Raw genomic sequence first — 72089 nt, 5'->3', positions numbered from 1 at the left:
AACTTTACCCCACCATTAGTTAGAGAACAGAGGAAAAGAAAGAGGAAGGATTTTAAAGGCAGACAATGACAGAATATTCAGGATAGGTAAGGTTTAAAGGGAGATAAACACAAACTAAGGAGAGATTTGTTGCAGTAAATAGGATGAGGGAAATAGTTTCTGGGATGCAGGCAAAGGAAGCAGAGTGTTTTAGACACTGAGTGGAGCCAGACATATCATGTGGCCTTTTTCCAAGTAAACGGCCACCAAGTAGGAATGGTTGGTGACAAGACAGAAGGCTAAAAAAGGAAGGTAATCTTGTGCTCCTGACAAATAGAAGGAATAAAGGATCAAAATCAAAGGCAACCTATAATAGTATCTATAAATTATTCTTAAAAATCAAAAGTGATTTGGAAGCCCAAAACTTACAGTTAATGCTACCCAATGTGATGATGGACCAAGAACATTGTGGCTTCCTAAGTTAGAAAATGCTGTATATTAAAATTTTAAAAGGAACATATTACTTTTTTCCAATCAATCCCCTTCCACTAGAAAAAACAGAAACTCATTTTTTTCAGGGTGAGGAGGAGCAGAGGCGAACATGGGGCATGGTTGCAAACAGTAGTTATATTAGTAGTATTTTTGCTATGATAAATTTTGTGTTTAAACTTGGTAAAATTTCATTAACTGCCAAGGAAGAATAAGGAATAAATTTCAAAAAATGGACAATTTCCTTTAGAGCAATTTCAGAATCAAAAGACTAATTTACATGAAAAGCTACAGAGAAATAGCTGGAAAGTCTATTCATACAGCGTTTATTCCACTTACATGAACATAATACATGTGTTATTAACAATTATGTTGGATTGTTTATAAAAATTTCATAAGATATTAAACGAAACTATTCATCATGTCAAGTTACTTCTCTGTTAACTACTGTTACAGTGCATGCATGTGAGGCAAGTATCAAAAAAAGCATAAAAGAAAAAACACTTTAAAAATTAAATACAGAGAGGGTGGAGCCAAGATGGCCGAATAGGAACAGCTCCGGTCTCCAGCTCCAAGCCCCAGCGACACAGAAGACGGGTGATTTCTGCATTTCTGCTTGAGGTACTGGTTTCATCTCACTAGGGAGTGCCTAACAGCGGGTGCAGGACAGACGGTGAAGCGCACTGTGCGCGAGCCGAAGCAGGGCGAGGCATTGCCTCACTCGGGAAGCGCAAGGGGTCAGGGAGTTCCCTTTCCTAGTCAAAGAAAGGGGAAACAGACGGCACCTGGAATATCGGGTCAGTCCCATCCTAATACTGCGCTTTTCCAATGGGCCTGGAAAATGGCACACTAGGAGATTGTGTCCCGCACCTGGCTCGGAGGGTCCTCTACCCACGGAGTCTCACTGATTGCTAGCACAGCAGTCTGAAATCAAGCTGCAAGGCGGCAGCGAGGCTGGGGGAGGGGCGCCCGCCATTGCCCAGGCTTGCTTAGGTAAACAAAGCAGCCAGGAAGCTCGAACTGGGTGGAGCCCACCACAGCTCAAGGAGGCCCGCCTGCCTCTGTAGGCTCCACCTCTGGGGGCAGGGCGCAGACAAACAAAAACTCAGCAAGAACCTCCACAGACTTAAATGTCCTTGTCTGACTGACAGCTTTGAAGAAAGTAGTGGTTCTCCCAGCACGCAGCTGGAGATCTGAGAACGGACAGACTGCCTCCTAAAGTGGGTCCCTCACCCCTGAGCAGCCTAACTGGGAGGCACCCCCCCAGTAGGGTCAGACTGACACCTCATTCAACCGGATACTCCTCTGAGACAAAACTTTCAGAGGAACTATCAGACAGCTGCATTTGTGGTCTCACAAAAATCCGCTGTTCTGCAGCCACCGCTGCTGACACCCAGCCAAACAGGGTCTGGAGTGGACCTCTAGTAAACTCCAACAGACCTGCAGCTGAGGGTCCTGTCTGGTAGAAGGAAAACTAATAAACAGAAAGGACATCAACACCAAAAACCTATCTGTACATCACCATCATCAAAGACAAAAAGTAGATAAAACCACAAAGATGGGGAAAAAACAGAGCAGAAAAACTGGAAACTCTAAAAAACAGAGCACCTCTCCTCCTCCAAAGGAACGCAGTTCCTCACCAGCAACGGAACAAAGCTGGATGGAGGATGACTTTGATGAGTTGAGAGAAGAAGGCTTCAGACGATCAAACTACTCTGAGCTACGAGAGGAAATTCAAAACAATAGCAAAGAAGTTAAAAACTTTGAAAAAAAATTAGGACGGATAACTAGAATAACCAATGGAGAGAAGGGCTTAAAGGAGCTGATGGAGCTGAAAGCCAAGTTTCGAGAACTACGCGAAGATTGCAGAAGCCTCAGTAGCAGATGCGATCAACTGGAAGAAAGGGTATCGCTGATGGAAGATGAAATGAATGAAATGAAGAGAGAAGGGAAGTTTAGAGAAAAAAGAATAAAAAGAAATGAACAAAGCCTCCAAGAAATTTGGGACTATGTGAAAAGACCAAACCTACGTCTGATTGGTGTACCTGAAAATGATGGGGAGAATGGAACCAAGTTGGAAAACACTCTGCAAGATATTATCCAGGAGAACTTCCCCAATCTAGCAAGGCAGGCCAGCATTCAGATTCAGGAAATACAGAGAACGCCACAAAGATACTCCTCGAGAAGGGCAACTCCAAGACACATAATTGTCAGATTCACCAAAGTGGAAATGAAGGAAAAAATGTTAAGGGCAGCCAGAGAGAAAGGTCGGGTTACCCACAAAGGGAAGCCCATCAGACTAACAGCTGATCTCTCAGCAGAAACTCTACAAGCCAGAAGAGAGTGGGGGCCGATATTCAACATTCTTAAAGAAAAGAATTTTCAACCTAGAATTTCCTATCCCGCCAAACTAAGCTTCATAAGTGAAGGAGAAATAAAATACTTTACAGACAAGCAAACGCTGAGTGATTTTGTCACCACCAGGCCTGCCCTAAAAGAGCTCCTGAAGGAAGCACTAAACATGGAAAGGAACAACCGGTACCAGCAACTGCAAAAACATGCCAAATTGTAAAGACCATCGAGGCTAGGAAGAAACTATAGCAACTAAAGAGCAAAATAACCAACTAACATCATAATGACAGGATCAGATTCACACATAACAATATTAACATTAAATGTAAATGGGCTAAATGCTCCAATCAAAAGACATAGACTGGCAAACTGGATAAGGAGTCAGGACCCATCAGTGTGCTGTATTCAGGAAACCCATCTCACGTGCAGAGACACACATAGACTCAAAATAAAGGGATGGAGGAAGATCTATCAAGCAACTGGAAAACAAAAAAAGGCAGGGGTTGCAATCCTAGTCTCTGATAAAATAGACTTTAAACCAACAAAGATCAAAAGAGACAAAGAAGGCCATTACATAATGGTAAAGGGATCAATTCAACAAGAAGAGCTAACTATCCTAAATATATATGCACCCAACACAGGAGCACCCAGATTCATAAAGCAAGTCCTCAGTGACCTACAAAGGGACTTAAACTCCCACACAATAATAATGGGAGATTTTAACACCCCACTGTCAACATTAGACAGATCAACGAGACAGAAAGTTAACAAGGATATCCAGGAATTGAACTCAGCTCTACATAAAGTGGACCTAATAGACATCTACAGAACTCTCCACCCCAAGTCAACAGAATATACATTTTTTTCAGCACCACACCACACCTATTCCAAAACTGACCACATAGTTGGAAGTAAAGCTCTCCTCAGCAAATGTAAAAGAACAGAAATTATAACAAACTGTCTCTCAGACCACAGTGCAATCAAACTAGAACTCAGGATTAAGAAACTCACTCAAAACCGCTCAACTACATGGAAACTGAACAACCTGCTCCTGAATGACTATTGGGTACATAATGAAATGAAGGCAGAAATAAAGATGTTCTTTGAAACCAACGAGAACAAAGACACAACATACCAGAATCTCTGGGACACATTCAAAGCAGTGTGTAGAGGGAAATTTATAGCGCTAAATGCCCACAAGAGAAAGCAGGAAAGATCCAAAATTGACACCCTAACATCACAATTAAAAGAACTAGAAAAGCAAGAGCAAACACATTCGAAAGCTAGCAGAAGGCTAGAAATAACTAAAATCAGAGCAGAACTGAAGGAAATAGAGACACAAAAAACCCTTCAAAAAGTTAATGAATCCAGGAGCTGGTTTTTTGAAAAGATCAACCAAATTGATGGACCGCTAGCAAGACTAATAAAGAAGAAAAGAGAGAAGAATCAAATAGATGCAATAAAAAACGAAAAAGGGGATATCACCACCGATCCCACAGAAATACAATCTACCATCAGAGAATACTACAAACACCTCTATGCAAATAAACTAGAAAATCTAGAAGAAATGGATAAATTCCTCGACAAATACACCCTCCCAAGTCTAAACCAGGAAGAAGTTGAATCTCTGAAGAGACCAATAACAGGTTCTGAAATTGTGGCAATAATCAATAGCTTACCAACCAAAAAGAGTCCAGGACCTGATGGATTCACAGCTGAATTCTACCAGAGGTACAAGGAGGAACTGGTACCATTCCTTCTGAAACTATTCCAATCAATAGAAAAAGAGGGAATCCTCCCTAACACATTTTATGAAGCCAGCATCATCCTGATACCAAAACCTGGCAGAGACACAACCAAAAAAGAGAATTTCAGACCAATATCCTTGATGAACATTGATGCAAAAATCCTCAATAAAATACTGGCAAACCGAATCCAGCAGCACATCAAAAAGCTTATCCACCATGATCAAGTGGGCTTCATCCCTGGGATGCAAGGCTGGTTCAACATACGCAAATCAATAAATGTAATCCAGCATATAAACAGAACCAAAGACAAAAACCACATGATTATCTCAATAGATGCAGAAAAGGCCTTTGACAAAATTCAACAACCCTTCATGCTAAAAACTCTCAATAAATTAGGTATTGATGGGACATATCTCAAAATCATAACAGCTACCTATGACAAACCCACAGCCAATATCATACTGAATGGGCAAAAACTGGAAGCATTCCCTCTGAAAACTGGCACAAGACAGGGATGCCCTCTCTCACCACTCCTATTCAACATAGTGCTGGAAGTTCTGGCCAGAGCAATCAGGCAGGAGAAGGAAATAAAGGGTATTCAATTAGGAAAAGAGGAAGTCAAATTGTCCCTGTTTGCAGATGACATGATTGTATATCTAGAAAACCCCACTGTCTCAGCCCAAAATCTCCTTAAGCTGATTAGCAACTTCAGCAAAGTCTCAGGATACAAAATTAATGTACAAAAATCACACGCATTCTTGTACACCAATAACAGACAAACAGAGAGCCAAATCATGAGTGAACTCCCATTCACAATTGCTTCAAAGAGAATAAAATACCTAGGAATCCAACTTACAAGGGATGTGAAGGACCTCTTCAAGGAGAACTACAAACCACTGCTCAATGAAATAAAAGAGGATACAAACAAATGGAAGAACATTCCATGCTCATGGGTTGGAAGAATCAATATCGTGAAAATGGCCATACTGCCCAAGGTAATTTATAGATTCAATGCCATCCCCATCAAGCTACCAATGACTTTCTTCACAGAATTGGAAAAAACTACTTTAAAGTTCATATGGAACCAAAAAAGAGCCCGCATCGCCAAGTCAATCCTAAGCCAAAAGAACAAAGCTGGAGGCATCACGCTACCTGACTTTAAACTATACTACAAGGCTACAGTAACCAAAACAGCATGGTACTGGTACCACAACAGAGACATAGATCAATGGAACAGAACAGAGCCCTCAGAAATGATGCCGCATAGCTACAACTATCTGATCTTTGACAAACCTGACAAAAACAAGAAATGGGGAAAGGATTCCCTATTTAATAAATGGTGCTGGGAAAACTGGCTAGCCATATGTAGAAAGCTGCAACTGGATCCCTTCCTTACACCTTATACAAAAATTAATTCAAGATGGATTAAAGACTTATATGTTAGACCTAAAACCATTAAAATCCTACAAGAAAACCTAGGCAATACCATTCAGGACATAGGCGTGGGCAAGGACTTCATGTCTAAAACACCAAAAGCAATGGCAACAAAAGCCAAAATCGATAAATGGGATCTCATTAAACTAAAGAGCTTCTGCACAGCAAAAGAAACTATCATCAGAGTGAACAGGCAACCTACAGAATGGGAGAAAATTTTTGCAACCTACTCATCTGACAAAGGGCTAATATCCAGAATCTACAATGAACTCAAACAAATTTACAAGAAAAAAACAAACAACCCCATCAAAAAGTGGGCAGAGGACATGAACAGACACTTCTCAAAAGAAGACATTTATGCAGCCAAAAAACACATGAAGAAATGCTCATCATCACTGGCCATCAGAGAAATGCAAATCAAAACCACAGTGAGATACCATCTCACACCAGTTAGAATGGCCGTCATTAAAAAATCAGGAAACAACAGGTGCTGGAGAGGATGTGGAGAAATAGGAACACTTTTACACTGTTGGTGGGACTGTCAACTAGTTCAACCATTGTGGAAGTCAGTGTGGCAATTCCTCAGGGATCTCGAACTAGAAATACCATTTGACCCAGCCATCCCATTACTGGGTATATACCCAAAGGACTATAAATCATGCTGCTATAAAGACACATGCACACGTATGTTTATTGTGGCACTATTCACAATAGCAAAGAGTTGGAACCAACCCAAATGTCCAACAACGATAGACTGGATTAAGAAAATGTGGCACATATACACCATGGAATACTATGCAGCCATAAAAAATGATGAGTTCGTGTCCTTTGTAGGGACATGGATGAAACTGGAAAACATCATTCTCAGTAAACTATCGCAAGGACAAAAAACCAAACACCGCATGTTCTCACTCATAGGTGGGAATTGAACAATGAGAACTCATGGACACAGGAAGGGGAACATCACACTCCGGGGACTGTTGTGGGGTGCAGGGAGGGGGGAGGGACAGCATTAGGAGATACACCTAATGCTAAATGACGAGTTAATGGGTGCAGGAAATCAACATGGCACATGGATACATATGTAACAAACCTGCACATTGTGCACATGTACCCTAAAACCCTAAAGTATAATAAAAAAAAAGAAAAAATAAAATTAAATTAAAAAATAAAAATTAAATACACATGTTTTCTTTTAATTTGACTGATTTGCTTGATGTACATGAAGTAATGACTATCAAGCAATTCACTTTTACTGCATCTTTACTTTTACATTTGTTCTTAGGTTGCCTAAAACATTTAAATACAAAGATAATGAGCGTAGCAAAAATAATGAAAGCAAACAGCAGTGAACTTTACAAATACGGAATATAAACCACTTCTGCCCATATCCAGAGTAAATTGGTCTCAGCTTTGTCTAAAGGAACACCTCTGCAGCTGTAGTCAAAGGTGTGCACGTTGAAGTTGAGTATTCTGCAGATATACGTGGTTTAACATGTGGTATCCATAGCATATCTGTTTCTACCACAGCCTTGTAAGTGCTCCAAACCTTAAAGTACCCACAGTTACTATATCTGTGACTGGAACAAATTATCCCTTTTATTCCCCATGAGGACAAATCAATATGTAGGCAGTTTTCTTCACTCAGACATGGAAGCAGTTTTAACTCTGGCCATTGTGAAGTCACAATGTACCAAAAGTCCTATGCCAAACATTTATAACTTGTATAAAAATTCCACATCCCCATATTTGCCATCTCAAGATGAAAACAGATAACTCCCTAAATGTTGACTGGCTCTAATCTTCTAATATTAAACATAAAAACCACATGGGAAATATCAAAATTTAAATAGAAATTCCATATCTTGGCCATTCTGAATATTGCTGCAATAAACATAAACCTGTCATAAAGCTAAACAGAAAACTATTTGTGAGACAGCATGGATGACAAACGGTCTACTGTGTAAATTTTAGAATGAGGCAGACAAAAGTTGGAGGGCTGGTTAATTTTTTTCCTCCTCTTGCTTCAGTTTCATCTCCTTGAGTATCCAATGTCCACAATGTCAAGTTGTCTCTCAGTAACTGCATTAGCAAGCAGTCTTTGTATGACTCTTCACTTAATGTATCAAGTTCAGCAAGGGCTTCATCAAAAGCTGCCTTTACAAGTGAATGGGATTTCTCTGGGGAGTTCAGAAGCTCATAATAGAAGACAGAGAAGTTAAGGGCCAGACCCAATCTGATAGGATCTGTTGGTTGCATTTCCTTTTTGGCGATTTCACAAGCTTCTTGGTATGCTTGTGGTGACTGATCTAGGATCCCTTTCATGTCATCACCAGCAGCAGCCTCAGGCCAAGTAAAAATAGTTGTCTCCTTTTTGTTGTTGTTGTTGAAATGGAGCATTGCTCCGTCCCCCAGGCTAGAGTGCGATGGCACAGCCTCAGCTCACTGCAACCTCCAGCTCCCGGGTTCAAACGATTCTGCTGCCATTGAGGCAGCTACTCCTGAGTAGCTCGGACTACAGGCGCGTGCCACCACGCCCGGCTAATTTTTGTATTTTTAGTAGAGACAGGGCTTCACCATATTGGCCAGGCTGGTCTCGAACTCCTGATCTCGTGATCCACCCGTCTCGGCCTCCCAGACGGCTGGGATTACAGGCGTGAGCCACCGCACCCGGCCCTCCTTCATTTTTAAATAGAAGATTTTGCTCTCTGCTTCTGAGGCATTGGAGATCAAGAACTTTTCCAAAAGACATAGTACATAGTACATCATTGTAGATATCTCTTAGCTCCTTCTCAATTTTCTCTCTGTATTCTCAAGCCATCTGCTGTTTTTTCTCAGCACCTTCTGTCTTTTGCTCAATACTTGAGATGACCCTGCAAGATGACCTACAGACTCCTACAACATTTTTATAAGGAACTGAAAGACGATTCCTCTCCTCACCGGACAATTCGCCTCCTTTCTCAGTTACGGACTTCATGCAGACTGCAGTATCATCATATTGCTCAGCCTGCTCGCCGGTTTGTCCTTCTGAACCAGTTCATTTTTATCTATGACTGGATGCTCTGTGTCCGGAGTAGGTGGAAGTAGATGGACAGGGGTTCAGCAGTCTCTAGGCAGCAGCAGCGGCGGCAGGAAGCTGAGACTCTGTCCCTGGATCTCGCTGCTCAAAAGCTCCTGTTCATCTTGTAACTGAAGTTTTGTGCCCTTTAGCCAAAATTCCCTCCCGTCCCCTGCTCCCCAGTCTCTGGTAATCATCGTTCTACTCTCTGCTTTTATTAGTTCAATTCTTTTGGGTTTCACAAATAAGTGAGCTCATACAGTATTTGTTTTTCTGTGCCTAGCTTATTTCACTTAGAATAATGACTTCCAGTTCCATTCATGTTATCACAAATGGAAGGATTTCCTTCCTTTTTATCACTAAAAAATATATTCCATTATATATGTATTCCACATTTTCTTTATCCATTTATCTGTTCATGGATAGTTAGGATGTTTCCATATCTTGGCCATTGTAAATATTGCTGCAATGAAAATGGGAGTACAGATATCTCTTCAGCACACTGATTTCAATTCCTTTGGGTATATACCAGAAGTGGAATTGCTGGACCTATTTTTAACTTTTTGAGAAATCCCCGTACAGTTTTCCCTATGGCTGTACCAATTTATATTCCTACCAACAGTGTACAAGTGTTCACTTTTCTCTATACCCTGGCCAACACTTGCTATCTTTGGTCTTTTTAATAATAGCTGTTCTAACAGCTGTGAGGTGACAGCTCATTATGGTTTTGATTTGTATTTCTCTAGTAATTTGTAATGTTGAGCATGTTTTATATAGCTGTTGGCCACGTGTATGTCTTCTTTAGAAAAATGTCTATTCAGGTAATTTGCCCATTTTTTAAAATAAGTTTATGTGGGGTTTTTTTCCGGATTGTAGGAGTTCCTTACATATTTTGCATATTTACCTCTTATCAGATAAATGGCTTGCAAATGTTTTCTCCCATTCTATATATTGACTTTTCATTTTGTTAGTTTCCTTTGCTATGCAGAAACTTTTTAGTTTGATGTGACTCCACTTATTTATTTTTGCTTTTGTCGCCTGTGCTTTTGGTGTCTTATCAAAAAAAGTATTGCCAAGACCAATGTCAAGGAGATTTCCCTATGTTTTCTTTTAGAATTTTCATCATCTCAGATCTTACATTTAAGTCTCTAATTCATTCTGAGTTAATTTGTGTATATGGTATAAGGGTGCAATATCACTTTTTTGCATGTGAATGTCTAGCTTTCCTAACACCATCATTTTTGTGTCAAATTTTCCCAATTCTAAAACTATCTTGATTTTGCATACTTGTTTGATTCTCACTGGCACAGCAGTTATCCAAGCTCATATTATTGTCCAACTTTACACTGTTAATACCATTCTTACTGGGTTTCTTTTTTACATATTACATATTCACTTATGTACCACCCCTCTCAAAGCTGTTATTCATAATGCAGCCATAGTGACCTTTCAAATTGGCATTGTTAGTAGTATCACCATCCTCTGAAATCCATTCCATAACACCCGTTGCTTTATGACTGGATCTCTGCCTTCACTCCTTCTCACCCTACTGCCTCCATAAGAATAGATATATAGATAAAGTATTTTCCAGAATATCATATGAAAAGACTATATCTATATATCAATTAATATGGAAAATAGTTTGGTTGTTACCAGAGTTTGGGGTGGGGAGAGAAGTTGATTTTCAAGAGATTACAGAAGGGAACTCTTAGGATGATGAAACTGCTTTGTATGGTACTGTGGATACATAACTCTATGTTTTGTTAAAACTGATAGAATGATGTTTTGCAAATAATGAACTTTACTGTATGCTACTTTAAAATAAAAATTAACCAAGATAACTATGGAACGCAGGATGAAATTTAAACTGTGAAAAATAAGTTAAACAACATTAGAAATGCATGCCAACCTCACTGAAAGAGGTAGAGGTTAAAAGGAGCTGGCCTAAGTATCTATAAAAAACAACTACTTTGACTGCATACCTTAAAGCTAAGGATAAAAAGAACTGTACACAAACAGTGTACTGTAGGTGGTAAATTTATTTCTCACAAAAATACTGGTTAGCAATTCTGAAATGAATTTACATGTATACTAATGTCAAACAGGTAAGGAAATAAATTGTGGAAATTGTTGCCAGATTTATTATATTCAGAAAACAGGTTATAAATAAGCAAGGATGAGAGGTTGCTAGAATGGACCCTGTGTGGCCATATTTGAGTGGAATTTATCAGTAGGAATTCATGATGGAGAGAGAGAGATGGATAGATACATACATACATACATATGATAATAAATATAGTCATGTGTGTGCATGGGTCAGTGTACATGCATATACTTCTTAGCTTTGTCCCCTGAGAGGGCCTAAAAGCAGTGACATACAGTAGCAATGAGCATATCTTGCCTCCAGGTCAGGTTTTTTAAACATAGTTCTCTAAATAAAGAAACCAGAGCTCCCTGAAGAAATGAAAATTCTAGGTCTGTAGCAGGTGAAATAACATGAAGAATCTTGTAGTTCCAGAAAATATGAAAGTGCTAAAAAGGGGAGGGTGGGGTGGAGCATGTCAAAACTACACAGGAGCCAACTCAGCTCCCAATGGCCAAAGCTGGAAAACTTTGAGAAACAAAATAAATATTGCTTATAACCAAAATAATAATATAAATATTCATTTGTACATAACAATATAAATACTTAAACAAATGAGAGAAGAGACAAATCTTCCTTACTGAAACATTTAAATGATAAATAAAGGAGAAATGAGGGAAACAAAATCACCTTTTGAACAACACAATAGTATTTGCTGCAGGCAAAATCTACACATGAATGCTAAAACCTGTGGTTTTTCCCCATCTCTGTGGTGTAAATCCTCCCATCAGAGCTAACTTCAAGCTACCCAAACTATGTTGACCCGTGCTCCCTGAAAATTTAAAATTGACTTCCACAAACCAATATAAGCAGTCTCAGGACATTCCTGTGTAAATTTTTTTTTTTTTTTTAGATGGAGTCTCACTCTGTCGCCCAGGCTGGAGTGCAGTGGCGCAATCTCAGTTCGCTGCAACCTCTGCCTCCCAGGTTCAAGCGATTCTCCTGCCTCAGCCTCCTGAGTAGCTGGGATTACAGGCACGTGCCACCACACATGACCAATTTGTGTATTTTTAGTAGAGACAAGATTTCACCATGTTGGCCAAGCTGGTCTCAAACTCCCGACCTCAAGTGATCCACCCATCTCAGCCTCCCAAAGTGCTGGGATCACAGGTGTGAGCCACCGTGCCTGGAACCTGCATACATTTTCAATTGCTTCTTAAAACTAACAGAGTTGTCATTTTATAATGTCTTGTGACGTACACCTCTCTCCAAACTTTTATTTTTCCATCTGCCCATTATACACTGAAGTTAAACCCACTAAAGTCTCTAGTTTATTCTTTGAATATTCAAAATTGTTTCTAACTTAAAGGCTTTGGATGTATCCTTTTTACTTCCATTTGCCTTCCATCATGTTAACGCTCAGTTATCTTTAAGAACTCAGTTGAGAAGAAAAGTGTTCTTAAAAATTATCACTGACATGTCTTCTAATCTGGGTTAGAGCTTGTCCTACATGCTTCTCAAGATTCCTAGACTCTTCCTTTCAGAGCCCTTGTGTGTTTCTAGGGGTCTATATCTCCCACTACAAGCAACTTAAGAGCAGAGATTATGCATCATTCTCTATTATATGCCAAGCTCTTAGCACAATACATGACACAGAGTAGGCACTCCCTAAATAACTGTTGAATTAGAACAGGAATTAAAAGAAATTAAAGAATGCGTAAGCAAAGGCTCAGTTGTATGTAAGAAAACCCAATTCCCCCTGAAGAAGAGAAAGAGCTGGTGTCCTTTAAAATTAACTGCCTGTTTTTCTGTGGCTAGTGAGCCTTATCTCTCCCTTTCCCAGGCATTGTGAAGACCCTGTTTCTCTAGCTGTGCAGCTGCAAGGTCACTAGGCAGATAAACTCAGGTCGTAAAACATGTTTTTCCTTGAAAAATAAGAAATAATGTAATACATGTCTTAACTGAATAACTGTCTTTGTTTCTCACTTCTGTAATATGCTTCCCCCTGCACAGATCCTCCCCCACCCCGCAAAATGCTTAAAAGGTAACCGGACTCTTTGCTCAGGGCTCAGTCCTTTGGACGTTAATCTGACTGGGTCAGTGCACCTAAATAATTAAATAATTCCTCCTCAACCCCTCGGTTTCTCTGATTCCTTAATTATCCCGCTGCAGAATGGATTAAAAATAAAGAAATAATTATTATATAAGTAGGCAACAAGTGGTAGAAAAGAACCTTTGCACATACAATATACAAGTAGCTAAGAGTAAATTATGGGTATAAATTTATGGACACAATAAGTGCTTATATTTCTTATTCATAAATTTTATTTATCTTGAATATTTGTGAATAAGAAATATAAGTGCTTTAGCAGATTTATAAACGAGGAACTGAGGGAAGTTTTCACACCACATTGCCACCTTGAAAAGATGGCTATTGGAGTTGTTGGAAATTATACGAGGAGCCACAATGGAAGTATAAGTAGGGTTTCCACTGTATCTGTCCAGCACATCTGACCACAATCCCACCTTGGCTTTCACCAGCAACAGCAAGACCAGCAACAACAGCAACATCATTAGCAAGTACCTGTGGTGCTGTTTCACATTTTTTTTTTATTTTCATTTAACCCTCAGAGCAACTGACAAAGTAGTTGTTATTATTACACCTATTTTACAGATGAGGAAAAATAGGTCAGAGAGATTAGATAACTTGCCCATGTTCATACAGGTAATAAGTGACAGTTTCAGAATTTGAACCCAGATGTGTCAGATTCTAAAGGCCTTATTCTTTACTTCTCTACTTTACAGTTTCCCATTGTCCTTTGAAGAACACATTTGGGCTTGCTCTCAGACTCACCAACATAAATTATCATTTACATATCAGGGCATGTGTGAGTTCTAGCAGTTCACTGAAATAAAATTCCTGAGCCTTAACCCTCCTATCTCAAATATAGTGAAAATGTATTTTAATGACAATGATGGTAATTTTTTATTTGACACTTTTTATAATGCTGATGTTAGTTAAAGTGAAGAAGCATTTCTCTGTAATGGAAAAAATGTCTCATTTTTCTTCCTACTGGGTGGTCAGAAGTTGGATTTTAGAAAAAATATATTGAATAGGGATTATACTGCCTTCCTTCCTTAAACCTCATAAAGCAATGGAGTAGGTGGGTAAGAAGAAATAGAACCAATTTCTGGAAACAACTTTGGAGTAATGATCATAGAAGTTACAAATATCCAAGAATGCCTAAAGAAATATATCTGTCCTTCCATACCCACAACACACAAATAGGATTTATAGTTAGGAGAGAAAGGATAGAGTCAGTCAAATGTCCAAGGTTCTTGTGATTGGTGCCATGGTAGAAGGATTGAGCTTTACAAACAGGCTCATGTTCTCCTGAGTTTGTGGGTGAAGCTCTGAGTCACTGGAGATTTAAGGTCAAATATTCATGCTCTCAGAATTAGTTTCATAAGGAAGTATTCTTGATTCCACAGAATTGGGAGGTGAGGAAATTTCCTAGAAAATAAAACAACATTAATGTCCACGAACAGGATCATTATCTCCTCCTCCTCCCATCCCTTCCTGTTATCATCATAATCATCAACAATAAAATCCATTCATTGATGTTTACTGTGCCAAATGCTGTAAAGATTATATAGACAGTACTCACAACAAACATTAGAAGAGAATGAAAATATTATTTTCATTTTACAGTTAATATATCTAAAATTTAGAAAGAATTATTAATTTTTCCTAGGTCATACAAGTAGAAAGTTACAAGTTATAAGAAAATAATAAAACTTAATTCCAGCTGTATAAGAAAGTATGCTCTTATATATCAAGTACAGTATTTCCTCTTGCATTTTCACGTCCAAATTCTTTTCTACCCTTCATTCCATCTCTAACATTCATACAATCTCTAATTCCAGGAACTCCACAAATCATTACCACATAAAAGTTTATTTCTAAGCATCAGAAACAACTTCAAACCTGACAGGGAGGCTTTGAGACCATGTGAATGATTAATCATTTGAAAAATCTCACCTCTCTTGAATTACAGCAGTTTGTTTTGCACCACATGGCTACGGTAGAGATGGTTATGCATAATTCCAGCGAGGTGAGAATCAGCAGTAGAGACACCATGCCCTAGGGGATATGATGCCTTATATCAAACCCAGTGGCAACATCCAGAGGTAAAAAAAAAAAAAATGTCAGCAGGAAACCAGACTACAACATCTCCCCGCCATAAAGTGGAACAAAGCGAACCATAAATTAAAGACACAGACACATATAATACTGTAGAAGAGATAGTATCTCAATCTAAAAGCATGAAAACATTTTCTCTGAAGAGAAAGATGTGTCGCATTTCTGTGTCAATGCATGTGAAGTAGCTACAGGGGGAAGAAGCTGTAGAAACAAAATTCTGACATTATCACTAACATCTTCCAATCTGAATAGTGGTAAACTAAGGAGAGGAGTAGGCAGTTTAGGAAAATGAACAAAAATGGCCCTTCCACAATTTCATTAATAGCACTTTATAGGGGTTTAGGCATTTACATTATCCCTAGAAAGTAAAACACTAAGCTGATATAAACACAAAATAAAATGGTTGGGCTGATGATTCTACTGTTGTTACTGAGGCACCTAGAAGCAACCAATACAATATAACCCTGGAGGAAAAATACCTCCAAATTCACGGAAAAATCAGGCTCCAACAAATATAAATTTAGATCATTAAAAATATAATAAAGAAAATGAGAACACAAACTTCCACAAGTAGTGTCTCACCCATAGGTGGGAATTGAACAATGAGAACACTTGGACTCAAGGCAGGGAACGTCACACACCAGGGCCTGTCGTGGGGTGGGGCGATGGGGGAGGGATAGCATTAAGAGAAATACCTAATGTAAATGACATGTTAATGGGTGCAGCAAACAAACACGGCACATGTATACATATGTAACAAACCTGCACATTGTGCACATGTACCCTAGAACTTAGCGTATAATAATAATAAAAACAAGAAAACAGGAAGCTTAGGAGTGAGTCTGTAATTAACAGTTCATAGATCATTGGGATGAAATGGATAATTCCAAAGGAAAATATTAATTTCTAAGTAGACCTCACAAGAGGTAGAATACCTAAATACAAATTTTAAAAAAATTGGTAAGGTTGGCCAGGCGTGGTGGCTCACGCCTGTAATCCCAGCACTTTGGGAGGCCGAGGCGGGCAGATCACGAGGTCAGGAGATTGAGACCATCCTGGCTAACACAGTGAAACCCCATCTCTACTAAAAATACAAAAAATTAGCCGGGCATGGTGGTCGGCGCCTGTAGTCCCAGCCACTCGGGAGGCTGAGGCAGGAGAATGGCGTGAACCCGGGAGGCGGAGCTTGCAGTGAGCCGAGACTGTGCCACTGCACTCCAGCCTGGGCGACAGAGCGAGACTCCGTCTCAAAAAATAAAAAATAAAATTGGTAAGGTTATTAAAGAGCTTTCCTTTGAAAACACCATGCTCATTTCATTCTAAAGCGCAGTCCTTCAAAACTTCAAGTCATTATTTGAATATTCCAGATTGCAGAGAAAGTTGTAAATCTCTCGTTTGTTTTATTAGGCAAGGAGATATGAAATGAAACTTTAAAAAAAATCTCTCTGGGGAGTGTAATAGTAGTAGTTGTAGTAATAATTGTGTATCATGATATGCTAAGCCTTGTTTTAATTGCTTATCATATGTTAACTTATTAAATATTAACATCAATCCTATGAGATGGGTACTATTGTTATCCTCATTTCAAAAATGAGAAAACTCAAGGGATTATCTAATTTGCCCTTCATTATAAAGCAAATAGGTGGCAGACCCAAGATTCAAATTATGGGCCGGGTGTGGTGGCTCACGCCCGTAATCCCAGCACTTTGGGAGGCTGAGGTGCGTGGGTCATGAAGTCAGGAGATCAAGACCATCCTGGCTAACACGGTGAAACCCCGTCTCTACTAAAAAAATACAAAAAATTAGCTGGGCATGGTGGTGGGTGCCTGTAGTCCCAGCTACTCAGGAGGCTGAGGCAGGAGAATGGTGTGAACCCAGGAGGCGGAGCTTGCAGTGAGCGGAGATCACGCCACTGCACTCCAGCCTGGGCGACAGAGCAAGACTCTGTCTCAAAAAAAAAAGAGGTTCAAATTATGGCACATTGGTACCTGATATATTATTTTTCTGTACATCCTGGATTGTTTGAAATATTTTATACATATTTTTCAGAAACATACATTTGATATGGAGCCCATGTAATTGCATAGGTCCGGTGACTTTGAAGACTGACAACTCTTTAATGACAGGATATTAACTGCTAAATTTACTGAGAGAAAAGCAATCCCCACTAGTGCAATTGTAGCACTGGCAATGTTCATTCCAAAACTGTTCTGTATCTAAAAAAGAATAAGAATTTTCAATTAATATATGCAGAACATACTTCATTCCTTTGGCAACAATTCATTGACACAAACATCGATTGAATATTGTTAACACACCCACTGATATCCTAGATGCGAGACAAACATCAATGACCAAAGAAAGATTTCTGTCCCCCACCCTCCATGGAGCTTATATTCTAGCAATAAAAACAAAGAAAAAAGTAAACATACTATAGGTAAATTACAGAATATTTTTGAAAGTGATGAAGTACTAAGGGCTAACAGAATGGGATAAGGAGAATCTGGGAATCCAAAAAGAGGAGTAGGGGTTCATGATATTGAATAGAAATGACACTGGGGAGAGGCATGAAAGAGCTGTGGCTGCCAGCCAGGAGGATATCTGGGGAATATCCTTGCAGTTAGGGAAACACTCAAAGTCCTGAGGCCAGAATCTTTGAAGAAGCAAAGGGGCCAAGGGCATTGGAGGCATGTAGGCAATACTAGGAAATGAAGAAGAAGGAAAGTTAACAGAGAGCCAAATCATGTAGGGCTCTGCAGATCATGAAAAGGAACTTGTTTCTAACTCTAAGAAAAATACAAAGCCAATGAAAGATTTGGAAGAAATACACGATATATTTGGCTTTATGGTTTCGAGGGATCACTGTTTCTAGCAAGGCAAAGAGAAGTTCAACAATAAAAGCTAGAAGCCCGATTAGGAGAGACAAGGTGGATTGGATGAAATGTCATCAATAGAAAGATAAGAAAAGGTCAAAATTGGATGTAATAATAGCTTGAAAGTAGAGCCAACATTATTTGCTGATAAAGAGGATTCAGGATTGTGAAAGAAAGAAGACTCTGGGTTATTCTGTGTTTGGTCTGGGAATCTAGAAGGATGACATTCCCCTCAGCTGACATGAGGAGAAGGTTTGAGGAAGAAGACTGGGAGTTGGGCTTTGGATCTTTACATGCCAGTCTGATGATCAGGAGAGACACCTGGGCTGGAAATACTTATTTCAGGGTTGTGGGCATATAGATATTATTTGAAGTCATAAGAATGTGTGAGATCACAGAAGAAGTACGTATAGATTGAGAAGAGCAGGTGGCAAAGAATTCAGCTCTGGGGCACCAGAACATTAAAAGGTCAGAGACAAGGACAGGAACCAGGAAAGGAGACTGAGATGGAGAAACCAAAAGATGGGAGGAAAACCAGCCAAGCAATGTATGCTGGAAGCCAAGTGAGGAAATTCCTGGAAGGAAGAGTGGGAGACTAACTATGCTAAATGCTGCTCATGGGTTAAGTTAGATGAGGATCAAGAGTCGACCATTGTTTTAGCAGGGTGGAAGTTTTCAGTGATCTTAAAGACAGCAGTTACAGAAAGATAGTAGGGAATAAAATAAAGTCTTATTGAAGTGGGCTTAATTCAAACCAGTATATGGAAATTAGAGAAAGAACATGATGATTCCTTTGAAGGAGTTTAGCTACAGAAGGAAATACAAATTGTGCCTGTCCCTAGCAGGGAGAAATAATGTCAAGGTTTTCTTTTTTTGTTTTGTTTTTAAGTTTAGAACAGTAACTGGATGTTTACATGCTGATTAGAGATGGGGCAAGGTAACTCATGCCTGTAACCCCAGCCTTTTGGGAGGCTGAGGCAGGAGGACTGCTTGAGCCCGAGATTTTGAGACCAGCCTGGGCAACATGGCAAGATCCTGTCTCTACCAAAAAAAAAAACAAAAAGACAAATATTAGCCAGGCATGGTGGCACACACCTGTAGTCCCAGCTATGTGAGAGGCTGAGGTGGGAGGATGGCATGAGCCCCACAAGGTGGAGGCTGTAGTGAGCTGTGACCACACCACTGCACTTCCACCTGGGTGACAGAGTGAGACTCAAAAAATATATATATAGTAGAGAGACACAAATTAAAGTGATGCACTTGTGTGGGGAAGAAAAGAATGGAATCTTATACTCAAGTAGGGAGATCAGCTTTAAAGAAAATCACAAAGTTTTCCTATGGTAAGAGGCTAGAAGAAAAAATACATTGGTACAGATCTAGTCCATTAAGTAGTGGAGGTCTGAAAATTCTCTCCTAATGGCTTCAGTTTTCTCAGAAGAGACAGAAAAATCATCAGCAGAGAGTAAGGAGGAGAGAAGTGGGATTGGTGTTTGAGGATACAATAAAATGGTAAAATAGCTATCCATGGAGGAGGGAAAGTGAATGAATGGACTAGGAAAGTGGAGTATCAGTGGCTACATGACTCACTAAGAACACATCATAGAGACTTAGCAGTTGTTTAGAATAGAAGTTTGGACTTTCAGTTGTCAAACTAGTTAGTGGTGGGAGTTCTTACTTCCAAATAATTAGAATTGGTCAAACTTGACAACACATAAAAATCAAGAAGACTTTTTCTAAGCTTCAAGTTCACCAATATTAACAGCAAGCATCCCAGGAATGCATCCTCGCAATGTATGTGATCTTCTGCTGACCTACCATCTGAATACGTTAAGAAAACTAATTTTTTGTGCATTAAATGATATTCAATGCCTCAGTTGTATTCATGGACACTTACTATCCTACTGTTTATGAATAATATATTTCTACTCCTCTGATCATAGAAAAAGAGGAAGTGCTACTTACCCATGTTCTCGTGGGTTTTCTCCCTGCTACAACAGACAAGGTTCCTGAACTACAGAACTGTTTGAAAATAGGAAGTAAAACAGATAAAGGAATGTTAAGTCTCAACCATTTTCTTCTTGGTCCTCCCTCAATTAGCAGATATCCAGCAATAGTCACACAAACCTCCTTTTTAAATTCACATCCTAGGACACAGAATTGTACTTGATGCTGCTCACTTTATTTATTTATTTATTTATTTATTTATTTATTTATTTATTTATTTTGTCTTTCCATGCAATTAATTTTATTCATTTTGTTTTTTTAAATTTTTTTTTATTTCCATACGTTATTGGGGAACAGGTGGTGTTTGGTTACATGGATAAGTTCTTTAGTGGTAATTTGTGAGATTTTGGTGCACCCATCACCCAAACAGTATACACTGCACACAATTTGTAGCCTTTTATCCCTCACCTCCTTCCCACCTTTCCCCCTGAGTCCCCAAAGTCCATTGTGTCATTCTTATGCCTTTGCATCCTCATAGCTTAGCCCCCACTTATAAGTGAGAACATATGATGTTTGATTTTCCACTCCTGAATTACTTCACTTAGGATAATGGCTTATGCAAGGATTTCATGACAAAGAAGCCAAAAACAAATGCAATAAAATCAAAGATAAATAGCTGGGACCTAATTAAACTAAAGAGCTTTTGCATGGCAAAAGGAACAGTCAGCAGAGTAAACAGACAACCCACAGAGTGGGAGAAAATCTTCACAATCTATACATCTAACAAAGGACTAATATCCAGAATCTGCAATGAACTCAAACAAATCAACAAGAAATAAACAAACAATTCCATCAAAAAATGGCTAAGGACATGAATAGACAATTCTCAAAAGAAGATATACAAATGGCCAACAAACATATCATTCACTTTTTAAAAATGAACCATCAGGGAAGTAATAATCAAGTAATCAAAGCTGAATGAATACGTTTTAAAATCACCCCTATTTTTTCTGATTGCATGTTGACCCAAATAGTGGAAATAATTCTTCTGATTTTCAGACAGTAATCAGCAGACAAATTTCTTAACTCTCAAGCCAGGACTCTCTGCTGTACCACAAGGCAATTCATCAATATCCATTTTTCATTCAATTTTTCAAGTATCTATAAATGTAACACATAGATATAAGATAATTTTTAGGACTTCATTTGTACTTGGCAAATGTGGTTTCTCTTAATCAGAAAGAGATTTTTGGCCTGGCATCAGGGCTCACGCGTGGCAATTCCAGCATTTTGGGAGGCCAAGCTGGGAGGACCACTTGTGGTCAGGAGTTTGAGACCGTCCTGGAAAACATGGTGAAACTCTGTCTCTACTAAAAATACAAAAACAAAAATTAGCTGGGCATGGTGGTGCATGCCTGTAATCCCAGCCACTCAGGAGACTGAGGCAAGAGAATCACTTGAGCTGGGGAGGCAGAGGTTTCAGTGGGCAGAGATCATGCCACTGCACTCCAGCCTGGATGACAGACCGAGACCTTGTCTCAAAAAATAAATTAAGTAATTAATTAATTAATTAAAAAAGAAAGAGTTTATTGTCTCTAATTGTTTATATCAAGAATTGTGAATCAAAACCACAGCATGCAACCTTCCAATAACCCACAAACAATACCTTTGTCATCAAACACATCTCCAGCAGTGGTATCTAAGAAATAACATACAGCCAGGGGAGTATGAATACTCACAAATATAGCACCCCAAATCGGGTAGCCTGTGTAGAAGGTGAAGAAAAAGAAGTGCCTTTCGAGGTGGAACAGGTATTGCAAGGAACCCAGAAAGACACCCAAAGCCAGAATCATTGCTGCATTCAGGATCTGAATGGCCTGAAAGAAGAAAGGGGAAAAAGGCATAACAGTCATATACTAAAGTGGACACTGAAAACAGGCCATTTTAATTTTCCTCAGAAAGGAGATGTCGGTGCTTGAAATGGTTACAGTGTCAAGCCTAAATTAACAGAACAAGAGCTTATCTGAAAGAGATTTTGTTCCACACTATCCGCACCAATTCCAGCGGCAGCCTTTCATCTTCACCTCTCTCCCACATTTCTGTTCCTTCTCACGAACTCCTCTCAGAAAGTGGCAGGAGAGAAAAGGAGACATGATTGGTAAGGTAGATGGAGTCAAAGTCTCTTCCCAGCATGCTTTTGGGTCACAATATGATGAAGGCAGACAGAGGATAAGCCATATCCTACTCAGCCTTTCTCTCAACCCAATGTTTAAATTTAAAATATAGAATATAAACTTCATAGAGCTCAGCCTCCTGAAATGGCTGGTCAAAAGGCACAAAACAAAAAATGAAGGGTCTTGGAATCTGTTCTCCAAGGTTTGATGTTTTCTACCATGAGAAAATGCCTCTGCATTTCTGCTCCCCAGATCTATAAGAAGTCCCTGTCTTTTCTCCAATTCATCATTAAGTCAGTGATAAATAACTCAGAATTTCCTCCTTCTCAGCATAAGCAAGTTTTTCTACATGACACAGTTGGCTCTTGAACAACATCGGGGTTTGGAATGCCCACCCCTTCACGGTGGAAAATCCACATATAATTTGTGACTTCCCCAAAACTGAACTACTAATAGCCTACTGTTGACCAGAAGCCTTACTATTAACATAAAGAGTCGATTATCACATATTTTGTATGTGATATATTATATACAATAAGCTAGAGAAACTAAAAATGTTATTAAGGAAATCATAAGAAAGAGAAAATGTATTTACTATTCATTAAGTGGAAGTAGATTATCATAAAGGTCTTCATCCTCATCCTCTTCACATTGAATAGACTGAGGAAGAAGATGGAGAGCAGGGGTTGTTCTTGCTGTCTCGGGATGGCAAACAGGGGTGGAAGAAATCCACATGTAAGGGAATCCTCACAGTTCGAACACACATTGTTCACAGGTCAACTGTATTTATTTTCTTCCCTCTTAAATCAGTGTTTAAACTAAGGCTGACTTACCCCAAGAACTTGTAATTTTCCATTCTGATAATCTTGTGATCCATCAATGGGCTGATAGACAGAATTATTCAGCTCGTCTGGTCCCGCCTCACTGCCTGGGGTACCATGGGCAGAGGCTGACCCCAGCTCTGCATTATCAACTTCGTGGGAGGCCATTTGGGGTTGTTTATGGCTGTGATAGAAAAGAAATCCAAAGCCTTCATGCTTTCCCTTTTTCCACTAGCTACTAAAATTTTGAGTGTTACAGAAGGGTTCGATTCTGTCCATACATTACAATGACTCTCCACAAATGGGACACCAGGGCAGAGTAACAACAGAGTTTGTACAATATTCAATTCTGTCTTGCCTTGGAGTAGTAGACATCATCAGGTCATTGTAGTAGGCCTTGGTACTTCACTTAACTTTGGAATGGTGAAGAACAATTTCTTTCTCATTTTGCATGCACTGATATATAGTCCCTGCCTTTCTTCATATCAGTCGAGGGCAACCAGACATATGGTTTCTCTGAGCAGTGGTCTCTTTATAAGAATAATGGCTTTAGTCACATTCCAGTAATAATAGTAGGTGCCATTTATTTAATACTTATTACTATATGCCAGGCACTGTCTGGATGCTGTGAATGTATTAATATATTTAATTCTGTTATAATATTATTATTATTCCCATTTCACAGATGAAAAAAATTGAGGTATAGAGAGACTGAGAAACTTACCCAAACTCGCATAGCTTATAAATCATTTCAGATTCTACTAAAAACATTCTAGTCCAAGGTCCAATATTTTTCAAACCACCACATTATACAGCACTATATAGAAGATGTCTTTCTGAGTATCAACATAACATGGTAGAGTTTAAGCACTTTGGAAGATCCAAATTCAAATCCAGATTTCATCATTTACTAGTTGCATGACCTTGTAGTGGGAACCTCAGTTTTCAGAGTTTAAGCACTATGGAAGATCCAAATTCAAATCCAGATTTCATCACTTACTAGTTGCATGACCTTGTAGTGGGAACCTCAGTTTTCTGTAAAAATGGGAATAATTTTAATTTTATATTAACATTGTGAGAGTTGACTTTGATAATGTACGGAATTCTTAACCTGTGAACAGATGGTATCAGCTTTTAACTTATACTCTGCCTTCTGACAAAAATGACTTCAAGTTTATATATATATAAGGGTCGCAAAACAACGACCTCAATCATTACAGCTAAAAAATATGTATCACTAAAGTACACACAGAATGCTTCCATTGGACTTCTGAATGTTGGGCAATATAACTTCCTAATTCATAGTACCCTCCAACACAAAATAGTTGTAAAATGCTTATATGCTTTTTTAACTGATGAGGGAGATGGCATGAGATGAATCATAAACACACGAAATGATGCTGTATTCTGCCATAACTATTGATTGGGTTAAGAATAAGATCTTAATATAAATCATTCTACCACAAAGACACATTCACGTGAATGTTCGTTGCAGCACTATTCACAATAGCAAAGACATAGAATCAACCTAAATGTCCATCAGTTGTAGACTGAATGAAGAAAATGTGGTACATACACGCATGGAATACTATGCAGCCAAAAAAAGGAATGAGATCATGTCTTTTGCAGGAACATGGATGAAGCTAGATGCCATTATCCTTAGAAAGCTAATACAGGAACAGAAAACCAAATACCACATATTCTCACTTATAAGTGGGAGCTAAATGATAAGAACAAACGGACATATAGAGGGGAACAACACACACTGGAGATTATCAGAGAGAGGAGGGAGGAGATCGGGAAAAATAACTATTGGGTACTAGGCTTAGTACCTGGGTGACAAGCTGCACAACACACCCCTGTGGCACGAATTTACCTATAGAACGAACCTGTACATGTACCCGTCAATCTAAAATAAAAGCTTTTTATTGAAAAAGAAAGTAAAGAATAGTATCTTAATTTCTACTCCTTCTTATAAATTATATACTAGATCCATTTTTCTAATGATTTTTTTGTCAAGCTAAATACATGCCACTTTCAGGATGTTTACCTTTCTGATACTCTATTCTGGGGGCATGTATGACCCTCATTTAAGTGTGGTGACAAATTTACTAAGCATTGACTTAAAGTGAGAGTCAAGCCATGTTGTATTATTACACTGGGAATTGCTATAAAAGTTCATAAAAGTTCTCTACCAATACTGATAAAACATTTATTAGAAATGTCATAAAATTTTCCTACCAATACTCTTCATCAAAGTTTCCTACCAATATTGATTTTCGTGCCAAGATTAAATTACATTCTCTATGTATTTAAATATGGATAAATGTGAAATGACAAGGAACTCTTAACCTCCCATGTTCAGCACTGCACAGAACCCAAGAGCCAGGGAAGATCAATAAAGCTTAAAGCAAACTCTATGTGAATGATTTCCTAACGTAATTATCTGCAAGAAGTATAAATAAGAATAGCCAAAAAGCTAAGACTTCAAATTTATCCACTGGGAAATTTGTATGTATTTTGGATTAAATATCTAATGAACTAAGATGCATGCAATATGGAGAATGTCGCTGCTTTATGACCAGATAATTTCTTGCCTGTGTCTCCCACCTCACCCCTCACCCCTCCCTATCTCAAAACTCCATCCAGCCTTGTTTTATTGATTTGTCTTCCTTCAGAAGTTCCAAGCCCTCAACTGTCTTTAATCCTCTGTGCTATCCCCCTATTCCTGAAGACAAGTCCCCCCAAGCCTCACCTGGATAATTTCTGCTCTCCTTCCATACTGTTTTGTTTTGTTTTGTTTTGTTTTGTTTTGTTTTGTTTTGTTTTGTTTTTGAGATGGAGCCTTGCTCTGTCTCCCAGGCTGGAGTGCAGCGGCCTGATCTCGGCTCACTGCAACCTCCACCTCCTGGGTTCAAGCTATTATCCTGCCTCAGCCTCCCAAGTAGCTGGGATTACAGGCGTGCACCACCACACTCAGCTAATTTTTGTACTTTTAGTAGAGATGGGGTTTTACCATGTTGGCCAGGCTGGTCTCGATCTCTTGACCTAGGTGATCCACCCACATCGGCCTCCCAAAGTGCTGGGATTACAGGCATGAGTCAACGCGCCCGGCCCTTCCAGACTGATTTTCAGCCCACATGTCATACTTCTAGGACGTTGTTTTTAGTCCTGGCCAACTCTGGAAGAAGCGTGCACCCCTTTTGGTTGCTCTCAAAATTTCGTCAACTTTCCTTCTCATACCACTTAATCAGCCTGAGCTTTAATTGCCTGGATACTTGTCTGTTACCTCGTTGTCTACTCATCACTGCAACTCCAGTGCCTAGCTCAGAATCATCAGATGGCAAGCACTCAGTTAACACGTATGTTCAATCAGTAACCAGACTTTTGGTCCAGCCCAAGGTAGCCATCCTGATAAATGATAATGGAAAATACCTCTGCAAGCGCTGGAGCCTCTCATCCCAAGAAACCCCAAGAGCATTTCTGAAGGGAGCAAATATCTAACCATATTATTTAACTTGATTTGTTTCAAATAATCAAAATAATCAGGGAGAATTTTCAGCCTCCAGGTGAAACAAACTATATTTTCTAAAATTCGGTTAAATCAGTTATTTATTTGTTAAAAAAATCAGAGAAATGGTCCGGGTGCAGTGGCTCGCGCCTGTAATCCCAGCACTTTTGGGAGGCCGAGGCAGGAGGATCACGAGGTCAGGAGATTGAGATCATCCTGGCTAACACAGTGAAACCCTGTTTCTACTGAAAACGCAAAAAATTAGCTTGTTGTGATGGCATGCGCCTGTAATCCCAGCTACTCAGGAGGCTGAGGCAGGAGAATTGTTTGAACCCATGAGGCGGAGGTTGCAGTGAGCCAAGATCGTGCCATTGCACTCCAGCCCGGGTGACAGAGCGAGACTCTGTCTCACACACACACACACACACACACAAAATCAGAGAAATGTAGATTTTCTAGGAAACTGCCAGTTAAGTTCACCTCTCCAGCTCTTAGTATGTGGCAGGCATTTGTTCTAAGGGCTTTACTCATGTTTACTAATTTAGTTCTCACAACCTCAGATAAATGGGTACTACTGTTATGATCCTTTCCATCTAACAGACGAAGAAGCTGAGGAACAAAGAAGTTCAGTAGCTTTCCCAAGCCCACGCAGCCAGCAATTTCAGAAGCTAAAAATCAGAACCTGGTAATCCATCTCAAGTTATCATTACACTCCACTGTCCCCTGAGCTATGCTAAAATGCACTTTGCAGACCCCATACTTCAGGCGTATCGAGACCACCCCTCATTATCAGAGCTGGCAGACAAACTCAGGTGCAGCCAGTGGGATTTAATGTACCTAAGAGGTGTGTGTGCATGTGTGTTTGTATCCATACCCACATTTTCCCAAAGAAATTGCTGTATTATTATGTCTAACACTTTCTATGATGGCTCCAAAGGAATCATCACATCCTAAAGAGAAGCCATGCTCACAGTTAAATGTTCCAAACCTCTACATAGCAACCAAACAGAGACCTTTGCAGACATCCCCAGTAGTCCACCGGGAGGCATTTTAACAAAAGATATGAAAGAAAGGGGAATGTCTATGGAGAGAGAATCTATACCTTGGAGGATTCAGGCTTTGGCAGACGGCTTTCCTCCCAAGTCCACCTTGTCGCAAGTAGGAGACACTCACAAAAGATCACTACAGCATCTTTTCCCGATAACGGAAGCCTCCACAGACTTAACGTTATCTTTACCTTATGCAACACTTTAGAGGACTCAGGGAAAATGTTTTGCGGGCTGACTGCCCAGTGTGCTAATCACATCTGCATTTGGGGCCTCGCTGATCCATTGTGTTTCCCCAGGGCTTAGTGATGATTAGGAAACTGGTGTGAGGGATAACTGTCTTCTGGCTTTCAGATGTTGCTTAACACATTGTTGGAACAGGAAATACAAGCAACAAATATGGGTAGACAAGTGGGAAGAGGTTGTGGGATGGAGGTAGAACAGAGTTAGTTGCATAGCCAGAAGAGACAGTCACACTGTAAGAGAAGCATCTGGAGGAGGGAGGTGGTCACTCAGGCACTTATTTTACATGATGTGCCAGCAACAGTGCTATGTACCTTATATGCGTGATGACATTCAATTCTCACATGCTTAGAGAGGTTAATTACTTTGCCCAATATCACAGATATAATAATAATGCAAATTATTGTTTAAATGTATTAAATGATTACTACGTACAGGTCATTGTTCTAAATGCTTTATATATGTTAATTCATTTCATCCTCACAATAACCCAGGACCCAGGTACTACTATTAACCCAATGTTATGGTAGAGAAAACTATGGTATAGAAATGTTACCCAGCTTTCCTAAAATTTAACTGGAAAAGCCCTGTGCAAAATCTCTGTTTTGTACAATGGTGAAGCCCAAAGTGTGCCTGTTATCCTAATATGATTGTTAAAACCCCTCCTTTCACTTTCTTTTTTGTTGTTTTGTTTTTTAGGCTTTTTGTATTTGTTTGTTTGTTTTGTTTGTTTGTTGAGATGGCGTCTCGCTCTGTCATCCAGGCTGGAGTGCAATGGTGCAATCTTGGCTTACTGCAACCTCCACCTCCCGGGTTCAAGCAATTCTCCTGTTCCAGCCTTCTGAATAGCTGCAAATACAGGCATGCGCCACCACGCCCAGCTAATTTTTGTATTTTCAGTAGAGCCAGGGTTTCACCATATTGGTCATGCTGGTCTCGAACTCCTGACCTCAGGTGATTCACCTGCTTCAGCCTCCCAAAGTGCTGGGATTACAGGCATGAGCCATCACGCCCGGCCTCCTTTCGGTACTAAGAACTGTTTAAATAATTAAATACAATATGGCTGTTAAAAAATAGAGATAACCTTCTGTATGCTTGATAGGGAAAGATCTCTAGGATATGTAAGTGAAAAAAGCGAAGTGCAAAAGATTGTTTTAGTATGCTACCTTTTGTATAAAAGGCAAAATAAAGAATCTATATTGACAAAAAAAAAGTGGCCAAATTATATGCTTATCCTAAATAAATGTCCTAAAATAGGTGATAGAAAGATCCGAGCCAAGTGACAGGGAGTAAGGAAGTAGGTAACGTGAAGATGCAAACCACAATCTTTATGAAGGTCACAGGGCCAGGCCTGAGAGAAAGAATGGGGGCACAGACCCTGATCCATGCCCCAGGGGAGTCTGTGAGAAGAGAAGAATGTTCACAGCAAGGAAAGCGAGGTCCTAGTCCTACAAACAGGAGCGTAAGTGGGGACGTGATCACAGGAAAGAGAAAGAGGGCCAGTTACCAAGACCAAAGCATAGTGTGTGGGGCAGAGATTGTGAATATCAAATGAGCAGGGGCCCAGCTGCCAGAAAATTTCTGCACAGGTGCTTCTGCTAAGAGAGCTAGCACCTGAGCCCTAGGGCAGCGGCTCTCCAGGGTCTACATTTAGGAGTGAAGGAAGGGACTGATGAAAGAGAAGACAGAGACAGAAGTCAGAAGGAAATAGCCAAAAGGAAGGTGGTAAAGATAAGATCCTTCCCTCCCCGTTTTAGCCAGAACCATTGAAAATGGAATACTGGAGAAGAGATGACAAGAAAATGCCTTCAGCGAAGAAGAGAAAGAAATCTGAAGAAGTGAAAGGAAAAAGAGTGGATGCTTTCAACATGCTCATTTTGAATTTGGGGCTGTAAAAAAAAGCCATGAAAGGAAGTTACTTAAACTCTAAGGCTTCAGTTCTCCCATTTGTAAATTGAAGATCATAGTGCCCACTTTGGGGTATAAAGTGTAAATGACAGAATGCATGTAAAGTCTTAATAACTAAGATCTTCACATGAGTTCAAAGTAAATAATAAAAGTGATTGGGGTCTTTCTTCAATTCCATAGAGAATGATTGTGAGAAACTGCTTTCAAAGGAAGATTCACAAATAAAAATTTAATATACTTACCATGTACAACATGATGTTTTGACACATGTGTGCATTGTGAAGTCACTACCACAAAGCAGATAATTAATCTACCCATCAGATCACATAATCATCTTTTTTTTTTTTTTTTTTGGTGGTGGTGGTGAGAACATTTAAGATCTCCTTAACAAACTTCAAGTACACAATACAGTATTGTTAACTTCAGTTATCACGCTGTACATTAGATCTGCAGACCATTCATGCTGTACATGAGATCTGCAGAACGTATTTATCTGACTGTACCACATTAAAGCTGAGGGGGGAAGCAGTAAAATAAATACATAAAGATTATTTTTATTTTTTATTTTATTTATTTATTTGAGACAGAGTCTCACTCTGTCACCAGGCTGGAGTGCAGTGGCGCGATCTCAGCTCACTGCAACCTCCGCCTCCGAGTTCAAGCAATTCTCCTGCCTCAGACTCCCGAGTAGCTGGGACTACAGGCGCACACCACAACGCCCAGCTAATTTTTGTATTTTCAGTAGAGACAGGGTTTCACCATGTTGGGCAGGATGGTCTCGATCTCTTGACCTCGTGATCTGCCCGCCTCGGCCTCCCAAAGTGCTGGGATTACAGGCGTGAGCCGCCACGCCTGGCCCCCTATTTTTTCCATTTGTTGTAGGTACCTAGTGTATGTACTTATGAGGTACATGATATGTTTTGATACAGGCATGAAATGCACAATAATCACATCATGAAGAATGGGGTATCCATCCCCTTAAGCACTTACCCATTGCATTGCAAACAATCCAATCACACTCTTTATTTTAAAAATGTACAGTTATTATTGACTACAGTCACCCTGTTGTGCTATCAAATAGTGGGTCTTATTCATTCTTTCTATTTTTTTGTACCCATTAACCATCCCCACCTCCCTTCCCAGGCCCCCACTACCCTTCCCAGCCTCTGGTAACCATCCTTCTACTTTGTCTTCATGAGTTCAATTGTTTTGATTTTTAGGTCCCACAAGTGAGAATATGTGATGTTTGTTTTTCTGTGCCTGGCTTATTGCACTTGACATAATGATCTCCAGTTCCATTCATGTTGTTGCAAACAACATGATCGTATTCTTTTTTATGGCTGATAAAGATAAATAAATTAAAGATTTTTAAAAACAAATTAAAAAGGGAAAAATAGAAGATTCATAGACCTTTCTTCCACTTGCATGCAATATCTCCTAACGGCAGGGAGAAATGATAAAGGACAGACTGACTAGCTTTCAGTGCTGAAATACCTTAAAGAATAATCAGGTTCAAAACTCAAGTTGCAAATTTCCAAAAGGAAAAGGAAATCTTCAAGTGAATTCACCTATAGTCTAGCTATTCCTTTACAAGTGCCCCATTTGACTAAAAAGCAATCTATTTCTCAAGACTTGCTGGTCTTATCTACTTACTAAATATTATTGCTTGCACTGTCTGTTTTACCCCCACACACACACTCATGCCCATGCGTGTACATATTAAAATCACACTGTTCATGAAGCAGTACCTTTATATATCTTAACACATGTATAAGCTCTTAAAACAGTTAACCACGTAAGGTTTTTGACTTTGGGGTGCATTAAATGTGTTTAATTCATAAATTTACCAGTTTATAAAGTTGCAAAAGTCACAAGTTGAAATCATGTTGAAATGGCATTAGTTACTATAATTGTAAGATGAATAAAAGATTAAGACGGACAAGGAATGTTGTTCCAAGAGGTCTTGAAATAATGAGCCATCAAATAAAATAAAACCAACAATCAGAAACTACCTTTGATTCATCCTTGTTTTGACCTCATGCTGTGTTTTCAAATAAACGAGGAAAATGGACTAGAAATCCAATCTCAGCATTTGAATGAAGGCATTGTTTTTTTTTTAGAGTTCCTAAGAAAACTGGAAGAATTTATCATGTCATTTATTGGTAAACATGGAAATAGCCTAGATAGAAAATGCTAATACAACAGTTCTACTTTCAACTACCTAGTGGAATCTTCTGGAAAGTTTATAAGACATTAAATCAGGATATTTGTGATGAACCCAACATGAACATGAACTTCTTTTTTTTTTTTTTTGAGACAGAGTCTTGCTCTGTTGCCCAGGCTGGAGTGCCATGGCACAATCTCAGCTCACTGCAGCCTCTGCCTCCCGGGTTCAGGCGATTCTTGTGCCTCAGCCTCCTGAGTAGCTGGGATTGCAGGGGCACACCACCATGCCCAGCTAATTTTTGTATTTTTTTTAGTAGAGACAGGGTTTTGACATGTTGACCAGGCTGGTCTTGAACTTCTGGCCTCAAGTGATCCACCCGCCTCAGCCTCCCAAGGTGCTAGGATTACAGGCATGAACCACTGCACCCAACACAGACATTTTTTAAAGGTCTCAAGGTAACACCAGTGTGAAGCCAGATTGTAGAACTACTGGGTATGTCTAAAAGACCTTTATAATGAGATAGTTGGAAATGAGATAGGAAAGAACAAATGCATTTCTCTAAGAAAGGTCACCTCTTCTACTGGGGTGGCCTATATACTTTATTTTAGGGTGTAAAATTGTATCTTAGTTTGGAGTTAAACAGATTTCATTACTGACAGCCATTTTAATGGGATTTCATCCTGATAAGTACATTTTCTATAGTGCAAGATGGGCTTCACTTGAAATATTACAGCTCTTTAATATTCTTTTGCCTTGATTTGCATTCTCCTCACCAAAGGTAACCATTGAGTTCTACATGCACACATTCTTAAGATACCTAAATGCCATTGTATTATATATATCATGGTCCTCTTTTTCACTGAGCTTTGTTAGTAATACCCAATGTTTGTTTGTTTGTTTGATATGAAGTCTTACTCTGTCACCCAGGCTGAAATGCAGTGGCATGATCTAGGCTCACTGCAACCTCTGCCTCCCAGGTTCAAGTGATTCTCCTGCCTCAGCTTCCCAAATACTTGGGATTACAGGCACGCATTACCACACCCCACTAATTTTTGTATTTTTAGTAGAGACTGGTTTCACCATATTGGCCAGGCTGGTCTCAAACTCCTGACCTCAAATGATCCACCCACCTCGGCCCCCCAGAGTGCTGGGATTACAGGCCTGAGCCACTGTGAGTGTGCAGTCTGCTGTATCCAAATACTGCACTGACATCCACTATGTTTTACCTAACCACCACCCATAAATGAACACACAGGGATTATAGCTTGGTATCAGGAACCTTCTCATACCCATGTTCCTTAATTCTGTATGAGGATTTCTTTGCAATGTATAATAAAAATCCTAATTGCTGGGCCATAGGATGTGCACATAATTAACTTGACCAAGGACTGCCAGGTAGTAAACTCTAGAATGTCTGCACCTCTATGTGCACACATACAGTGCATGTGGCATTCAATATTCCCACTTACTGCCACCCATGGCACTATTCAACTCCATTTCTTACCAGCCTAAAAGTATTTCTGGGTAAATTTAGCTAAGCTGTAACTACATTCACTAGAACTATCTTTCCTGAACAGCCTTTGTGTTGGTCATATAAGAAATTTGTGTGGGATTTGGGAGGTAGAAAGTAAGACAGCAGCCATGGTGCACCAAAATGGATTTGGGGCGCAAGTTACACACTCTGTCTCTGGTCCTCTGGCTCACCTCCCTAGCACCGGACTATAGCTGGGCCTATAATTTCTCCTGCTCTCACCAAATCTCCTTTAGCGTCTCTGAGTATTGCACCAAGTGCTTGCACAACTCCATGGTAATGGATGCCAGGTCATCCTTGTGGTTAAGGTTGGAGATGAGAGGAAGATGTGGTTCCAATGTGTTCTTTTGCTTCCATGCTTCAAGGTCGCTTAATTACTGTACAAAACACATAACATAAAATGTACCATCTTAACCATTTTTTCAAGTCCAGCTTGTTTTCCAGGCTGCCAGCCCTGCTGACCTACAAGCAACATCAGGCTCACCATCAGATGCAAAAGTAACAGCCTTCCCAGTTCTCAAAATTAATTACGATAAATCCCTTATCAGTATCACTTAATCTGGTTCTGCTTACCTGATTGAACCCTAACTGCTACAAGGTATAAGTATTATATCGTGACTCTTTTCTGGTTTTCGTTTCTCTATTAGCTTTTTGGACTTGTTTTCCTGTGAGTCATCAGTAGATTTATTTGATTAGAACAGTATAACATCCATTTCACTGAAACCAGCTTTCAATTTTAAAATGCCTTTTCAACCTTCTCTGAAGAACAGTAGATGCTAAGGAATTCTAGGGTTTTCACAGAATATAGAATCCCCTGCCCTCAGGATTACTCCTTAATTTTAGGGATGACTTTAAAATATCGTTAATTTTACTTCCATTCCATTCAACCTTTTAAATATATAGTTTCACATATTAAAGATTATATAACCTTTTGAAATTCTGACTATTTTGGAAGCGTCAGAGGAATACAGGATCTTTATCAAAATAATCCATCTCTTTTTTATGATGTGAGGCTTTTGCTAGCCCTACATCTTGCTAAATTTATATCCAGACTAGAAATAAAAATTGATGTGTTTGTGTATCCTAATTAGTCCCGAATATTGATTGAAGATGAATCTGCAGACGTAGTAGGGGAGAGGAAGCCCTGAAGTCACTCACTTGTGGGTCCCACGTAGACCCGGAGTCACTTCTTGTGCTTTCCTCCCGGGTAAGAAGTCCACGTCTGGCCGGGCGCGGTGGCTCACGCTTGTAATCCCAGCACTTTGGAAGGCCGAGGCGGGCGGATCACGAGGTCAGGAGATCGAGACCACGGTGAAACCCTGTCTCTACTAAAAAATACAAAAAAATTAGCCGGGCGTGGTGGCGGGCGCCTGTAGTCCCAGTTACTCGGAGAGGCTGAGGCAGGAGATTGGCGTGAACCCGGGAGACGGAGCTTGCAGTGAGCCGAGATTGCGCCACTGCACTCCAGCCTGGGGGACAGAGCGAGACTCCATCTCAAAAAAAAAAAAGAAGTCCACGTCTAAGACCCAGGTGCTTTTCTAGAGAGAAGCCCACATGGCTGTCATACCTTCCTGCATTTGTGTCCCCACTGTCCGTGAAGACAGATCTCATTCCCAGTGGGCCTAGGTCTGTGCAGAGACTCATACTGACTTAGCTTTTTGCAGCATACCTTCCTTCCTTTGCCTTTGTTCCTGGAATGAAGACTCTAACTCCATCGCGTCACTAAAACATGATTCTAAAGAAAGAATTTCTACTCTAACCTGTCACCTTCTCCACTTCTGAAGAAAAACAGGGATATATTTTCAAGAAAAAATAAATCAGCATTTAAATATATGAAATAACACTAACTCTTTGATGATTTTTAATTATACCAAGTCTAGCTTTACCTTCTGCAAAACTGAAAACAAAGCATCTGTTGTTTGTGTGAAATATATTGGGTTTTATAAGTATTCTCGATGAATCATCCCTGCATAACTTACATGTAATGAAAGAGAATGAACATATACACATAGAAAGTCTCACCAGGCTACCAGCCATGAAGTCACAAACAGAATACTTAACAATAGAGACACTGGTAATTTTATCATTTACATCTTTGATTTCTAATAAGGACCAGTAGTCATGTAAGCAACACCTCAACCAAAACGACAATAGTTTTGAGACTCTGAAATCTTTGCATGTGATAAATAAACATTTGGTTTTTTTAAGACACTGATATTTGAGGTCATGTTATTGTAGCAGAACCTAATCAGTACTGCCTGATGCAGGTAAAGAAACAAATTTATACTGCTTTATACAACTGGCAGTTTGAGACCTGAAATAATTTGAAATCTGAATTAAGTCACTCCTAGGTTTCAGTTGTTCCAATAACGGTCATTGCCTAAACTACTATTCAAGAACCGTGTGGTGATTATAACACCCCCAAATAACTTTAAAAAAAAACACACACACACACACACACACACAAGTTTTTGTGGGCAAATGGAGGATGGGTCAGAGATGGGAAAACAAAGGACTTGCTCAAATATTTAAATTAATTATAGAAATAGAGATGATTCAAATGTTTACCTATTTTTATACATTAGAATGAAAGAGTAAATACCATTTAGTAGAATTCAGTCAAGAAAAATAGATCCTACAATCCTATTGCACCTCTTGCTTTCATTTTCTCAAATGCCAGTCAAGGTGGTCCTTGACTAATTATCCAGTTAATTATTACTTTGACAGTTCAGACTTATCATGGGAAAAATGTCCTATCCTCAATCTTTCCAATTTTAGTAAATATTATTACTGTCCACACAATTGCCTAGACCAGACATCTGGTTGTCAGGCTCCATTTTCACTAATTTCTTACCTCACTTTAAATCCATTTGGAAATATTTTACAAAATACATAGAAAATGAGCCCACATATTTTTCCGTCTTCACTGCCACAAACTCAGGCCATAACAACATCATCATTTGCCTTAATTTTTATAAAACTCTTACATGCACTCCTGGCTACTGCTCTCATCCATTGTTCACAGGGTAATAAGAGTGATTTTATAGTATAAATCAGATCCTGTCACTCCTCTGCTTACAGTGCCTGCAATGGCTTCTTATCTCACCAAGATAACTGTATGTTGCTGCTGGTAGCCTGATGTGTTCCCCATTATGTTTTTATGGGCATGGACATTCTGTTTCTTCTTTTGAGAAATGATTGAATAAATTCACTGAAGATAATATGTAAAATCCAATATAATTCTCATGAGCAGTAGGTATTTTCTTTTCAGTTTTTGTGGAGGCAAAGCTTGACTTTGTATAATTAAAAGCTACCAAAGAGTTAGGAGTAATGTATATGTTTAACTTGAATTATTTTTGTCTTAACTCTATAATATTCCCTGCTTCACTTAGAAGGAAAAGAGAGAAGCTAAATTGAGCTTTGACTCAACCACATAAAATAAGCACTTTCAAATGTTTTAAACTAATATATACAGATATAATAGAAATAACGGAATCCATCACAATTACAGAAGGTAGAAGAATTTGTGAAATGAAGAAAGGAACTATATTTATTCTGGCTTTTTTTTTTTTTTTTTTGAGATGGAGTTTCGCTTGTCACCCAGACTGGAGTGCAATGGCGGGACCTTGTCTCACTATAACCTCCGCCTCCTGGATTTAAGCGATTCTCCTGCCTTTGCCTCCCAATTAGTGGGATTACAGGTGCCCACCACCATGCCCAGATAATTTTTTGTATTTTTAGTAGAGTCGGGGTTTCACCATGTTAGCCAGACGGTCTTAAACTCCTGACCTCAGGGTGATCCACACGCCTAGGCTTCCCAAATTGCTGGGATTACAGGCATGAGCCACCACACCCGGCCTGGCTTCATTCTTAAATGTTTATGTGAATTTAAGACAAATTACTTCCTCTTCCTGAGCCTAACTGGCATCACCTACAAAATGAAATGGCAGGATTTTATCCTTTTTAAGGGCTAAATAGTATTCCTTCTGTGTGTACACCACATTTTCTTTGTTGCTGGATGCGTGGGTTGACTCCATATCTTGGCCATTGCAAACAGTGCTGCAGTGGACATGGGAGAACAGATATCTCTTTGACATACTGATTTCATTTCCTTTAGATATATACCCAGTAATGGGATTGCTGGAGCATATGGTAGTTCTATTTTTAATTTTTTGAGGAATCTCCATAAAGTTTTCCATAGCGGTTGTACTAACTTACATTCCCACCAGCAGTATGTAAGGATTCCTTCTTTTCTACATCTTTGCCAACACTTATCTTTTGATTTTTTTATAGTAGCTATCTGACTAGAGTGAAGTACCACATGATCTCACTCATATGTGGAATAAGTAGAATAGTGGTTACCAGAAGATGACGAGGGGTGGGAAGGGGAGGGGAGGAAGAGGGATGCTGAGGGGTTGGTCAACAAAGCTAGAGTTAGGAGGAATAAGTTCTGGTGTTTTATTGCATAGTAGGATGATGAAAGTTAAGAATAATGTATTACATATTTCAAAATGGCTAGAAGAGAGGTTTTTGAATGTTCTCATTAAAAGAAATAATGTTTAAGGTGACAGATATGCTAAGTACTCATTACGTGATTTGTATATGTATTGAAACATCACTGATACTATTATGTGTAAATCATAATTTTTTAAAAAAAGGAAAAAATGAAGAGGTTTTAGAGCCACCCTTCTAAAATCCAGCCACATCACTCTTTATCTTGTACATATGCACTATCTCACACTCAATAATTTACTTTGTTTTCAGCAACCATTCACCTGCCCAATATTCTCTCAAATCAGTTTATATAAAATAATGTTACTTCTATATTCAAGAGAAACACTATTGCTCAACTTTAAGTTTTATTGAGAGTTGTGTAATTGCTTGAATAGCAATTGTTTTCTAGAGAACTAAAGTTCAGCAACTTAAGATGATTCCAAGCAGTAGAGTATAGTGGCTAATGTACAAAGAGAGAGTATAGAGACAGATCTAAAGGCAGATTGCCCGATTTTAAAACTTGAACCAACACCAACAAGTTGTGTGACTCAGGCAAATGATTTAACCTCTGTTTGTTTGCTTATCTGTAAAATTGGGATAATCGTGATATATTTCACTCTTTAAGAAGATTAAATAATTTATCACAATGTACTTGTACCATATTCTGACCCTTAGGAAGTCCCATAGAAGTATTACCTCTTAGCTGCATATTAACTGGTAAAGACAGATGTTCACTATGACAGGGTCAAATTCTTTATTTGACAAGTAAACAGGTATAGACGGCATTTAATTGAACATGGAATAGTATCACTTTCATTAAAAATAATAATAAACAGTATCTTGGCAAAATTTGCTTCCAGGAGCATGTAGCATCAAAACATACATTCAATAAGCTATTGAATAGCCAATAGCACAGTTCAATTCTCACCCTTGATATAAGAAATCTATCAAATCAGAAGTATTTTTTGATATATTACATATTTAGACTCCATGTTTAAAGAAAGGAAGATAGTATAAAGTAGGTGGTAATAAATAATCATTTAATGAATGCTCTTAGGTGGCAGGATAACTCTTTTAACTCTTTGCTTAACCAACTCAACCATTCAATTATTTTGAGTGTGGAAGAACCATTCAGAGGAACAAGGGAAACCTAACATCAAATTTCAGTTAAGGTAGTGGTTACTTGAGCTCTAGAAAATAAATTGAATTTAATTCTGGAATAATCTAAATAGGTTGTCACATGGCATTATTGTTAGGATTCAACTTTACTGATTAATAGGAAAGTCTACATGAATTAAAGTATCTGCACATAAAAGGATTTTGCCTTTCATGAGAGTTAATATGTTAAATTTTACACTATGCTCAAAGTTTTGCCTCTTGCACATTTATATGTCTCGCTCTATTCTTTATTCTTCCTGAAAAATATTAGAACATATTTATTGGAGGTTCTTATCAATTAGATCAAGTCATTGTCTTTGAAGACATATTTCTGAATCTTCTACACAGAACAGAAAAAACTTAAATATATAATATGAATTACCAAATAGTTAATGTTAAATTAATAAGCCACACCCCTACTGAATACAAATATTTAGAAATACACATTCACTAATCAACTAATCAGGACCTTTACTGAAGTGGGGTTTTTAGAAACCAGAGACTTAAGGAGAGATATACACCAACTATGCTTTCGCTATGAAAAAACAAAACTGTTTTCCTGCAAAATACCTAATACCAGCTTCAAGTTTCCATTTCTCCTTTAGCTCAGAGCAAGTTTGACTAGAAGATAATAATCCTAACTCTTCTGCTGTTGTCTGAAAGTCAGCAATAAAAGGACTAGGATCCAATTTTATTTCATTCTCAGTAGAAACTGGTGTAAGCCACACTGATTTCCTAAAGAAAAGGGAAACAGAAAGCAGATTGTGTTGGCACACTTGGGATCAAGTCAGTTTTACCACTGTTTAATATCATGATCATTTTCAGAATAGTCATTCAGGAGTATGGCATAGAGCCAGCATACTACGCCTTCTAGAGCCTCGTGAACTCTTGGTACAAGATTTGAGCAGATAGACTTACAAAAGAACTAATTCCAGATAGTCTCCCCATGATTTCTGCATCAAACACTGAGTAGAAAGATGAATGGTCTTAGATAATTTGTGATGCTTGCATTAGAAGAGTACCAATGTACCCAGCAAAACAGACTCAGCCAAATGAATCCTAAGAACAGTAAGAAAAAGCCACCAAAAGCTTAATCTGGCCCACTGTGTTGGTGGCAAAGTTCTATATGTCAATGTGAATAAGTGAATATGAGAGAGAGAGACTACAACATTAACATTTATGCACCCAAAACCTAAACAGACAACTTTGTTGGCCAAGTCTTCATTTTTTTTTTTAAGGAAAGTAGGCTTCAAGCAACATAGTAGTTACTATCAAAATAGGAATATCTATTTATCATGATTACTCTGGCAGCCTACGGAAAGGCAGTAGTTCTGGGGCATTAGATCAGAACTCTGTGTTGCTCCAAGCTTTGGGTAGTTCATAGAATTGAAAACATATGTATGTGTGTGAAAGATAGACAGAGACAAAGAGATGGAGATGGAGACAGACAGGGAGAGAGAGAGAGAGAGAGACAGAGAGAGATAGACAGAGAGACCGAGAGGCAGAGCGAGAGACAGAGAGACAAACCAGAGAGACAGAGAGACAGGCCAGAGAGACAGGGACAGACCAGAGTGACAGAGACAGAGAAAGACAGAGAGACAGAGAGACAGACAGACAGACAGAGACAGAGACAGAGGCAAAGGCAGAGCAAGAGACAGGGAGACAGACCAGAGAGACAGAGAGACAGGCCAGAGAGACAGGGACAGACCAGAAAGACAGGGACAGACAAGGACAGAGGCAGAGAGAGAGACAGAGAATCAAGGGGTGGTTTCTATTTAGAGTTCAGCTACTTTCCTGAATATCACTAAACCTCTCAGCCTTTATGAAAATAAGTTAAAGGGAAGAGTAAAAGTATTAACAATGTGAATGGACTTAGTGCCACTGAATTGTACACTTAAAATGGTATCTTAGATTATGTACAATTTACCAAAATTAAAAAAAAATTCTGCCTCTCCCTGAAGAAAAGTACTACAATCACATTAAAAGACATTGCTCATTGGCTGAGCTCTAAATTCTTATTTTGATGTCAACTATTTTCACATATTAAGCAAGGATAAAAATTTTCCTGTGGTTTTGAGATAGTTTCCAAGATTCATCACTCAGATTTGTAAAACTTAACATAAATATTTCAATGGCATGGCAAAAAAAAAAAGTATATCAGAATACCTTTCCACTTAGTCTCAAAGTTCACACAAGTCTCTTGGGATTCAATATCTCAGTTCCACAAAATTGCAAGCAAAGTACATTTAATAATTAGGCTGATAAGCCCTCCCTTCATGTATTCTCCATGAGTTAGTATTAAATGAAGGATTGATTTTCTTATGTTTTTAGCCACTTACTCTTACAAGATGAAATTGAGCAATAAAATGTATCAGAAAAAATATTATAAAGACAAAACATAGAAAGATAATATCAGTGCTTAATTCTATCACTTACTAAAGGTGACTGAGTATTTAATGACTCTGCTTTGTAGCTGAGTTATTATAATATAACGTAGTTACACTAGATTGTCTGTTAGGACCATTATAAATCTGTACGTTTTTATTCTAAAATAAACATTACATTTAAAATTTTAAAACATTTTAAAATATTCATTAAAACATTTGTGTAAATACTAATTTGGGGTTTGTTTACAATTATACTTATGGGTGAATCACGTTATATTCTCTAAAATCTATGCTTCCGCAGAAGCTTCTCATAAGCAAAGGTAAAGCTAAAACATTCCAAAGGAATCAGATCTGCTGGACTTACCTAGAGGCGGAACACTCCAAATGGATTTCCTCAGGGTCATGATCTATATTCCTTGGGGTAAAGTACAGCTCAGTTTGAAAAAGGAGAGTTTCCTCAGAAACTACCTAGGAGAGCACAAAGTTTCAGTAGAAGACATTTGGAGTAACAGAGGATGAATACACACACCTGAATAGGATGTAAAAAACATTCATGATCTCAAAAATGGCTACTGTCATTCTTAAATATAAATAAAGATATGACAAGTCACTGGGACAGAAGAGGAGTGTTATCCCTAAGAGTGAATTTAAAATGCCTGGGGGCAAAACAATCTTAATTCATTGCAGTAAATTTAAGCTGCCACTTACAGCCATCTTTATGATTCATTAATGAAAAGGTTTCCAACAGTTCTTTTGAGAAAGGTGATTTGTAAGGCAAATAACACAGTGGTTTAAAGCACAAGCTTTGGAGAGTATTCATCCTGGTTTGGCATCTAAACTACCACCAACAAGCAGTGCATCCCTAGAAAAATTGGTAAGGCACCTTCTGAAGCTCCAAGTTCCTAATTTCTAAAATAAAATACTTTATTCAAAAATGAGTGTTATTATCATTGGTCACTGGCCCAAAATATTTGTGTAATGTGAGTATAAATTGTTTAAATTTGGGAATCTATGAGAAGATAATATCCCAGGATAACAATGCAATTTAGGATTTGTGCCTAGCTGAATAACAAACAAGAGATTTCATTTCAATGTAAATCCACTATATATTGACACGAATCCTCATGGAACATGGATAGATTTCAAATGACCTAACATTGAACATGATAGAGCTTCCCAAGATTGGTGACCTTCCACATTAGAAGAATTAAATAAAATTTAAAGCAGTCTGCTAATATTTAGTAAAATATAATAGTAGCCTAAAGGCAACTTAGAATCAGTTCCCTAGCCAATTTATAAATCTGTGATCTAAGGTCCTGTGCACACAGAATGACCCAATATTCAGTGAGAAATAATGATAAATTCCGTTGTCCTCTGCCCATAAATTACTACAACAACAAGCAAAGATTATTTTTTAAAAGACAATTTTAATACTAGGCATAAAAGTCTGACAAAACATTTAGTATTTTTTACAGACAATCACTGTTCTCACCCTTGTCCTGATGCCACAATCATGAACAAGATATATAAACTCATATACATATGTATGTATCCAATTTGCAGGGCAGCCCATTCCCAGATGTAATTCATCCGCAAATATATACAGATTTCTGCTTTCTGCAAGTGGGATAACTGAGACCATCAACCAGTCCAGAGAGCAATTTATTTTCACTGTGGAAAGAACCATATGAAAAGCATCAGAAGTGTGTCTAAAGAAAGTGTTCAAAGAATAGTCAACTCTGCCCTTTGTGATAAATAAAAGGCATTTATTTCTCTGGCAAGGGTAACCATGGCTTAAAGGTTTTCTTATAAACATTATTAAAATTATTTTCCAAAATATCTAACTAATCATGCCCCCAAGTAACTAGATTTCAGTAATTTCATGGGGGAGGTGGGAGGATCAACATGCAAGAATAAGAAAAACCATAACTGGGCCGGGCACAGTGGCTCACACCTGTAATCCCAGCACTTTGGGAGGTCGAGGGGGGCGGATCACGAGGTCAGGAGATTGAGACCATCCTGGCTAACACGGTGAAACCTCATCTCTACTAAAAATACAAAAAATTAGCTGGGCGTGGTGGCGGGCGCCTGTAGTCCCAGCTACTCGGGAGGCTGAGGCAGGAGAACAGCGTGAACCCGGGAGGCGGGGCTTGCAGCGAGCCGAGATCGCACCACTGCACGCCAGCCTGGGTGACAGAGCAAGACTCCAAAAAAGAGAAAAAAAAAGAAAAAGTAAAACCATAACTGTATAGCCCCTTATTTTTTCCTAAATATTTCATGGAGGGTGATATATTTAGGACAAAACATAAGGGGCAGAAGTGAATTGCAAAATATTAGAATAAAAGTGATATCATCCCAGTATACTTTTTGGAAAGAGAAAGAGGAGAAAGGGTGGTTCTAGAACAGTAGAATCCTTGTCTAGAGCAGCCAGAACCAGAAACAATCTCAGCCATAAAAGGAAAAAGAGAGAGAAAGCCCTTTATCTAGGATGTTAGCTCCATGCAAGTTTTGTTGTAAAACTCATCTTTAGCCTCTATATTTAAATAGTAAGTCAATAATAATCATTATTTGCAATAGATTCATTTGGAGGGACTGAGTCTTTTCAGCATTAAAAAGTACATATTTAAATTATTAATGAGCAAGTGGCCACAGAGGACTCCACCACCATTGGAGCTTGGAAGTCCCGCCTTTAGAGAGAAATCATCATCAAGGTAAGACAATGCGCATTTCAGAAAAGGAGTAGAGGAGGCAAATGTCCTACATTAGTGATCATAATCTTTAAATCACATCTCTATGTGTTTGAAATACTGTTCTCACATCACCTAGGAAAGATGATCAGGAAGGTCCTTCCAAAAGGAAAATAAATACCAGCAGCTAAGATTAAAGATGGATGAAAAGGATAAGTGGACATGGACACACAGAAAGCCCATACTTATGATTTCACTGTATTTTTTTCACACTAACATTAGAAAGTCGAGTTTTTGTTTTTTTGGTTTTTTTTTTTTTGAGACGGAGTCTCACTCTGTCGCCCAAGATGGAGTGCAGTGGCGCTATCTCCGCTCACTGCAAGGTCCGCCTCCCAGGTTCATGCCATTCTCCTGCCTCAGCCTCCCGAGTAGCTGGGACTACAGGCTACAGGCACCCGCCACCATGCCCGGCTGACCTCCTGATCCGCCCACCTTGGGCTCCCAGAGTGCTGGGATTACAGGCGTGAGCCACCGCGCCCAGCATGTTTGTTTTTGAGACGGAGTTTTGCTTTTTTTTTTGAGACAGAGTCTCGCTCTGTCACCCAGGCTGGAGTGGAGTGGTGTGATCTTAGCTCACTGCAAGCTCCGCCTCCCGGGTTCAAGTGATTCTCCTGCCTGAGCCTCCCGTGTAGCTGGGATTACAGGCGCCCACCACTACACCAGGCTACTTTTTGTATTTTTAATAGGGACGAGGTTTCACCATGTTGGCCAAGCTGATCTCGAACTTCTCCTGACCTCTGGTAATCCACCCGTCTTGGCTTCCCAGTGTGCTGGGATTACAGGTGTCAGCCACCGTGCCCGGCCAGAAACTCGAGTTTTAGTTTGACATTCTATCAAATAGCTGAGAAAAGCCTGAGAAACACACATAGATACTTTCACTGCAGCAGAATCTTCCTTTGCTCAGGCTTCCTGAAAGACAGTTAGGGCCTAAACACCCTACCCACCCTAGATAGCCAGAATTCAGGGTCACTCTTTCTCTCCATGTGCTGTTCATTTCAATAATAAACTGTTACGTGGTGAGCTGCACTGATCTAGGCATTCTTAAAATTCATCTTAGGTAAAATGGAAAAATATCAGGAGCTATGTGTGGTCTTTGCTTCCAAAGGTATTACAGGCCAAATGGGTAAGAAATTGACATAACAGTTTCAAAGAAAAATCCCATTTCAAATTAAAAGGTCTACAAAAAGAAACCATAAAGAACATAAAAAGTAATATTGAAATGCTACTTTACAGAAGATTACATTTAGTCAGGCCTTGGAGCTGGCAAGAATTTGAATTCCAGGCAAAACAGAAAAGATACATTGGAATCAACTTGTAGACAGCAACGCGCTGACTTCACTTTCTCCTATTAACTTTGCAGAACCGTTGATGAGTTTAACATGAGTGAAGTTCAGAGCAGTCTTTTTAAGGGAACAAAACAGCAATAACATCAGCATCAAGCAAAAATATGAGTCTGGAAGCAAGAAGATCAGCTAAGATGCAACTGAATATCTTACAATATGATACAATCAAGCACCAGTAATTGGCAGTGGTTTTGAAAAGTTAGACTGAAAGAGAGCCAGGGACTATTCCTGAAGAACCTCTGCAAATGGGTCTCAAGATAGAGAGAAGACCAAAACAGAGAGAGAGAGAGAAATAAAAGCCTGAGAACTGGGACATTTAGGCAGAGCGAGAAAATGTATCCTCCGTATATTGACACAAGTCTACTTGGCCTGAAAGCGCTTCTTCTTCTAGCCAATTATAATAAGATCAGATTTCTTCAGAGAGTAAAACACCTGCATGGAAAGCGATCATTCTGATTAACTCCTTCAAGGAAGCATTCTCTAAAACTTGTTATTTACCATGGAGGTTCTCAGCACCAGTCCAAATCAAGACAGCGAGGAGCATCAAGACTTCTAGAGCCATGGAGACCTTCATCTGGTCAGACCTCCAGCACAGGACTACTCAGGAAACAAGGAGTGGCGACTGGTTTAAGTGATTTTTATATGGCATCCCATGCTCAGCTGCGCTCGTTTTCCTCCTTATTTGGGTAGTTCACAGGATGCACTTATCACAGTGTCAACTACCTAAAGGCTGAGACTCTCTTGATTATCCAAATACTGAAGCTCAAAGAGACATATCAAGAAAAAAGTGTTATTTGATAACAGTCTGTACAAGGCCTGTAACAAACATCAGGAGGATGGCACGGCACACAATGCTTCCAGTAAATACTAAATTACAAGAAACTATTCTTACTAGCTAACGTTCAGGTGTTGTAAGTTTCCATCTAATAAGAGAACAGCCTAGATCTTTCATACTTGAAATCAAAAGACTATTATTTCTTCATTTCTATGGGTTTGGCTGGAAGAAGCAAAGCAGAAATGATAAAGTGACTTGACCAGGAACATAAATCTCTAGGAGGGGACAGGCACCCAAAGGAAAGCCAAGTCTATTGGTATTAGGAAAGTTGACAAATCTATCTCTGTTGATTCTTTCTGAATTAAGGTGTTGGTAACTTTAGTCATTTCAAACCTGAGACGAGAATATTTTATATGTATATATATATATACACATAACCTTATATGTATAATAACTTTATATGTATAATTCATTTCAATACTCAAGTAAAATAAAAGTTCCAGCCAAAGATTTTTATTGTTTTTTTTTCAAATGTTAGTCATGGCCTGAATGTGACTGCGTGGTTTTAAGGGTAATTGAAAATCAAAGGCTAACAGTAAATAAAATTCAAAGAGGCTGAATTAAATGCCTATGATTGTTTTTAGTCATATCTGAATTATATTTTCAATGTTACAATCTGCTGTCAAATTACTACATGCACAGAGTTTCCCTATGCGTTTAAGAAGGACTTCTATTTCTGACATTACATTCTCTTGTGGACAGTGAGATCCCCAATGCTGTGACCTACACAGTGCTCTGCATCAGAAAAGCCTGGAGAATCCAGTCGCCAACCACCAATGGGGAAAGAATATTAGAGAAAGAGAAGGGTAAGTCTACATATTATTTTTTCATCTTTCATTTTTTTAAACATTTTTCTGATGTTATGAACATTTTCAGGATCTAAAATTTATTAACTTCATATGCAGCTTTTAAATCTTGCCTATGTAAACATCTAATATTGTTCCAAAAGGAATCATTGGCCAGTTTCTTGTATTTAAGTTTGAGAAAGTTAGTTAAACAAGCTAAGGCTCCTGTTCATACTCTGTAAAAAGGAGATATATTCTCTTTAAACTTATTGTGAATAAGACATAGCAAATGTAAACAGTCTTGCTCAAGTTAATAGTGTACAAAAAATATCTAATATATGACTATTTCCTGTATCTTGAAGCACAGTTAGTAACAGGATTTTATGCAGTGTTTCAAGGATTACTCAAAGCCACAGAATGAACAAAGTTCATTTTCCAAAAATTCCAATTTTAATACAGAATTTTACTGTGAAAGAGTAATGGAATTTAAATATAACTTTAATGTAAAATAGATGGAGATAAAGCAGAGATAAAACAAATATTTTAAAACAATTTATAACTTAGGAAATGTGGCAACTATAGTACAAAAAAACTTTATTTTTCCTGGACCTTTTGAGAGTAGGTTGCTGGTAAGTTGTTCCCTTGACTCTAAATATTTTGAAGTATATATCCAACAAATAAGGACATTCTTCTATGGTGGTTCTCAATAATTGGACCTTAGATGATGGAGGGGTCCATGGGATCAAATCTATCTTCACAATAACAATAACACATTTTCTTTTTCACAATGTCGACATTTGCACAGGTGTGCAAAAACAGTGGTGGGAAACGCTGCTGCCTCTTGAGCACCAATCAAGTTAGTGGCATAAGAATGTGTTAGTTTGTTAGTCATCATTGTATTCTTCACCCCCATACACTCACAGTAAAGGGAAAAAGCCAGTTTCACTTAAGTCTTGAAGCAGTAAAAAGTATCTGTTTTATTACATGCCAACCCTTGAATGCATGCCTTTTTACTATTCAGAGTGATAAAATAGAAAGTATGCATAATACACTTCTGCTGCGTATCGAAGTATGAAGAGTGTCTCAAGGAAAATCCGTGCAGTTATTGGAGCTGTGAGCTGAACTAGCCACTTGTTACATAGAACACCATCTTTACTTAAAGAATGACTACCAGACAAACAATGATTATTTGCCCGTGGGTATTTGACATTTTTTGAAATTGAATGATGTAAGCTTGTCACTTCAAAGAAAACAACTAACAACAATTAAACCCAGGGATAAAATTCAAGCTTAAAGGAAAAATTAGAATTTTGAAAAACTTGTATTCTCTACTATGAGCTTGGAAGCTCAGTGGTGATTTCTTAACCATGATTTCTTGTATTGAATAATAAAATGTCATCATTTAAAACATCTGCATAACTCTGAACTAAAATTTTCCAAATTATCTGCACATGATGTTACAGAAACATTCATGGGCAAAGTACAAGAGGGACCAGTGGATTTTAATGGGAATAAGTATGAAGAGTTTATTGATACATTTTCAGATCCCATTTCGCAACAAACCTCGAAGATACTGCCCCTTGGCAAGTTTTGCTGCAGTATCAAAAAAAAAAAAAAAATAGCCACAATTATCTGAAAAGACTTTTAAGATACTCTTCTTTTTTCCAACCACATATCTGTGTGAGGCAGGGTTTTCTTTATGTACATTAACCAAAGTGACATATTACAAAGACCGAATGCAGAAGCAGATATGATAATCCAATTGTCTTCTAGTTAGCCAGGCAAGAGACTTGCAAAAATGCGAATATAAAATGATGTCACTCCTTTTTTGGAAGACAGTAAGTTTTCACTAAATGTTCACTATTTTATGTTAACACCTGTTGGGTTTATTAGTTATTTTAATTATTTAATAAATATTTTTAACTAAGTTTTAATTTCTCATGTGGTAATGTGGATGGATAAAGGCCATATAAATAAAAGCTGTTTGTAATTCAATATTTTAACAGTCTAAAGGAGTCCTGACATCAAAAATTCTGAGCAGCATGTATACCCAAAAGAAAGGAAATCAGTATATTGAAGAGAGATATCTACACTCCTATGTTTGTTGCAGAACTGTTAACAACAGCTAAGATTTGAGAACAACCTAAGTGTCTATCAACAGATGAATGGATAAAGAAAATGTGGTACATATAAACTATGAAGTGTGATTCAGCCACAAAAAGTATGAGATCCTGTCTTTTGCAACAACGGGGATGGAGCTGGAGGCCATTATGCTAAATGAAATAAGCCAGGCATAGACAGACAAACATCACATGGTCTCACTTATTTGTGGGATCTAAAAATCAAAACAATTGAACTCATGGACATAGAGAGTAGAAGGATGGTTACCAGAGGCTGGGAAAAGTAGTACAGAGGAGATGGGGATGGTTAACGGGTACAAAAAAAATAGAATAAGACTATTTGATAGCATAACAGGGTGACTACAGTCAGTAATAACTTAATTGTACATTTTAAAATAATGAAGAGTGTAGTCAGATTCTTCATAATGCAAAGGATACATGCTTGAGGAGATGGATATCCCATTCTCCATGGTGCGACTATTGTGCATTGCATGCCTGTATCAAAATATCTCAGGGACCCCATAAATATATACACCTACTATATACCTGCAAAAATTAAAAAAAATTTGAAGTCTAAGCAGTCAGCATTATTGCATTGTGGCTGCAAAGTTGTTTAGCGGCTACAGAGTTACAGTTTTACAAGATGAAGAGTTCTGTTCACAATGTACAGATGAAGAGTTCTGTTACATGACAATGTAAATGTACTAAACACTACTGAATTGTACACTTAAAATGGTTTAGATGGTAAATTTTATGTTATATAGCTCTTATTAAAAATAAAATTAAAACTATTACATTACATGTCTAAATGTGAAAGGCAAGACTATAATTTTTTAAGAGAAATACGTAGGACAGAATATCTTTGTGACATTCTGATAGGGAAGGCTAAAGGTGGAGGTTTGGAGTGGGAAAGGAATATAGGAGCATCCATGTTATACATACTTTGGTTAAACAGTGTTTTGAACAGTCACGTGAATATGTTGTGGAAGGAAATGAATAACTGAGTCTACATTTCAGGGGTGAAGTCCAGGATAGAGATGTAACTTGAAGCCATCAGCATAGAGATGTTAATTAAAACAATGAGATTGAATAAACTCTCCAAGGGAGTGAATATGTAGAGATGGGGTGAGCAGTTCAATGTCCAATCCCTAGGAACCCCAATAAGCTAGAAAAGAAGAGAAATAGCAGCCACAGAGGATCTACTAAAGACAAACAGTGATCACTGAGAAAGGATGCTATTGCAGAAGCAAGATTTTTTAAAAATTTGGCCAGAAGAATTAATATATCAATAATATACACAGAGATACATCATACTGAGAATAATTATTTCTATTAAAACTAATCACAAAACAAGGCCTCTAACTTTGCTATTGCAGAAAAAAAAACTTATTGCACTCCAACAAGATTCAAAAAGTTTATATATTTGAAATAGTTACTTTTTGTTTGAGACAGGATCTCACTCTGTCACTCAGGCTGGAGTGCAGTGGCACGATCACGGCTCACTGCAGTCTCGACCTCCCGGGCTCAGATGATCCTCCTACCTCAGCCTCCTGAGTAGCTGGGACTGCAGGCACCCACCACCATGTCTGGCTAATTTTTGTAGAGACGAGGTTTTGCCATGTTGCCCAGGCTGGTCTCAAACCCCTGGGCTCAAGCAATCCACCTGCCTTGGCCTCCCAAAGTGTTAGGATTACAGGTGTGAGCCACTGTGCCTGGCCTGAAATAGTTAATATCAATATTAGTTTCAGCTGATATAATCAACTTATTTTAAAAAAAGAGAATCAACTAAGAAATTATTAAACTGATTAAAAATTCAACAAGCATGATGGATATTACTACTCAAAAAAAAACCTTAAAGCAGTCAAATGTGCTAATTTGGATTCATTGATCCAATTCAAAAAAAACAACAATAAAAGAATCCCATTAGTAATTGTTCCTGAGCTTGCATGAAACCTTGTAGAGGGCCTCATATTGGCAGTTCGTTGGCCTCATTCATTGTGTTCTACAATTTTTAGGGATACCTGATCACTAAGTTGTAAAGATAACAGTCTGTGTGCTTTGTTTCAATATATTGGTTGCACTGTTTGTGTAAGATTTGGGGCAACTCAAACTATACCACCGCTGTGACCTTATCCCAATGTAAAACAACCTTTCTATAATACACATGCAGAATAAAGCAAGTGCATAAGGAAATTTTAAAGTTGTTATACACACTTTGTCCAAAGTATTATTGGCAGAGACCACATGTGTAATTATTTGTGTTACCCAAAGCATATCTTAGCATAATGAACTCATATGTAGAAATAATTGATTAGCTTTATCAAAATTAAACAATAAATATTACAGCAGTTTTCTCTGTAGCTATCTAGGTTACACTATATATGCTAGAAGCAAAGGAATGGGAAGGCTGCATTACTTAAATTCCTTTGTTAGGATTATTCGGGTGCCAGCAGTTGTAGAGGCCATCTCTGATCATACCCATCTGACATCTACCTGTGCCCCCCACTTTGTCCCATTCTCTGACCGGGGCACCCATGGAACTGACTTTCAGTTTGCCTTTATTCTACATTTTGTCACAACTACTAAGGAGGACAAAACCTGCTAACTCCCCTAACCGCATTAAGTTTGAGTCCAGCCTTTTCTGGAGTGATTAGCAAAAATCCCGTCTGAATACTGATGAAGAACGCAAGATAGAAAGAAAACCAGAAAAACTGCTAAACTTAAAATATGCTAAATTTTTAAGCCTGTACAAACATTAAGTGTTGACTCCGAAAGAAATCTTTCCCATCTAAGTAACACCACAAATCACCCACTTATAACCCCCAATCACAGGAGACATGCTTGATTCCAGCGTGTTTCTCACACTCTATGTCCAAACCATTTGTATGTTTTAATATCCTGCAAAATATATCCTCTGTTGTACCGCTTCTCTGGACCCTTGGCTCTAACCTTTCAAGTCAAAAACAATTTTCACCAACTTTCTGGTCAGCCTGTTGCTACGTCTCCAGGAAATTAATAAGATTCTTTAACCCGGAGACACCGTTTCTTCAATTTCACAGCTGCACAAATCCTTGTCAAAAATAAGACAGATTGGGCCCGGCGCGGTGGCTCAAGCCTGTAATCCCAGCACTTTGGGAGGCCGAGGCGGGCGGATCACGAGGTCAGGAGATCGAGACCATCCTGGCTAACACGGTGAAACCCCGTCTCTACTAAAAATACAAAAAAATTAGCCGGGCGTGTTGGCGGGCGCCTGTAGTCCCAGCTACTCAGGAGGCTGAGGCAGGAGAATGGCGTGAATCCGGGAGGCAGAGCTTGCAGTGAGCCGAGATTGCGCCACTGCACTCCAGCCTGGGGGACAGAGCAAGACTCCGTCTCAAAAAAAAAAAAAAAAGACAGATTGTTATCTATCTTATCTCCCTCTGATACGCTGTATATTCCTGAAATCATTATTATTGGAATTAGTGAATACCTACATTAAAAGTTAATTTTAAAAACTTAAGATTTTTCAAAGTATCAGACATTAAATGTCAAAAATTAAGGTCTAAAACCAAAAGCATCTGGATCAAAACCTCATTCTGACATGTAGAGATTTTGGTCAATTGAATTCAACATTGAGACTTTTTAGGTTGAGTTAATGAGTACTTGTCTCATTACTGTAGTGATTGTTAAATAAATGCATGTATCCTATTGCAATGAGGGCAACAGATGGCTATTTTTAACTTTTAGGTTCAGGGGTACATGTGCAGGTTTGTTATATAGGTAAACTGCATGTCACGGGGCTTGGTGTACAGATTAGTCACCCGGGTAATAAGCATAGTAACTGATGGGTAGTGTTCTATCCTCTCCCTCCTCCTACCCTCCATCCCTCACGTAGGCCCTGGTGTCTGTTGTTCCCTTATATGTGTCCACGTGTACTCGAGGTCTGGCTCCTACTTATAGGTGAGAATATGTGGTATTAGGTTTTCTGTTCCTGCATTATTTCACATACGATTATGGCCTCCAGCTCCATCCATGTTGTTGCAAAGGACATGTCTCATTCCTTTTTATGGCTGTATAGAATTCCATGGTGTACATGCACCATATTATCTGTACCCAGTCTACCATTGATGGGCATTTAGATTGATTCCATGGCTTTGCTATTGTGAATAGTGCTGGGACAAACATGTGTCTTTATGGTAGAATGATTTACATTCCTTTGGATATATAACCAATAATGGGATTTCTGGGTCGAATGACAGCTCTAAGTTCTTGGAGGAATTGTCACCCTGCTTTCCACAATGCTGAGCTAATTTACATTGCCACCAGCAGTATGTAATTGTTCCCTTTTCTCTGCAACCTGGCAAGCATCTGTAATTTTTTAACTTTTTAATAGGAGCCCAAAAATATCTTTTAATTGGGATTTATATTTCCAGGAGTAGTCAAAAATCTACTAGGGTTTTATCAAAATGAAAAATTAGGCCAAGTGGCCTGACATGGTGGCTCACCCCTCTAATCCCAGTACTTTGGGAGGCCGAGGTGGATCACCTGAGGTGAGGAGTTCAAGACCAGCCTGGCCAACATGGTGAAATCCCATCTCTACAACATACAAAAATTAGCCAGGCATCATGGGTGCCTGTAATCCCAGCTACTCAGGAGGCTGAGGTGGGAGAATCATTTGAACCTGGGAGGCAGAGGTTGCAGTGAGCCAAGATCATGCCCATTGAATCCCAGCCTGGGTGACAGAGCGAGACTCCATCTCAAAAATCAAATAAAAAAGAAAGGTCAGGCCAAGTCATGTTGCATCTTTAATTTTACTCAAGGTGGAAAGAAATAAAAATAGTAAAAGAATCACATATATTCAGATGACAAAATTTTACTGTCATTTTCCTTTCAAAAACAAAAGTATTCAGTCCCTTCAACCAATCCCAGCTCTTCTCCAGCTTCAGCTGTCATGGGAAGGATTGAAGGTCAGGAAATTGACATAGTTAGGTACCTGTTAGTCAACCAAGTCCAGCAGCTCAGCTAAGTTATTTAGCAGTTCTAGATGACTCAAATTTAGATGTCTTTGTATTCTCTTGGCACAAAAATCCCCATTTCTAGAGGGGAAAGAGAGGTACTTTCAGATTTAGCAAAAATAAATTGTGTCTAAAGAGGTGGAGAGAGACCTTTTTCACATTTTCTTGTGTCCATGAGTTTTTCTCCCTCTCAGGAGCAAGAAATCTAGCCATTAGAATGTTCTGCCCCAACTACCAGTTTTCCCTATGGAAGAAGACTGAACTTGCTTTGAGTAAAGATCATTTGTGTGCATGCATCTCTGCTCATGTATGTGGCACTTCCTGGTTCAGGCTCCCTGAAATGAGTTTGGCACCTGTACTCTTGTACAGTATACTCAAAGGCACAAGACTTCACTTCCAGAGATATACTAAGCAATTTAAATTAAGAATTAGATGTCTTTCCACCTGGGATCCAAGCTGTGATCAGCATGATCTGAGTTTTGAGCACTTTTGTGTTGGGATAAGCAGCTATTGTGGAGCCTGCCATCCCTCTAAGGGATTCTCACTGGGCCTGGGACACTGTGCTATATGGAAGCTGGGAGCCAAGTTGTCACTTGGTTCCAGGTTCTTTATTAGAAGAAGTTATTTCCCTATTCTGGGTACACAAGGCACATTCCCCGTATTGCTTAAGGTGTGGGTGTCATATGGCACTTGGCTGGTATCAGTATAGGTATACCTACCCCCTGTGGTAAGGTAACAGGGTCTTTGCCTACAGCTCCAGAGGGGTACATGCATCCCCCACTTTGCATTGGCTATCAGGAGGGACCTACATGGGAGACTAGTACTCACAACAAATGCTGATTTTGCTTCATCTTTTCTCCTTGCTGCACCTTTCCTTCTTTCCCGACACACACAAAAAGACGCTGGTTCCAACCAGTGGTTGACACTATTATCTTTGCCACCCTCCATGCAATGGGAATTCTTATTTGGGATTCATAGCTGGATCTCCCTACTCGACATTTTGCCAATCAATTTAGGAGCCTCAAAAGGAAGAGCAAGTCATCTTGTTCACTAAGAAAATCTCCACCAAAGCACTAATGGTGGGAAGGGTGGTGTGATGGTGTAGTTGTGGCCCTATATGGTTACAACACTTTCAGAATTAGGCCAAAAAGCAATTGGAATCTTATTTTTTTCTAGATTCTTGCTTTATCGAGGTAATAGGAAAGAAATGCACAATGTCAAAATAAGTTTACAATGTTTCCTCATGAGACATTGCCAGGAAACAGAAAAGGAAAAAGCAGTATAGAAAGCCACAGATGAAGGACTGATAGGAAAATTCTCCTTTTGAGTGCATTATAAAAGAGGGAGACTTAAATATATTTCACTGAGACATAGTTACTAAGCATAATGGGTAAAACTAAAGTGAGCAACTAAATCATAAAAATGCTGAATGTTAATTCAGAAAAGTACACACTGGGTATGGGCAAGCTTTATTATGTATGAACTTGATTTCAGAGTTAGAATGGCAATTTCACTTCAAATTAACTCATTAAAAAGTATATCTATACCATGATATTTACGTTATTCAAAACTCCAAAATGTAGTGAAACTGGTAACAGATGTTGCTACTCGTCTTTGTACAGACACATCAACAGTATTGATGAAACTTGTTTTCAGACAAGATGTATCACTTGTTCCCTTGCTTTAGGGAGGAGAGGGTGTTATAACACAGGCATTATTGATACAGTGACTTCTTGGACAGTTGCTCCTGTAGGATAGGGGGGAAAAGCAGTTAAGAGCTGCTTAAATATAACCTTACCTAAAAAGAAAACATGTTCAGAGAACTCATGGGTGCTCAATTAGAAGTAATGTGGAAAAAAAAAATCACATTTCTACCCTAAAATGTAATCTATGGAATTAACCAGCTATATCAAATATAACCATTAGATATTATGCTATTAGAAGTGATTAGCATCTGTGTGTTGGCTAGATCACTGCCTTTCTGAGACTATCAAGTAATTACATCATACATTTCAACTTTGATTTTAAGTGGTTTTCGGATCTCTAGAACAAAGCTTATTTCTTTATGAAATGTCAACTTCAAGGCTATTGTCAGTATGCACAAGTTTTCTGGCACCCTTTTAAAATAAGCTCAGTGGAAAAATCCTGATTAAAAAGAGTGTTTTCTACAGGTATTAATCTTAGGAAAAGTGCTAATTAGATGTAGTGACTTCCTCTGAATTTAAGCCTAGTTTACCTATCTGCCTACTTATTTGATACACATATATGTATATAGACATGTTTTTCTGCAAATATTAGTATGAAATTAGAGATCTGGTATGGGCCTTCTATGACAATTTCATTTTGTCACAGGCTGTATTGAAAATGAACAGTTTAGTACCTGAGAGAATAGGTAAGGAAACTGACCAGTATGGAACCTATTCATGTTTATGTGCAACAAGAAAATTATAACTGTATCCAAGTACAGACTATGGTACCTAATTCTACAGGGTTCATATTAAAACCAGAGCAATTTCAGCATGCAGCATTCAAATAGGAATTTACATTATTGCCTTCCTTGAAGTTATATTTAACAAATTGTGGTTAACTATAAAATAAACAACCTTAATATTCTCACCTTATTAACACTATTAAAATTAGGTGTCCATGTTTTACTTTGTGTGGGAGCTGGTGACTCTTGTCCTTTTGTTTTTTGAGGGATTTCTTTCAAGGTGTTGGCATCAAACCCACTCATTCCAAAATGCATCACAGATGGGAATTTAAGCCTAAATGCAGAGCAAACAAAAGAAAAGCATGGGATTAATAGCTGTACAGATTTTTTGTGGGAAAAATATGTATTAGATAGGTTTGTTATAAGTGATAACCCAAAATAACTGACTTGTGGAGGAAAGGCAAAGTAGCTCAGTAAATCTAAATAAAGAGTTTGTAACAGAATCTTGAATAGGATGGTACTTATTGATCCAGAATTGATCCTTGACTTGACTTTGAGGCTCCGGGGTCAATAAAAGTTTTGAAAAGCAAAATGATTGTTAGATGTGACAAACATTCTATCTATGCTGAATGGGCTATGACTCAACCAAGCCAGGCCACGCACACATCCCAAGATTAGAAATTGAAAACAGAGACCCATAGGTATGCAAAAAGATTCTACCACCAAAATCTTAGGCAGGAAATAGAAACATAGTCCCCGCCTTCCAAGGTTAAAAAGGAGTTAGATTTCACCACCTTTAACTACCATCTCAACCCTTCCCCATCCTATCTTGGGAGTTGCGGTGTTTATTCCCACTGCTGGTCTTTCCTTCCCTGCATGTAAGGAAAAGTAATGTGGTTTGCTCATCTCCCAAAGCCAGCATGTAGGCAGTTCCAGGAGCGTGATTCAGATTCAGAGTGCGTGTGTAAAGGGAGGCTAAAATCTCATTCAAATTTTCTATATCTCTTGTTGAATTTAGAAGGGCTAATATGTCCTGGCCTATTTGATCTGGGAGAAAAATGGACTGCAAATAGATAAGGCATAATAGCCTTTACTTCTATAATCTGCTATTGAAACCATTTTTTTTAGAGCTTAGTGGATGCCTATATAGATGGCAATATAGTTCAATCCCATCTGCTAAGATTCCCCTTAAGACGCCCAGCACCAAGTGAGAAATCCAAGGATCAAATCTGATGTTCGTGATAGACTTATTCAAAAAGTCATTAAGTGAGGAAGACCAGCATTTGGACCCACCACGGAGAAAGCATCTATGCTCCGTGTTGGCCAAAAGACCCCTACAACCATTTCAGCAAAGAGATATTTTCTCTTTTCATGTCTTAATGCCATTACCCTATCCCAGCAAACACAGGAAAAGTAGGGGAAGAGAATAGATTTTAAAACCACAAAAAGATCACATTTAAGAATCTATTCCAAAACTCAAACCCCAGCATAGCTGGAACTGGAAAGAAGGGAAGGAAGAAAACTAAGTTAAGTATGAAAATCTAGTATTAAGTCATATTCCACTAGGCTTCACAAGTCTAATAGCCAGAAAATGACCTTCAAGATGCTGTCAAGCATTGAGGAAAAATTTACATTGCATAAAAGCAGTGATTACACGCCAGGTGCAGTGGCTCATTCCTGTAATCCCAGCACTTTGGGAGGCCAAGGCAGGTGGATCACCTGAGGTCAGGCGTTCGAGACGAGCCTGGCCAACATGGTGAAACTTCATCTCTACTAAAAATATAAAAATTAGTCTGGCATGGTGGGGCACACCTGTCATCCCAGCTACTCTGGAGGCTGAGGCAGGAGAATCGCTTGAACCCGGGAATAGGAGGTTGCAGTGAGCTGAGATCGCACCACTGCACTCCAGCCTGGGCAACAGAGTGAGACTCCATCTCAAAAAAACAAACAGTGACTACAAAATTACTCTCTGTAAGTTTAGACTATCTAATAATTAAAAGGTGAATATGACAATATCAACTGCAAAAAGGCAGCTAGATCTCAGGAATCAGAAGTAGGAATTTAAATGACATGTAAATTGTCACCACATTTACATGCTCATTGCCTTGACTCCATTACCATAAGTACCACTTCTTTCCATGATCCAAAAGGAGGAGACTAATGGCATTTTTTTTTTTTTTTTTTTTTAAAGACAATCTCACTCTGTCACCCAGGCTGGAGTGCAGTGGCGCTATCTCAGCTCACTGCAAACTCCACCTCCCAGGTTCAAGTGATTCTCCCGCCTCAGCCTCCCAAGTAACTCGGATTATGGGCATGTGCCACCATGCCTGGCTAATTTTTGTATTTTTAGTAGAGAAAGAGTTTCACCACATTGGTTAGGCTGGTTTTGAACTCCCAGCCTCAAGTGATCTGCCTGCCTTGGCCTCCTAAAGTGCTGGGATCATCTTTTTTTTTTTTTTTTTAAATATCATACCCTTTACCTGCTTAGAGGCTGACAAGTTTACAAAGGCTGTTTGAAAAACTAATTGGCATTGTCCAAGTCAGGTGCTAACCCCTGGGTCAATTAAGTGGAAGAGGATAGGAGGTGACTGTTACAATATAGCAGCTAATACTATAGACAGAGAGGTTGAGAAGACATTGGGGGCTGGAAGAACAAACATACTTTCTCAGATTAAAAGAGGGTACAACAGAGGTACATTTTCTACCCCGTTCCAGGAAGTATGGGAGACTCATACCAATTTGTAAAAATTCCTCATGGTCAGGGAAGCATGTTATTTAAAAAGCCAAAGACTACCACCAAAATCTTAGCCAGGCAAGAAAGGGAGACACCCATTCCAAGGCTAAAAAGCAGTTAGATTCCACCACCTTTAGCTATCATCTCTACCCTTCACCATCCTACTTTAGGAGCTGTAGTGTTCATTCCCACTGTTAAATCCTTCCTTCCCTGACAGGCCCAGTACCTGGATAGCAGGGTCAATAGTATCTCAAACCTCAGAATCATGCAATGTACTTATGTAACAAACCTATATATGTACTCCCTGGATCTAAAATAAGAGTTAAAATTTAGAAAATTAAAAATAAAGGTTAGAACCACTTTAAGATCAACATGAATGTTTATGATATTTAGCTACTGTCTGGTTAACAATTGTGTTTATTCTGATGTAGCAACACTGTCCGTTAGTAAATCTTTATTACAGAAAATTCTAAGTCTACACTGTGCAAATGTTACCACTAACCACATGCCGCTACTGGGCACTCGAAAAAATAGCTCGTACAACTCAATTTTTTGTTGTTTTAATTTTAGTAATTTAAATGTAATATTACCAGTGGCTACCGGTTACTATGTTAGACAGCAAAGGTTTAGAGATGACTGGCAAAGTTTGAAAAACAGAGGTTCCTTTTAAAAGCTGATTTCAAGTCATTCCTTGCAGGGTGCCTTAATTTTGTCTGACCTTTTCCACCCCTCAAGAAGTATAAGGATATAGTGAGAATTTGTTTGAAATCATCCTGAACAACTGAAAATGGCATTGCTAAGTTGCAAATGAACTTAAGTAGTCAAGATAAAGATCAAATAGATCATTAAGACATAAATAAGAGCCCAGAGAAATCCAAGCTTATAAGGTCATTGATATAACGAAAGAGTCAGAGCAATTCAAGGATGAAAGAAATTTCATTTCAGTTAATAGTACTGTATCAACAGGATGTCCCTATGGAGATGGAAGAATCTTGACCTTCCTTACACTACAGGCAAAAATTAAGTTCAGATGGATTATAAACCCAAATATATTCAAAACCATAAAACTTTTAGAAGAAAATAAGACTTGGCAGTAGCAAGGAATTTTACGACAGAACAGAAAGCAATAACTAGAAGGAAGAGTCTATAAATTAAACTCCAAAATTAAAGATGTCTGCTTATCAAAAAACACATTAAGAAAATGAATAAGCAATGTGGGGACTGGGGCGAAATACATCTGACAAAGTCCTGGTCTTTGAGATATGAAGACCACTTACAACTTAAGACAGATGATGCAGAGTAAAAATGAACAAAGACATGGCTCACAAGAGACATACAAATAGCCAATGAGCACTAATAATTAGTTATCAGAAAATGCAAATTAAATATGACTATGCACCTATTCAGATGGTTAGAATAAGAAACTGACATCAGAGGGTGAAACCACTGGACTCTCATACATTCCCCGTATTATTGCCAAAAAAGACATCTTATTTTGGGAAAATATGCATCATTTCTTACAAAACTAAACAAAAACTCCCCCTATGATCAAGCAGTCCCATTCTTAGGTATTTAAAGGAAACAAAAACATACACCCAAAGACATACAAACATATGGTAATAGCATATTTATTCATAATAGCCAGAGACTGAAAACAGCACAAATCTTCATCAAATAATACGTATCTAATTAAATATACCACTCAGCAATATAAGGAAACAAGCTGCTGGAATATACAACATAAACGAGTTTCAAACATTCTGCTGAATGAAATAAGCTAGACACAAAGCATACATGCTGCGATTCTATTTCTACAAAGTTGTAGAAGAGACAAGAACAGTGAGGTGTGGCCGCAGGAACCAACTGGGAAGATCCACTTTCTGCAGCAATCAATCTTACGCATGGCGATAGGGTTTTATGTTAAACATAAAGCTCAGTTGACAAATGCATTAACTTGTGTAACATTTATATATTAATTGCTTGTGAGTTTTTCTTCAAATTATTGATCCTTAATTCATGATATGCATGCTGAAGCACTTAGGGAAAAGTGTACTCATGTCTTCAATTGGAAGTGCATCAAAATTGATAGATGGGGAAATGATTGTGTAACGAAGTTTAGCAAAATGGTAGAATCTAGGTACTATATATAAATTCTTTCAATTCTGTACATTTGAACATTTTCCTTAGAATTAGAGAAACTTTCAAAATTTGTGCCATACGCATCCCTCCAGGGCATTTTTATAGCTGCATTCTTAACAGAAACATCTATCAACCAAATAATAAATTTAAGAATGTGTAAGGGAAGTAGCTACACATACCTCTTTGCAAAGCAAACCACTGGAAATTCATAGGTAGTATGCAACCTTGGTCTGTAACTGATCTCTGATAATATGGCGTCATCATTTGTTTGGAACATCTGAAACAATTGAGAGTTTTAATACTAGAAAGCCTTAAATTATTTTGGTGGCTTAATGATCTCAGTGGAGTCTGTTTTAGGAAAATCTGGAAATGTCATTTTACATTAATTTAACAGAAATAAAATAGTAGACCTCATGAGAAATACTTTATTCTCCTTTTTCTCCTGGTCCTTCAACTTCTTTGCCCCCATCTCTAATACCAGATGGGGGATAGGAGAAAATAATTGTCTCTGGGTCTGTTTTAAAGTATATGTACTTTTTCCAAAATAGTCCAATTGCATATATTCATAAACAATGTTCCAAGCTATTAAAATCTGACAGCAGATGGAGGTAATAAAACTGAGAAGGCACAGGCCGTACCTTATGACTTTGAGACAGTTTCGCTCGTCACCCAGGCTGGAGTGCAATGGCACCATCTCAGCTCACTGCAACCTCTGCCTCCCAGGTTCAAGCGATTCTCCTGCCTCAGCCTCCCAAATAGCTGGGATTACAGGTACCTGCCACCACACCCAGCTAAATTTGGTATTTTTAGCAGAGACTGGGTTTAACCGTGTTGACCAGGTTGGTCTCAAACTCCTGATTTCAGGTGATCCACCCGCCTCAGCCTCCCAAAGTGGTGGGATTACAGGTGTGAGCCACCACACCCAGCCCCTTATGACCTTTTTAAAGTCCCTTATCTGAAATGTCCCAATTAAGTAGATAAGCACCTGGTCCTATCTAACAATTGATCACTGCAAGAGATAAGAAGATGCTTGAAAATTTTAATTAGGAAGGAACTTTTGATACTATGTAGCCCTGAAAAAAAATTCAGTATATGTTTTAGGGAAAAGCATCATGGCACTTACAATTTTCTTGATCTCACAAGAAGTGACAGGATAAGAAAACTCGTAGTTAAATGACAACAGTCTTGTTACAGGCCAGTTATCTCCCAGGTGTATGTCGCCAATTCTAATTTCTGTGTTGTTATCAAAAGGACTTATTTTCATTCTGACTAACAACCAATTTTCAGAGCACATTGCAGTTATTGCTAAAAAAAAAAAAAAAAAAAAAAGAAAAAAAGAAAAAAAAATCCAAAAAGTAATATGGTAGCATAATTCATCTCAAGACATTACACTATCAGTGCTGACAAATATAACACAAGCTACATGGGTAGCATTCAGTCTCCTATTAGCCATGTTCAAAAATAAGCAGGTATAGACCAGGCACAGTGGCTCATGCCTGTAATCCCAGCATTCTGGGAGGCCGAGGCAGGTGATCACCTGAGGTCAGGAGTTCAAGACCACCCTGGCCAACATGGTGAAACCCCATCTCTACTAAAAATGCAAAAATTATCCAACTGTGGTGGTGCACCCCTGTAATCCCAGCTACTTGGGAGACTGAGGTGGGAGAATTGCTTGAGCCCAGGAGGCAGAGGCTGCAGTGAGTCAAGACCATACCACTGCACTCCAGCCTGGGCAACAGAGTGAGACCCCCATCTCAAAAAAAGACATTAAAATTAAAATTTAAAAAAGCAGGTATAGTTTAAAATATATTTCATCTAAGCTAATACAACCCAAATATGATCATTAACATGTAACAAAACAAAAATTGAGATTACATTTCTTATACTAATTTTCTGGAACTGATGCATGTTTTGTATTTGTAGCACAATTCAAATTGGCCACACTTCATGTGCTCAAAAGCCCCTTGAGGGTGGTGGCTGCTGTGCTGCTCTGTACTTTACATAGCTGCAAAAATCCATAAAGAGGTTAGTTGGTTATTTAATTTATTTGCAACCATTTATTCATATTTAGAGTGAATGTAGTCATTATTATCTACCTTTTAGGGTTCTGTGATGATTAAATGAAATAAGGCATATAAAAGATCTTGGAACACTGCCTAGAACTTAAATGCTCAATTAATGTTTATTAAGGTAAAAACAATTTAATGGTCTTTATATAAGACACTACCACCACAAATTCCTTCCATAGAGATAGCTCTCCATCCATCCATCCTCAGTATCAATTAAACTCAACCTGTATCAGAATTTAATACTATATAAAAGATTAGGTTACGGAGTCCAATCTTCTCATATTAACTTGAAGAAGCTGTGGCTATACCCTAGGAACATTTTTACAATACCAGGCACACAGGGATGTTTCACATTTTACCATTATGTCTCCCCACCCCTGGGCGGGGTGGGGGTGGGGCATGAAACATCTTCATCTCTTTATCCCCATATGGCATGTATTTGGTCTTCAATATGAATTTTAATTAAATAAGTGACTAGTCCAACCACATAAGACATTGACCCAGGTTTTAATCTCAGGACAGTTGGCAGTATCCAAAGATCTACAGAACTCTGTCTTCTGTAAAATGTTTGGCTTAGAATTAGCCTTATTTGGCCTAGAAACCTGAGGTTACCAACTTGACACATGCTTATTGGGACAGCTAGAAGAACAGAGGCACAAGTACAACGTGGAACTCAGCATTTAGAATTTTGAGAAACCATTTTCCTAGAGCAATTAATAGCATAAGTTATTCATATAAGAGAGTTGATAGATACTGATAGTAAATACAGTGATGACAGCTGCAGAAGTGAAGTTTAGGGGGAGGATGAAAAAAAATCTGCAATCCACTTACCTCATAGCAGCACAACTATGGTACAATGTCCTTCTTGGTCCATGTCAAAATGGGAATTGTAATTACTATCAAGTCCCTCCTTTTATTCAGACTAAGAAAGGAGCTGTAGCCTATGTATTTTCTGTGTGTATCCCAAGGATAGATATATTTATCTTAAAAAGCAAAGCTTTCGGGGCCAGGCTGTCATTGAGGGGTTAATATGTTAGACCACAAGCCTGTTCCCATGGGGATTCCCACATTTATTGTCACCACATTAAATAAGAAGCTCCGCTGTTTATGCACCAATTCCTAGGTCAAATTTCACCACATCCTTTTTTTTTTTTTTTTTTTTTTTTTTTTTGAGACAGAGTCTTGCTTTGTCACCCAGGCTGGAGTGCAGTGGCAGGATCTTGGCTCACTGCAACCTCCACCTCCTAGGTTCAAGTGATTCTCCTGTCTCAGCCTCCTGAGTAGCTAGGACTACAGGCATGCGCCACCACACCCAGCTAATTTTTGTATTTTTAGCAAAGATAGGGTTTCGCCAGGCTGGTCTCAAACTCCTGACCTCAGGTGATCCACGCCACCTCAGCCTCCCAAAGTGCTGGGATTACAGGCGTGAGCCATGGCACCCAGCCTATGTTCTTGTTATTGAGTCTAACAAAGAAAACCTGAGATAGGACAGATAATCTCTTCATTTTCCAGATAAGAAATGAAATGCTCAAACCATTAAATTACTTGAAGAATCTTAAGTCTGGTACATAACGTGGCTGGCTCTAATACCAATCAGACAGTGATCTAGGCCATCAGTAGTCAACTCAGTCATTGCTGCAGTCTAAACAGTGTCTTCTTTGTCCACTGAACATCTGTGTCTTAGGAGAGGTAGGAGTGAAAGAGTGAGAATTAGAATAACAGTAAGTGCCTGACTCAGGTTTCAGTTAATTGTTCTCTACTCACAAGGAATGCTCTATTCTCTATTAATAATGCTAGTCGGTAATTTGTCTAAAGCCTTACTAATCAAAGTCTGGTCCACAAATTCGTAACATCAACATCACCTTAGAACTCATTAGAAATATTGAGTTCCAGATCTCATCTCTAACCTATTGACCCAGTTTGCACTTTAATAACAAGATGACTTACATATACAAAGTTTGGGAACTGGTCTAAGAGGTACCAACATTCAGAGCTGCAAGATGACCACTGAATATAATAAAAGCAGATAAAAACATGTGAAGAGAAGGATAGACGAGAGGCCAGATTTCTTTCACATAGCCATTCATTCAATTTTTATATAACTAATGCTTTCCAGTGCAAGGATGGAAGACCTTCTGTGTGCCAAGCATTATGGCTAGACCACAGTTACAAAAATGCCGTAAAAAAATAGATTGGTAGTACTCTCAGAGCAGGAGCTAGGTTTTGTTTTGAAAGATGGAGTCTCCCTCTGTCGTCCAGGCTGGAGTGCAATGGTGAGACCTCAGCTCACTGCAACCTCCACCTCCTGGGTTCAAGTGATTCTTCTGCCTCAGCCTCTGGAGTAGCTGGAACTACAGGCATGCACCACCACACCTGGCTAATTTTTGCATTTTTAGTAGAGATGGGGTTTCACCACGTTGCCCAGTCTGGTCTTGAACTCCTGAGCTCAAGTGATCTTCCCGCCTAGGCCTCCCAAAGTGCTGGGATTACAGGCACTGTTTTGTTTTTTTTTTTTTTCTGAGATAGAGTCTCGCTCTGTCGCCCAGGCTTGAGTGCAATGGCGCGATCTCGGCTCACTGTAACCTCTGCCTCTCGGGTTTAAGCGATTCTCCTGCCTCAGCCTCCTGAGTAGTCGGGATTACAGGCGCCCACCACCATGCCCGACTAATTTTTGTATTTTTTTGTTTAGTAGAGACGGGGTTTCGCCATGTTGGTCAGGCTGATCTCCAACTCCTGACCTCAAGTGATCTGCCTGCCTCAGCCTCCCATAGTGCTGAGATTACAGGCGTGAGCCACTGCAACCAGCCTACAGGCACTAGGTTTTTAACTCATTTTACTCCCTAAGTTTCCCTAGACTTGTCTAATGTGACTAAAGTACACTTAGGTCTCAATCCCATCCTTAACTACGTACCCTAATTTTGGTCTCAGGGAATGGTAATAGAGAAAGTTAGACCCACATACAAAAAAGACATTAAGGCATTGAAATCTCAAAGAAAGATCAAACTCAGATATAACAGAGAAGCCAAGTCTGATTATGAGAAAGGTAATCACAGGTTTGAGGTTTGATACTGGGTAGCCCCCCACAAATCTTATTCACTCTGAGACCCCTGCAAGGAGGTGGTCTTTAGCTTCGGTTGTTAGAAATCAAGATTATATGAAACGTAGCAGTGGTTTCAGCTGGTTTCAGGTCTGGCACTAGTTTTGCTTAGAAAAGGGGTCTCACAAACACATGCCTTAAAGTGCTTCTAAGCTGAAGTAAAACAGGAGGCTGGGTTTCTCAACTCAGCCCTATAGAAATCTATAACCAAAGAGATTTTGTTGTTATTAGCTATACATTGCAGAATGTGTAGTAGCATTCTTGACCACTATCCACTAGCTACCAGTGGCAAATGCTGTTGTGACAGCCAAAAATCCCTCTAAATATTGCCAAATGTCCCCTGGAGGGCAAAACCACCCACTGAGAACCAGTATTCTAATGTAAAGGTGGAAGAGAACCAGTGCATGGTTACAGAAACAGGAGAAAGGCCATAGGCTGCTTTATTTGGCAAACCTCTCACACTGACATTAGACACACCCGACATCACTCTGGCTCACTGAACCGAACAGCTATCTCCTTATTACCTCAGGGTAATTCCAGCACTAAGATTTGAGTGTTTTCATTTCACTGGGCCTCTCATCATCTTATTTTAAGACACTATACATTCCTAGTAATTTTTTCCTGGCAGCCAAAATTAGAGAGACTTCAAAAGTAACTTGCCCAAGTTCATGCAGCTAACAAGTACAATGCTGGGGCTCAACTGTTTCCCAAACTTCAGTATCTAGAGGGAGCAATTAGAACTCAACCAAATTCAGCTGCTTACTCTCTATATAATTTTCATTCTATCTCTCCAGCACCATGGATGGGCCAAGAGAGCCTGTAACCCTCCCCAGAAACCCAGAGATCTCTAAGGTAGTCTTTCCTTTCCCTGGTTCTCTCAAATTATAGGAGCCCCAGTTATGTTAGAAAAATGGGTCTCACATTAGAAGAGGGATAATAGCACAAGATAAACTGGAGAACCTTCAAATTGGCTTATAGAGAAAGAAAATACTTTGAGCACAGTTTATGTGACCAGAAAGGGTAATTTTTTCCTAACTGAGTAATTAGAAACAGGCAGCCCTACCTGTTGGTTTATAATCAGGGAGAAAAAAAAAATCTCAGCTTTTTACACAGCAGTGTTTTAGAAAGTAATCTTATCACTTTAAATCACCACCTCTGAAGATATTTCTTATGCATACCTGGGTTGAATCCAGAAGAATTCCAAAACAGTAAAGAAAAGAGAAAGGACCTACCTAAGAGCACAGAGGTCTTCATTGCTCCAGACTCCAAGACACAACATAGGGAACAAGAAATGGCAAGGAGCTAGGGGGTTCCTTGAGTGCTTATAAACCTTTGGCCACATTCAGCTGTCTGCAATTACCCTCTGTTGAGGTAGCCCAGGGAAACCCCTTAGCATCTTCTCAAAGCATGGCCCATCAGCTGTCTGCAATTACCTTGGGCCAAAAACCTTTGGCCACATTCAGCTGTCTGCAATTACCCTCTGCTGGGGTAGCCCACGGAAACCCCTTAGCATCTTCTCAAAGCATGGCCCATCAGCCGGCAGTAGCTGCATCACTTCACCTGTGCCATAGGCAACCTGGGAGCTTGTTAGATGCAAAACAACAGGTTTCACTCTAGACTTACAGTGTCAATCACAAACTGCATGTCAACAAGATTTCCAAGTAGTTCACGTGCATATTAAATTTGAGAGGCATTTTTCTTAGCATAGCTTTAGTCTGGGCCACTTGACTACGGACTTCTTAAAAATTATTTTAAAATTAGAAATCATGATGTAAATAAAGTTACTCAATCTATTATACATCTCTAGGTATATGGATGTGTCTCAGTGAAGTCCTACATACCTACCTATGATACTTATTAAATTATAAGGAACTAGAGCCCCAGGATTTAAAAAGCATCAGGAGACACATTTGTGATTTCATCTAACCATCATTCTCTCATTGTGGTTCAATTTTAAATTTCCTGAACTACTAATGAGGTTGAGCCCCTTCTCAAACATTTACTGACCATTTTGACACCCTCTATTGTGAAATCATTTTCCAAGTTTTCTATTTCGTTGTCTGTATTTTTAAAGTTAATTTGTAAGAGATCTTTATATATTCTGAATATGAATCTTCTGGTTTATGTGTATTGTGAATATCTTCTACCACTCTGTACTGTGATGGTTAATTTTGTATGTCAATTTGATTGGGCCACAAGGCGCAAAGATCTTTGGTTTATAACATTATCCTGGGTGTGACTGTGAAGGTGTTTTTCAGTGAGATGAACATTCAAATGGGTAGACTGAGTAAGGCAAACTGCCTTCACCAACGTGGGTGAGCCTCATTTAATCTGTTGAAGGCCTGAATGGAATAAAAAGATTGAGAGAGGGAGCATTCACTCTCTCTGTCAGACTATCTTCAGCTGGAACATTGGTCTTCTCCTTTTCCTGACTTGGATTTAGACTAGAACTTATACCGTCACCTCTGCTGGTTCTTAGGCCTTTGGACTTGCACTGGAATGATACCCTTGGCTCTTCTCAATCTCCAGCTTGCTGACTGCAGATCTTGGGACTTCTGAGACACTGGGAATCACATGAGCCAATTCCTTATTGTATATGTGTGTATGTGTGTGTGTGTATATATCTCACATATACATGGTATATTATACAGACACATACATCTCATATTGATTCTATTTCTCTAGAGAACCCAAATAATACAGTAGGTAATCTTGTTAATTTCCTCATGGTATATTTATTTAATGATAATAAACAGAATAATTAAATATTACTATGGTCTAATTTTTTCCTTTAGAGTTCGTGCACTTTATGTCTCTTTTAATGTCTTTATTGATCTGAAATCTATGACAATTTTTCCAGTATTCTCTTCTAAAAACTTTATAATTTTGCTCATCATATTAAGGTTTTAAATCTACTTGGAATTGATTTTTGTGAATAGAAAAGCATATTTGACCATATGGATAGCCATCTGGGAATTGAAATAATTTATTTATTTAAAAGTCTGTCTTTATCCACAGTTCTGCAGTCTGTCTTTCATAAGTCAAGGTGTATATGCCTATTTCCAGAGCCTCTATTTTATTCATTTATCTATTTATCTATTCCTGTATCAATACCAGTATATCTTGTTTACCATAGATTTATCTTGATATTGGTACAGTAAATCCTCCTTCTTTTTTCTTTTTAAGTGTTCTGATTTTTTTGACCAATTATGTAAATTTTAAGACCAGCTTTCCAAGTTTTAGAAAAAAAAAAAAAAACCTGCTGTTCAAGAGAATGAGAAGGCAAGACATACACTGTTAGAAAATATTTGTAAAAGACATAACTGATAAAAGACTTTTGTTTTGCAGTGGGCAAATCTATGCAAACCGACCCCAAAGTCCAAGGAAGCTGAATGGGCAGAAGAAAGTGGTTGACAAATCCAGTTTCTTAGAAAGAAACATTTAATAGGGACTTAGAAACCATGTAGCCATGTTGTGCCTCGGTGGCAACGAGACCAGATGGTTGATCCCATGCCTTTTTCCCCTAGACCCAGAGGGGCATACCATAGGAAGGGAAATACGTGATTCAGAAGAGATGTGTAGGACAACTGGAAGTACGATGACATGAAGGTTGTTTTGACCTAAAGGCAGGATTTACACACTCTTATATAGGGAGCAATAGATAAACTGGAATCTTAAGAGGCCTTCTTGGAACCAGGGTTAATCAAAAGTCAACATGGCAAATTAGCATTCAAGATGTAGTTGCTTTATCTCCACAACTGTTATCCAAAATATACAAAGTACTCAAAGTTAACAATAAAGAATCAAACAATGCAATTAAAAAAATGGGCCAAATACCTGAACAGACACCTCACCTAATAAGATATGCAGATGACAAATAAACATATGAGACGATGCTTCATGTCACATGTCATCGGGGAAATTCAAATTCAAAGAATGAGATACTATTACATACCTATTAGAATGGCTAAAATCCAGAACACTTGCAACACCAGTTAGTTGCTGGTGAGGATGTAGAGCAACAGAAGTTCTCGCTCAGTGCTGGTGGGAATAGGAAATGGTACAGCCACTTTGGAAGACAGCTTGGTAGTTTCTTACAAAATTAAATATACTCTTAGTGCCTGCTCCAGCAATATGCTCCCTGGTACTTACCCAAAGAAGCTGAAAACTCATGTCCACACAAAAACTTGCACACAAATGTTTATAGCAGCCTTAATCATAATTGCCAAAACTTGGAAGCAACCAAGATGTCCTTCAATAGGTGAATGGATAAACTGTGGTACATCCAGACCATAGAATATTATTCAATGCCAAAATGAAAGGAGCTATCATCACACCATGAAGAGACATGGAGGAACCTAAAATATTTGCACATTACTTAGTGAAAGAAACCAGTCTGAAAAGGCTACATATTGTGTGATTCCAACCATATGATATTCTGGAAAAGGCCAAACTACAGGAATAGTAAAAATATAAGTGGTTTCCAGGAGTTGGGTGGAGGGACGGATAATTAGGCAGAGCACAGAGGATTTTTAGGACAGTGAGACTATTCTGTATTATACTATAATGGTGGATATACATCATTATACATTGATCTAAACTCATAGAATGTATAACACCAAGAGTGAACCCTAGTGTAAGCTGTGGATTTTCAGTGATAATAATATGTCAATGTAAGTTCATCAATTGTAACATATTTACCACTCTGTTTAGGGGTGTTGATAATGAGGAAGGCAATTATATGTGGAGGCAGGGGAAATATGAAATACCTTCCTCTCAATTTTGCTGTGAACCTAAAACTGCTGTATAAAGATAAAATGTTTTTAAAAATGGTTGCAATTTTTATTGTGATTGGAATCAATCTATATCCCACAAGACTGCAAAATCATGAACATATTATCCCTCCATTTATTTATGCCTTCTTTAGTGTCCATGAGTAAAGCATTATAATTATCCCTTTATATTCTTACAAACGTTCTGTTAGATTTATTCAAAATAGTTATTATGTATATGCTATTGTAATTTTTAAATGTTTTCTAACTACTAGGTATATTTGATGGAACTTTTATCAAAATAAGGGAATTTCTTTATGTTAATAGTTTACTCATTTTTATCACCATTGAATATTGAATTTTATCAAATTTTTTACTGTGCTCTACTAAGTACATTATTTGTTAATGTGGTAACAAAC

At 38.7% G+C, this 72089-nt stretch overlaps 3 protein-coding genes and 1 pseudogene across 4 annotated transcripts; all 4 read right to left on the bottom strand.

Annotated features, from left to right (window-relative positions):
• Positions 1–7958: 7958 nt before the first annotated feature.
• On the bottom strand, positions 7959–9086 carry LOC116467872 (14-3-3 protein zeta/delta-like; annotated as a pseudogene).
• Positions 9087–13858: 4772 nt separating this feature from the next.
• Positions 13859–35214, bottom strand: MS4A3 (membrane spanning 4-domains A3). 2 transcript variants are annotated; one of them, XM_058439771.1, is made up of 9 exons: positions 35133–35214; positions 34724–34893; positions 33788–33942; positions 23172–23343; positions 21904–22041; positions 20183–20239; positions 17405–17563; positions 15186–15287; positions 13859–14657 (listed from the first exon to the last, which is right to left on the bottom strand). In XM_058439771.1, the coding sequence occupies exons 3-9, from the start codon at positions 33838–33840 to the stop codon at positions 14580–14582; spliced, it is 759 nt and encodes a 252-aa protein (XP_058295754.1). In that variant the 5' UTR covers positions 33841–33942; positions 34724–34893; positions 35133–35214; the 3' UTR covers positions 13859–14579. The 2 variants fall into 2 exon arrangements, with proteins under 2 accessions (XP_058295754.1, XP_058295755.1); XM_058439772.1 differs by lacking the exon at positions 15186–15287.
• A 3575-nt stretch (positions 35215–38789) lies between these two features.
• On the bottom strand, positions 38790–46365 carry OOSP2 (oocyte secreted protein 2). Its single transcript, XM_032151818.2, has 4 exons — positions 46193–46365; positions 43097–43275; positions 41969–42072; positions 38790–39952 (listed from the first exon to the last, which is right to left on the bottom strand). The coding sequence occupies exons 1-4, from the start codon at positions 46266–46268 to the stop codon at positions 39742–39744; spliced, it is 570 nt and encodes a 189-aa protein (XP_032007709.1). The 5' UTR covers positions 46269–46365; the 3' UTR covers positions 38790–39741.
• A 9759-nt stretch (positions 46366–56124) lies between these two features.
• Positions 56125–68152, bottom strand: OOSP4B (oocyte secreted protein family member 4B). Its single transcript, XM_032151817.2, has 5 exons — positions 68131–68152; positions 62856–63037; positions 61912–62009; positions 57046–57193; positions 56125–56175 (listed from the first exon to the last, which is right to left on the bottom strand). The coding sequence occupies exons 1-5, from the start codon at positions 68150–68152 to the stop codon at positions 56143–56145; spliced, it is 483 nt and encodes a 160-aa protein (XP_032007708.2). The 3' UTR covers positions 56125–56142.
• Between the last annotated feature and the right edge of the window lie 3937 nt (positions 68153–72089).

Source organism: Hylobates moloch, unplaced genomic scaffold, assembly GCF_009828535.3.
Source record: "Hylobates moloch isolate HMO894 unplaced genomic scaffold, HMol_V3 SCAFFOLD_5, whole genome shotgun sequence".
Lineage (NCBI taxonomy): Eukaryota > Metazoa > Chordata > Mammalia > Primates > Hylobatidae > Hylobates > Hylobates moloch.
This window is presented reverse-complemented; position numbering and strand designations above follow the sequence as displayed.

Excerpts from the sequence above, each read along its gene's own strand:
- MS4A3 (XM_058439771.1), bottom strand. The coding sequence starts at position 33,840 with ATGGAGTTGTGCAAGCACTTGGTGCAATACTCAGAGACGCTAAAGGAG. Across the intron at positions 22,042-23,171 it reads GAAAATTACAAGTTCTTGGG|GCCATTCAGATCCTGAATGC; the intron begins GTAAGTCAGCCT and ends TTCTTCTTTCAG. Across the intron at positions 20,240-21,903 it reads CGATTTGGGGTGCTATATTT|TTCTGTAGTTCAGGAACCTT; the intron begins GTGAGTATTCAT and ends ATTTTCAAACAG.
- OOSP2 (XM_032151818.2), bottom strand. The coding sequence starts at position 46,268 with ATGAAGGTCTCCATGGCTCTAGAAGTCTTGATGCTCCTCGCTGTCTTG. Across the intron at positions 43,276-46,192 it reads TGGTGCTGAGAACCTCCATG|TGAAAATAAATTGCTCTCTG; the intron begins GTAAATAACAAG and ends TTCTTTCCACAG. Across the intron at positions 39,953-41,968 it reads TTGGAGTGTTCCGCCTCTAG|GAAATCAGTGTGGCTTACAC; the intron begins GTAAGTCCAGCA and ends CCTTTTCTTTAG.
- OOSP4B (XM_032151817.2), bottom strand. The coding sequence starts at position 68,152 with ATGAAGACCTCTGTGCTCTTAG. Across the intron at positions 62,010-62,855 it reads CTTGTGAGATCAAGAAAATT|ATGTTCCAAACAAATGATGA; the intron begins GTAAGTGCCATG and ends CAATTGTTTCAG. Across the intron at positions 56,176-57,045 it reads ATTTTAATAGTGTTAATAAG|GAGCAACTGTCCAAGAAGTC; the intron begins GTGAGAATATTA and ends CCTATCCTACAG.